The following is a 69,906-nucleotide window of genomic DNA, read 5'->3' on the forward strand; positions in this document are numbered from 1 at the left end:
AGGCAGCTATAAATACCACCTGCTCCCATGCGACCAGGTGCAGAAACAAGGTGAGATAGTTACGAGTATTTTTACCTGTTTCGACATGAATGTATTTGTGTATATGTCGATCAATTTGTCTCCCCTCTCTCATTCTCTTACTATCTAAAAGAAGCAGCATTAATAGTTATTTAATCTTGTATCTCAGTGCTGTCTTTAGGTCACAGAATATGAAAGGGGGAATGTAAATCATGTGAAAAAAAGAAAAAAAAAAAAAAAAGGACAAACATTACCCAAATGCCAAATGTGGAAAAAGGGGCTTGAGGGGAAGGGTTGGTATGCTTTCTGTTGCACAGGGATAATTGTGCTTTGTTAGGGGATGTTGCTTTTGCCTTTGTCTTTGGAAGTTAGATATGGTTAAAGTGGTTTGTATGGACACCAAGTAGAGTGAGGTGACTGTTGAGGGGCTGGAGTTTGGTACAGTGGTTAAGCCACTGCTTGCGATGGTAGCACTCATATCAGAGTATTGGCTCTAGTCCCTGCTACTCTGCTTCCAATCCAGCTCCTTGCTAATGTGCCTGGAAAAGCGATGGATTATGGCCCAAGTACTTGGGTCCCTGCCACCCACGTGGTAATCCCAGATGGACTTCCTGGGTCCTGGCTTCAGACTGGCCCAGCCATGGCTGATGTAGTCATTCAGGGAGTAAATTAGCAGATGGAAGATCTTTTTCTCTCTCTCTGCATTTCAAATACATAATATTATTTTAAAAAAAAAAGAAGTATGTCACAGATGCCACCTGGTCATAGGGCTCTATGTGTATAAATACAAATAATACCTAAATAGCATAATAAAATATATTAACTTATACTCTGTTACGATTAACAGCCAGAGACCAGTGTTATCACAATTACAATCTACTTGGCTATAAACTGAATGGCTCATTCTCTTCTACTCAACAGTATTTGCAGAATACCTACTGAACCCTAGTGCTGCAGAGTAAGAAAGACATAGTCTTCATGCCCAGAAAATCCTTGGTTTGCTGGCTTCTCAGTTGTTGAGGAAACCTAGGAGAGGATGTTTTCAAGAAAACATCTCAGGGGCTGGCATTTACTGCAGCTTTCGATGCCACCTGGGTTACCTGCATCCTTACCTGAGTCTCTAAGTTCCAGTCTTGGCTCTGCTCCTCTGCTTCTCTGCTAATGTGCGCCCTGGGAGACGCAGGTGGTGGCTCAAGTACATGAGTCCCCGGCACTCACGTGGGACAGGCGTTGGCTGTGGTGGGCATCTGGGAAGTGAGCCAGCAGATGGAAGATCTTTCTGTCTGCCTCTCAGTCTGTCTTTCCAGTAAATCTGTTTTAAAAAGGAGTAACGTTTCCATGAAAAAAAAAAAAAAAAAAGGAAATTGAGAGTTGGAGAATTTCAGACTCATAAAAGAGTTTTTCTGCCAAAATTCCAATAAGTGTTATTTTGCTGCCTGTAAACATATGCTATCAGGTCTAAATATCAGAGAACACTCACTGTTTGATTACATCTGTCATTGCCTTTCTTTTCCTTTTATCGCCAGCATGACCATTAGCGAACGTTTCAAATGCACTCTTATCACCTCTCATGCATGAGTATGATTAGTAGAGATCCAAGCTGCCAAGACAAAGCAGGCTTGTGCTGAAAATCAAGCCCTTCCCCCTCTCCAGAGTCAGTTCTCGAAAGACCTCCAGTAACAAAAGTTTTTGTACTTAATTGCTTCTATCGCATGTAATACGTGTTAGATAAATTTGCAGTTTAAGAAAAATGCCTGCAGGTGGGTGGTGAGTGCAGCGGAGAAGCTGCTGCTTGGAATCTGCATTCCACAGAGAGTGCCTGCATCAGCATCCTGGCTCTTCCCCTTCTATACAACTTCCCGCTAACCTGCACCCTGGGAGGCAACAGGAGATGGCTCAAGTACTTGGGTCCCTGTCACCCACATGGGAAACCAGGGTAGAGTTCTAGGCTCCTGGCAGAGGCAACAGGAGATGGCTCAAGTACCTGGGTCCCTGTCACCCACATGGGAAACCAGGATAGAGTTCTAGGCTCCTGGCTTTGGACTAGTCTAGCCTTGACTGTTATGGGCATTTGGGGAGTAAGTCAGCAGATGAAAGATCTCTTTCTCCCTCTCTCTTCCTCTCTCCCTCTCTCCTTCAAATAAAATAAAAATAAGTAAGTAATCAAGAATTGCTGTAAAATCCTACCTAGTTGCAAAAATAAGAATAGTAATAATAGTAATAACAATGACTAGTACACATATAATGCAAAAACAACCCCATTTTTGAAATGATGTGATGCCTTGGGTTTGCTTCACCATCACCCGGTGGTGTAGTGGACGAGGTGACAGAATCAGAATGCTTGGTGGGATGCGCATTTGGCATAGCGAGTTCAGAACGCCCACATCCCACACGAGTGCCAGGGTTTCAGTCCCAGCTTTGGTGCCTGACTCCAGCTTCCTACTAATGCAAACCCCGCGGGGCAGTGGTGATGACCCAAGTAGTTGAGTTCTTGCTGCCTGTGTGAGTTCCTGGGTGCTACTCTGACCCGGCCTACCCTCACCTGTTGCAGACATTTGGGGAGTGAACCAGCCGATGGAACATCTCTGTCTCTCTCTCTGCACTTCAAGTGAATGAACAATTATTGCAAGAATGCTTGGTGGTTGTTGCAGCCAGGTGTTGGTGAGCCAGGGAAGCTCACTTTGTTATCATTCTCTTTACACTCACGTCTATTTGGTTCCATGACATAGAGTTTTAAAAATCACCTCTTCTCACTTAAACTTGTTCTTTTGCTTCAGTTCTTTCGGGTTGTCTCTGCCCATTATTTCAAGTGGCTCCACTCTTTTATTTGGCTCTTTTGTAGCATAAATCTTGCTGCCCAGCGATTAGTGTACAGTTCGGCCTGTGCAACCCCGATGACAAGAGCAGACATGCTTATCTCCTTGCCCAGCGCCACGTCTGGTGCCAGGCTCCCTCATCAGTCTCGTCCAGCTGTCCTCTCCCAGACCCCTGTGGACGGCTGGCTGCTTCCCGCCGGCCACATACCTGCATGCTTCTGCACCATCATGGACGTCCCTCTCTCTCTGTTCGGCAAAATCCTCCTTGTTCCTCTAGGTCCAGCTCAGATGGTCCTTCTCCCTCGTCTGACTGGTGCAGCCCTTTTATTCCACCCCACGTCCCTTCTAGCAACGTCAAATTCTTTTTCTTCTGTGCCAATAGAACCTTACTCATATTTCCATGACACTATTTCTTGCATCATATTGTTGGCTGTTATATAATAAGGACGATTTGCTTGAAAGAAAGAGAAACGAACTTAAACTAGTTGAACAGGAACTCAATTAAAAGAATAACAAGGAAACCCCTAGGACTTATGTGCAAGCAGCCAGCAGCCGACTGAACGAGGCCGACTAATCCAGGAAGTGACCAAACTCTCCGACCGCCTGTCTTCCCAGTCTTCTCGGGGCGACTGCTTCATTCCCCTGCTGAACATCAACTGTTTGTGCTCTCTAGGCCTCATAGTGAGAAAAGCATGCAGGGCTGGCACTGTGGCATGGTAGTCTAAGCCTCTGCCTGCAGGTACCTACATTCCCTCTGCATGTGGGTTCGTGTCCTGGCTGCTCCTCTTCCAATCCAGCTCTCTGCTTATGGTCTGGGAAAGCAACGGGAGATAGCCCAAGTGCTTGGGCCCCTGTACCCATGTGGGAGACCTGGAAGAAGCTCCAGGCTTCAGATCAGCCCACTCCGGCCATTGCAGCCATTTGGAGAGTAAACCAGTGGATAGAAAACTTCTCTCTCTTGCTTGCTCTCTGTCTGTAACTTTACCTCTCAAATAAATAAATAAATCTTTAAGAAAAAAAAAAATGAATGGGCTATTCTCATCACTCTTTATGAGCACAGTGCTCCCAGGCTAGCTGGGGAGCCAGCCATGAAGGTAACAGAAGCTTGTAGACCTTCCACCACGTCGCCAGTTCTTACCCACACAATTGGCAACCATTTTCACCGTGTGAACCTGCGCACTCGGCATCCACTCCACCCCAGGTAATGGGGCGCTGGCACCGCAGGCAGCAGCTTTACCCTCTACGCCACAGCACCGGCCCTGCCCATTCATTTTTGCATGTCTTTACCAAGAAACAAAGAGTCATTGAATGAATTATAACCAATTCTGCACTTTCACTTACCCATTAGGCTCATACAAACATTTGAATTAATACATATAGATTATTCTAATAGACACTCTAACCTACAAAAGGACTTCTTAAAATTTTTTTATTTATTATTTATTTGAAAGGCAGAGTTGCAGAGAGGCAGAGAGAGAGAGAGAGAGGTCTTCTATCCGCTGGTTCACTCCCCAAATGGCTGCAATGGCCGGAGCTGGGCCAATCTGAAGCCAGGAACCCGGAGCTTCTTCTGGGTTTCCCACATGGCCACAGGGGCCTAGGCACTTGGGCCATCCTCTACTGCTTCCTTAGGCCATAGCAGAGAGCTGAATCAGAAGAGGAGCAGCCGGGACTCAAACCGCCACCCATATAAGGATACCTGCGTGGCAGGCGGTGGCTTCACATGCTAAGCCACTGCACCAGCCCCGTGAAAGTACTTTCAAAAAAGGTCACGGAAAATGGAATCAAAAGATAAGTTCATAATGGTGCAAAACATTTTTGGAGTCCACGCATTCAAGGGATGTTCAAAATGTTCATGGGAAATATGTATTATGAAAAAACCCTGCATGGATTTCAAATTATATTTTACACAAAAATAAAAATTATCTTTAACAATGAGTTATTTTTTTTTTATTTGAAAGGAAGAGTAACAGAGAAAGAGAGAGAGAGAGATCTTACATCTGTTGTCAGCAACAGATAGGGGTGGGCCAGGCTGAAGCCAGGAGCCTGGAACTCCACCCAGGTCTCCCACATGAGTGGCAGGGGTCTAGGTACTTGGGCCATCATCTGCTGCCTTCCCAGGTGCACTAGCAGGAAGCTGAATTGGAAAAGCAAGAGCTGGGACTTGAACCAGGCGCTGCTATAGGGATGCAGGTGTCCCAAGTGGCAGCTTACCCTGCTGCACCACAATGCCCGCCCCTGAACTTACTTTTTAATTTCATTTTCCCACAATCTTTTTGAAGTCCCCTCTCACAACCAACACTGTATGCCAGACAGACATTGTTCTGTTTTCCTACCAATGTGCATTCTCCCCTTTTTTCTTAGTAACCCCATTTTTCCCCTAGGGGAATCTTCCTCTGAATGTCATAGTAGTATCACTACTCCCTTCCTTTTTTGAGCACTGTCAATCATAATCCCATTCCATATATGCAATTCTGCTCAGTATCTTATTCCAATTATCTAATAAATTTTAAATGAATACAATCCAATATAATTCTGATTTAATATTCTCTTAGCTTGGGCTTTCTGAAGTTATTAATTCTTTTTGGACTCTGAATAATATTATCTTATTTTTCTTATTGGACTTAAAGTTATTTTTACATGAAAAAAGCATAGGTTGACAACAATTTTAAAAATCCCAAATATTTTTATATACTACCCCCATTATTATTATTATATAGTTTTTAATGTTTATTTTTTACTTTCATCTACTCAAAAGTCAGACTAATAGGGAGACAGAGAGAGGAAGATAGATAGATAGATAGAGAGACAGATAGATCTTCTGTCTACTGGTTCACTCCCTAGTTGCCCATCACAGCCAGCAGTGGAACAAACTGAAGCCAGGAGCCTGGAACTCCATGTGAGTGCCTCCTGTGGGTGGCAGGGGTCCTGGGCACTTGAGTCATCATCTGCTATATTTAAAGATGCATTAGGGCCGGCACTGTGGCACAGTGGGGGAAGCCACCACCTGCAGTGCTGGCATCCCACATGGGCACCAGTTCGAGTCTCGGCTGCTCCACTTCCAATCCAGCTCTCTGCTGTGGCCTGGGAAAGCAGTAGAAGATGGCCCAAGTCCTTGGACCCCTGCACCTACATGGGATCAGCCTAGCTCCAGCCGTTGCAGCCATCTGGGGAGTGAATCAGAGGGTGGAAAACTCTCTCTCTCTCTTTCTCTCTCTCTCTCTCTGCCTCTCTGCCTCTCAGTAACTCTGCCTTTCAAATAAATAAATAACTCAAAAAAAAAAAAAAAAAGAATGTATTAGCAGGAAGCTGGATTGGAAGCGGAGTAGCTGGGACTCAAAATGGCATTCTGATATGGGATGCAGACATCATAATCTACTGCACCACAATACCCACCGATCCCCAGTGTTTTTATTTTTAAATTTATTGTTTATTTAGTTATTTATTTCTTTTTGATGGAGATGGAGACAAAAAGAGAGAGAAGGAGATCTTCCATCCACTGGTCTACCCCCAAAATGCTCGCACTAGCCAAGGCTAGGCAAGGAACTCAGCCTGGAACTCAGTCTGGATCTCCACATGAGAGGCAGAGAGACCTGAGTACGTGGGCCGTCACTACCGCCTCCCAAAGTGTGCATTAGCAGGAAGTTGGAATCAGAAGCAGAGCCAGGACTGAAACATTCTCACCCTGACACAGGACATGGGCAACCCAAGCAGTGTCTTAACTGCTGTACCGGATGCTTCTCCACGGCCCAGCACCTCACGTCTTGAATTTGAGTCTGATCAGAATCGTTTATTAAGCAACATCGGAGCCTGCTGACCAATACTAAATCCTCAAGCCCTCACAGCCCTATGGTTATAGTTCTTCAATGCATATTTGACACATTTGAAATTTCTTACACAAACCACGTGTCTTCTAATGTGTGTCTGCCCTGCACCCCAGTTTAGGTTATAACTTTTTTTCTTTAGCTGACATATGCCATTTGTAAATACTTACGGGGTACAGGATTTTTTTAAGGAAATCACCAGCCTGGCTCTGTGGGGTCACCATAGTCAGCCACCCTAGCTGGGCCATCACTGCTGCTGACTGCTCTTGCTTCTGGGCTCCTGCCCAGCTCAACCTGGAACTTCCTTTTTTTTTTTTTTTTTTTTTTGACAGGCAGAGTGGACAGTGAGAGAGACAGAGAGAAAGGTCTTCCTTTGCCGTTGGTTCACCCCTCCAATGGCCGCCGCGGCCGGCGCACCGCGCTGATCCGATGGCAGGAGCCAGGTGCTTTTCCTGGTCTCCCATGGGGTGCAGGGCCCAAGCACCTGGGCCATCCTCCACTGCACTCCCTGGCCACAGCAGAGAGCTGGCCTGGAAGAGGGGCAACTGGGACAGAATCCGACGCCCCAACCGGGAGTAGAACCCGGTGTGCCGGCGCCGCTAGGCGGAGGATTAGCCTAGTGAGCCGCGGCGCCGGCCTGGAACTTCTTCTTCAAGTCACCAGGCTACCCCCTCATCCCTGGTCTTTGCCTCACACACCTTCTGGCTGATCTGACTTCCAACAACATGACTGGATTATGGGCTTTTGGCTTTTTGTTTCACAGAAAGTGTTCAGACATTTAAATTCTTTTCATAATGTCATCTAATGATATTAAACAGAGTTAGAAATTGCTACATATCCTAGCACATCAATGCACCTGCTTTTACTTTTGCATTTTCTTTACCTCTGTTGAAATTTACACACATTTCTTATCGTGAATATGCTGACATCCTTTAGCCTTCATGTACTATTACATAACAGAATGGAGTTACATTTTAACAGCTATGCCAAACATCTGCCCCTTGAGTTCCTTTTTCAATGGCCATGTCATATATTCCAAAGAATTGAAACACCGTCCAAGGATCTAAAATAAATTGAAGCCATTCTCTGGATACTTTTTTTTTTTTAACCTTAAAAGGTAGAGAGACTGAGAGAGGAAGAGAGAGAGAGAGAGATCTTTTATCCTCTGCTTCACTCATCAAATGCCTGCAACAGTCAGAGCTGGGTCAGGTCAAAGCCAAGAGCCAGGAACCTAGTATGGAACCTGTATGGGTTACAGGGACCCAAGTACTTGAGTTATCACCTGCTGCCTCCCAGGGTGCAGGGAACTGAAATCAGAAGGAAGACTGAGACTCAAACCCTGGCAGTCTGCTGTGGGGCACAGGTAACCCAAGCTTCATCTTAACTGCTGTGCCAAAGGCCTGCCCCTGGATATTTTTATGAACCTTATTCTACAACCTGCTTTTTGCACTTCCTATGTCATGGACCTTGCCCCAAGACAGTCCATATATTTTTCTATGTCATTTTAAATGGCTACATAGCATTCCATAAGGACGTACTTTTTCAATTAAAAATTTTGTGTAACATTTTCATTTTTAATAATTAATGTAATCCTTACTGCAAAAATCAGAATAAAAATAAACTGGCTCATAGTGAAAGTCTCCTTCCTCGTTTGGGTCTCATCCCTATCCCAGTGCATAACCTCCTTTCCTAGTGTCTTACATATCCTTCCAGCTTATTTAGATGCAAGCAAATACAAATATCATATCTTGTGTTTGTCTATCTCTTTCCCTCTCTGTACGTAATTGCAATGGGATGTTTTAATATATTCTCTCAGGAAATGAAGACAGTAATACCTGATAGAGTACAAGTTATGTGCAAACAATTAAACAATTAAAATGTGCATAAAGAGCATCTCCAAGACATTTGGAGCGGTGGTTAAGGTACTGCTTGAGACCCACACGTCCTATATCAGAGCGCCTGGGTTTCAGTCCCAGCTCTTCTGCCGACTCCAACTTCCTGCCTATGTACGCCTTAGGAGGCAGAAGTGTTGCCTCAAGTAATTAGATCCCCGCTACCTATGTGGGAGTCCTGGACTGTGTTCTGGCTCCCGGATTCAACCTGGTGCAGCCCCAACTGTTGGGGGCATTTAGGGAGTGAATCAGCAGATGGAGGAGCTCTGTCTGCCTTTCTCTGTGCTCCTCTACCTTTCCAATAAATAAATTAATAATACAAAGTTTTAAAAGGAAAATCTACATACGAACATCTACATTCTATATCACAAAAGCTGCACGTTGTTTTTTAATCACATGCAATGAAGCATAATTGAAAAGCTACTGAAGGATCGCATTAAGCTGTGAGTAACGGGAAACACCCACAACCTGTCTGATAGGAGCAAAGTGCTTATTTTCACAAGAAGGACTGGGTCGGGGCAGTTAATGCACAAACTCCCGTGTGGTTCTTTTCAACCGCACCCCTGTATCTCTCTTTTTGTACCCAGAATGTCACCTATTGTATGCACCGTTCCCTACTTTGCTTTTTCTACTTTATGACTTCTCTCGGAGTCTTTCCAACTCAGAGTTTCCTCAGTCTCTGTTCTACAGCTCCATGGCTTCCTACTGTCTGGCTACCCTTGACCTCCACATGGTGGACACTGGCATCATCACCTTGACTCCTGATTGGTCCTGCCTCTACTCATGAGCTCCAAACCTTGTCCCACCCTTACCTATCTCAACCCCTTTTTCCTGCTGGCAGCCGTTACTTTAACAGAGATGATTTAATGGAAGCATCCAGCGGTTCGGCCTCTCTCTCATCCTCAACCCTCTAACATCTGGAAATGATCCACTCTTTGCATTCACTCCTTAACCTCTTACAGAATGCCTCCCGCCATTCTACCTCATTCACACTGAAAATGATCTCTAAGCCATCACCCAAGCCATCATGGCCAGTCTTCCAGCAGCCCGGTCCTAACCCACTTCTCCAGTCCCCATCCCTGGTGCTTCGGTCACCCCTACCCCTGCCGTAGCTTGGTCTTTGAAATTCTGCCTTCTCCATGACTTCACTCTTATCCCGTCTTAGCAATCTATTACATGGTTTATTAGCCCTAAAGCAGATCCTAATTTCTGATTATTCAGACTTTTAATAGTGACTTCCTAACAAACATTTCTCTCTGCAGCCTCTTTTCCACTCTAACTGAAAACAGCAGGTCTTACATCATTTCCTTCTTCAAAAGTCTTGTTTCCAAATCAATTAAACACTAACTCTCTGATATTCAAGTCCTTCCACAATTATAACTCAATTCAACATGTACTGGCATCAGTCAGCGTTATCTTCCACTGCTATACTAAGCATACACCAGGCCCCAGCCAACGTCGTCTGCTGACTTAGTGCTAAACACATGGTGTGATTTTGCACCTCCAGGCTTGGGTTCACCCCTTTTTGTCCACCTGGATTCCACTTCTCTTCCATCTCTGTTGTGCTACACCTCATCATTCCCTGCTTTCAATTGCCACAGTATCTTTGCTGACTGTCAACCTAATGTATTATGGTTATTCGTGTAGTTATATTTCCATGCTAGATTCTAAATTCTGTTAAAATGGAATAGTGTAGGGGACTGGTGCTGCGGTTGGCAGGTTAAAGCCCCAGCCTGCAGCACTGGCATCCCACATGGGCGCTGATTTGAGTCCCGACTGCTCCACTTCTGATCCAGCTCCCTGCCAATGAGCCTGGGAAAGCAGTACAAGATGGTCCAAGTCCTTGGGCCCCTGCATCTATGTGGGAGGCCTAGAAGAAGCTCCTGGCTTCTGATCAGCTCAGCTCCAGCCATTGCAACCATCTGAGGAGTGAACCAGCGGATGGAAGACCGCACCTCTCTGTATGTGTATCTACCTCTCTCTGTAACTCCTTCAAATAAATAAAATAAATATTTTTTAAAAACGGAATAGTGCATCAGAGCCCCTTTATATGCCAGCCAGGAGCTGAGTGAGGTACGTACATTATCTCATTTAATCCTTACATGGCCATAGTGAGGCCAAGACCCTTCCCACTTAACATTAAACAAACTGGGGCTAAGCTTGCCCAAGGTCAAGTGGCTACTGATGGTGGAATTAGGTCCCTCCCTGAGGCGCCTGTTTGTACTACCCATTGCAGCCAGCACACTACCCCCACCTCCACTGCACCCAACCTGTGCCTGTCAGATCAGCGTGTTAACAGCGTCTGTGCGAAAGGCCACTCTGAGACCAGGAGGAGGGATTGTGCCGGCAGTGAATGAGGACGGCAGGATTGTCGGTGGTGTTTCCGTGTTTCCACTACTGGGCTACAAAGCTTTTAAAATGGGTAGTTGCTAACCAGGATTGCATGCACTCAGCCTCTAGTTGTTTTTAAACGCCTAGGTTAGTTTCTTCTCCCTGATTTTATTGCCATCGCCCAGGGATTATCTGTATTCCCTTGTGTTCGCACAGCTTTCGGCGCATTGCTCCACACACGGTGTGCGTACTTGTTGATTTTAATGTATGTGTTTGCCTGCGTGCACAGCAACCGGGTGGAGGGCGGGCGCTGTGAGAGGCGGTGTGCATTCCTTTCTCCCCATTCTTTTTCCCTCGAGCAGCTGCAGCCTGGATGCCTTTCTCCTCGCGGGTGGGGAGCACGCAGAACCACTGACCCTTCAGCAAGTTGTCCCTCACCGAACAGGTGTCTCCCCCGCCTCTCGGAGGAGAGGGATGGCTGGATGCTTAGTGACATCAGCCGCCGACCAATGAGAAGTCAGGCTTCGGCAGCCCCGCCAATGGGCGGCCGGGGGCGGGCCCGGTTTCCTGGGAGCCGGGCGGGCCGGGCTGGTCCTGCGCGGCGGTGGAGTCTCGGTCGCGCACGCTGCCCGCTGCGGCTCCGGCGACTCCCGGCGGCTTCCGAGGCGGCCCCGACGCTCGGCTCGTGCGCCTCCCGCCGCCGCGCCACTGCACCGCCGCTCGGGCTCCCGCCGCGGCGCGGCTCATGCCCCCGGGCACGGAGCGCGCAGGTGGGCCGGCGGCCGCTGGGAGATAGGCCCCCCGGGGCGGCGGCGGACCATGGCGCGCAGACCCGCGGCGCCGGCCGCCTACGGGGAGGAGTTCTCCTTCGTCAGCCCGCTGGTGAAATACCTGCTCTTCTTCTTCAACATGCTCTTCTGGGTGAGTCGAGGGTCGTGGGGGCTGTCGGGCTGCAGGGTCCCCCGGAGGGCGGCGGGGGCGGCCCGGGATGCGCGGCGCGCGGCGAGCCAGGTGAGCGGCGCTGCCTAGTTTTCGGGGCTGACGACACTTGGCTGGGGGGGGTTGGGGGGTGTTCGCCCGGGGAGGACACCGTGGTGGCGCCGGGTCTGGAGGGGGCGTCGGAGGAGGGCTGTGCAAGGGCTTCGGTGAAGACTTATGGGTATTCTCGGGTGTCGGGTGAGGGTCCGTGCCAGGCCAAAAAGGAGGGCTTGGGGGAGGAGCAGGTTTTCCGGTCAGCGCCAGGGAGACCCACTGGCACATTCACGACTGGGGGGACTTCCAGGCCTGGGGGCTGAAAGGCCCCACCAGCAGAGAAAGAAGAAGAAGAGAGGAAAAATCCCAAACCTTCCCTCTGGTTTTCCTCCGAAAGCACGGGCTCAGGGCTTCAGCTTTCCCTTTGCAGCCTCTGGGCACCCCCACCTCCGAGGCCAAGGAGACGCAGGAATGGCCCCCAGACCCGGATACCGCCCCCATGCCCGCACTGCTCCAAACTTCGCTCTATCTTTCTTAGGACCACCCTCCACCCTGGAGCCTGGCAGCTTTCGGGCGATGGGCTGGACGGCGGGGGGTCCTGTCAGAATTTTCTGCTTGGTGGTGAAAAAGTGGGAAAAGTACGGGCTTGCAGCCCTGGGCATCTGGCGTCTCATTCGCACTCTGCCATTAACTGTTGAATGACTGATGGAGGAAATAGGTCCCTGACCGTAGGCCTTGGTTACCTCTGCTGTAAAACCATACCTGGTGTGATCCCGGATGCAGAAATATCGTGAAAGGCTAGCTTGATCCTGTTTCATGGCTGCAGAGTCCCCGGGCGCCTGGGGAAAGAGACCGCAGGGAGGTCCCTCCCCCACGCCCCCATGTCTCTGCCTGCGCCCTGCGTGCCAGCGCTGCTGCTGTGGGAGCCGCTGTCCTTGGCGGGCTCAGTCTGAGACCTCTGCTTCAGATTTGCAGGAGGGAGGAATTGTGAGTCTAAAACAGGTTTCCTAGGAGAGGGGGCAGACCAGACATCTAAGGCAGTCGCTGGAAAGGTTTCACAGGGCCCGTGGTGTGAAATGCAGGCACAAAGTACCTAAGTGCCAGCCTGTTGGGACAAATGAGAGGAGCCCCAGAGGATGCTGGTGACAGCTCACTCCCAGCCATGCTGCTCCTGGGAGAGAGGAAGTTTGGGCTCCTGTCAAATTCTCAGTTTTTGAATTGGAAAAAGATTTTCAGCAGGCATCTTGTGCAGCATTCCCAACGTGTGTTCGAGAAGGCTCAAGCAAAAGATGTGAGATGTTTTATCCAAGACCCAACAGCTGGTTAGCAGGCTTGGCCTGCTGACTTTTCTACTGAGGCCCCGTGCCTCCAGGGGAAGTCCTTGACCTTGATGGTTGCCACCGTAGCTGGCGGTATTTGCAGTTAACCAGTCAACCCAAGTTCCTGTGGGCTAGCAGGAGGTTAAGGAAGAACAGAAGAAAATCCCTCACCACCCCTCTGCCGGGCGGGGATGTGCCAAGGGGAACTCCCCATCTCGGGGCAAGTACCAGTGAAGCTGCCCACATGTGCTCACATGTGCCTAGGCCAGTGCACTAGGCTAGTGACGCACAGCCCTCAGAGCCAGCGCTGACATCCTGGGAACCTCACTTGGGTCCCAGGTCTAGTTACCCGTGTCTCCTCGGGAGCCATTAGCCCCTCTCTCTTATCTCTGCTCCCCAGTGGCAGCAGCTGGGTGCATCTATTAGACTTGGATTATGCTCACTTTCTTGGACTTGCCCACCCCACCCTAGCCACTTTAATTAGATAAATAACCTCGGGAGGTCACAGCCAAGAAGAGGGTTGGCTCCCTAGACCCATTTACATTGGCAGCAACGCTTCCTTCAAGGTCAGAGGACCTGGCTAGCCAAGCTGGCACCTCTCCAAATTAGAGTAGCGCCCCTTCTTGGCCCTGCTGCAGACTCGAGTCAGGGTCGGAGGCTCTGGAAACAGCACCGAGAAGGACAGGAGGACTGGGTTCTTTCTGGGTGACTCCCAGCTCATGTCCCTGTCTCTCTGTCCTTAATCTCTGTCCCCTAATGGAGACGTTTTTCTGCCTCTGTGAACTACTTAAAGGTAAATGGATCACTCTGGGGACTTTCTTCCTTCGAGACTTGGGGTTGGATCCAAGGATGAATTTTTCTGTGTTCCGGTCTCTCTGGGACATTGCCGTTCCTAGGGCACTGTACTGGACAGGCATTACTGAGTCACTTCTCCCACGCACTGAGAGCCACGGAGTTACACTCCACACACAGGCAGCTGAAAGTCTAGGGGCCATCTTTCTTCCTGCCCGCCCTTCAGGGACTAAGTACTGTGCACACTTCCGCCATCCTAATCAAATTCCCCTCCTCTGCCCAGAAGCACCCGTGGATGGAGCCGTGGGCCTGCACCTTGGTGGGCAGTGTACATTTCCTGGCCCGCTGCTGCTGCTTCTGCTGGGGTTGCTGCGTGTGTGGGGGTGGGAGGCGGGAAGGGTTGTATCTGCACTGAGAACACGTTGGGAAGGTGGCCAGCGTGCTCTGGGCTCAGGCTCAGCGGTGGAGGTGGAAGTAGGTTGCTCTGGGATTCCCGACTCCAGCTCCTGGGGCGTTTGGGGTCTGACTCAGAATGCGGCTGGCTCCTTTGGGACCAGGACCAACGCCTCCAATGCATGTTTCAAATCTCACTTCCCCTCTGGCCTGGGAGTTCCAGTTTTCTCCCCAGAATTATCTTGCTGGGTTGCTGATCATTGAGATCCCACGACCTGGAGTAGTTGCTCCAGGATTCTGTGAGTTGTATGTAAATCTTTGGATCTTAGGGGATGGCATTGTGGCACCAGCATCTCATATGGGAGTGCCGATTCGAGTCCCAGCTGCTCCACTCCAGATCCAGCTTCCCACTACTGTGCCCAGGGAGACCCGGATGCAGTTCCAGTCTCCCAGCCTCTGGCTTTAGCCTGATGCAGCCCTGGTGGCGGCCATGGCAGGGGAGGGAACCAGTAGATGGAAAAGCCCTCTCTCTGTGTCACTCTGCCTTTCAAATAAATAAATAATAAAAGTTTTAATTAAAAAAATGTTTCGGTTAAGAAGTAGCTGCCTTTCCTCACCTGCTTTATCAGCTGTGGGCACACGTTGTCAGGCATATTATCAGCGCTGCCCACAGCAGCCACCTCCTTCCTGGCTGGTCCTTCTCACGGAGGACAGCAGCCAGCAGCTAAATGGGCAGAACCCAGAAGCTCGGACCTTCAGCTCCTGTGGCTCAGCCCAGGCTTCCTTGGTGGCCGTGGCTCAGGGCTCCCGTGACACCTCATGTGTACTCTGATGGTCCCTTCTCTGTGCTGCAGTTAGTGTTTACTTTTATCTGTCTTCCCTCTGCACTTGAGGCTGCTAAGGCTGGAAGCTGCCTTCTTCACTTCTGGGTTCTCAGGGCTTAGCTATGTGTGGCAGGCCGTGGGCTTGTTGAGTGTTTATTAAATGGCGAGTGAGAGAGCAAACCATACAGGACAGAAGCACGGTACACTTTCTCTGTCCGTGGTGGACAGGCCTTCAAGCATCTTCGGTGGTGAGGGGCCCAGCTGTGTCCTCCTCTGCCGGTCCTCCTGTGGCCTGACGCCCCGCCCTCAGCCAGACCAGGAAAACTGCAGCTGTCCCCTCCAGCCTTGCTTGGGGCCGGCATAATTACTCTTTTAAAATTAATTAATTAATTTGAAATTCAGAGTTACACAAAGAGAAGGAGAGGTGGGGCGGGGTTGGGGGAGAGAAAGAGGTCTTCCATCCACTGATTCACTCCCCAGATGGCCACAATCCGAAGCCAGGAGCTTCCTCTGGGTCTCCCACGTGGGTGCAGGGGCCCGAGGACTTGGGCCATCTTCCACTGCTTTCCCAGGCCACAGCAGGGAGCTGGATGGGAAGTGGAGCAGCTGGGACTTAAACTGGTGCCCATATGGGATAGTGGCACTGTAGGCGGTGACTTTACCCACTATGCCACAGCACCAGCCCTCGTAATTACTCTCAACAGCATCTGGAGGTTTTCACTTCCAGGGCAACATATGTGGACTCCTGTCCAGTTCCTCCTTAGGCCAGTCTGCACCACTGGTGAGGCCTCTTTAAGACATGTAGTGTCTTAGCCAGGACCATTGGGTGGGAATCTCCAGGGTCCTCAGAACCATTCCAGACCAGCTTCAGGTCCCTCTCCAGTAACCTGGCTCCGAAGCCGTGAGGGGGTTACCAGACATCAAGCCTTATGGAAGATCCCCCTGAGTGGCAAAGGCCTTTCTGTCTCCAGCCTTCCACCCTCACCACGCACACACACACACGCGACACACACCCTCACACACGCACACACTTCCAGCGATGCCAGGAAGCCGAGGCCACCTCCTCCATCTTCTCCCCTCCCTTCCTCGTAGGCCAGGCCGGCTTCAGTGGGTGAAGCAGTCGATTACTTTTATAAAAACAACAAAAAAACCCTGAAACACCAAAAACGAAGATGAGAACCTTTGCTATGCAGGTCGCATGCATGCCTTCTGAACTCCCCTGGTCTCTCTGTTTGCCTTGTACCAGGCAGGAAACCGTGGACTTCAAGCAGCCTTTAAAAAGAATAAAGGCAGACACAGAGCTTGCTCGGTCTTGGCGGCAGGCTGTGTCGGGCTGGTCACTCCAGGGCTGTGTGTTTGAATGTTTATCCTACTGGGAGCCCTGGGGACCTCCTTTCCTTGCTCATGACCTTGGAAGACACTCAAGAGTTGGTTCCAGGCCTTGGCAAGGAAAGGGCCCCGTGGACTCCTCCATCCAGTGGGACCATACTATCCAGTCCAGAGGGAGAAGGCGGAGCCCGTGTCATGTAGACAAACCCAGACAGGGCAGTGCCAAGGTGGCCACAGATCTTGGGTGCTGAGAGGGTCCTGTGTTAGGTCCAGCAGGCTGTGCCACCTCTGACTTCATCCAGAAATAAGGATAGAAAGGACTGAGAAATTGGAGGTGCAGCCCCTCCCTCCCCACCTCCCCCTGAGTAGGACTGGGGTTTTGATCCCCACACAGAGAATTGTTCTACCCTCAGTTGCCCCCAACCATCGCCTCTAGGGAAGAGGGAAGGAGACTTAGAGGGTGGGGAGCAGGTGCCGAGACACTAGTTCCACCTGCTCCTTGCACGCTGGACTTGAGAACATGGAGACAGACAAGGTCACGGCTTTCTCAAGAAGGCAGGCCTATGTGGCTGTGCTGGGACTTCCCCATCCCGAGACCACCCCCCACCCCAGATGCGTCCCGGGTTCCGCTGGCACCCAGTCACCTCCCTGTGCCGTCTTCCACCCCCTGCCTGAGCTCCACCTGGTTTGGAGATGGCCGGCTGCTTCCCACCTCACCTGGTGGTCCAGGTGAGCACCCGGGGCCCTGGGCTTGCTGGGACCTGGAGGTCCCGAGGCTTTGAGGACGTTCGGACATCTGGTCCCACTTCAGCCAATCACTAACCAGGTGAGCTGGGGGCAGTCATTGGAAGGGCTGCTCTGAACACAGGTGTTGTACATGGAGGCACTGGTGCCCTCTGGGGGTTGTGGTCGGAATTGAATGAGCTGGCGGGTCTGGCACTCCACACGACTACTGCTGTGGTTGGAGCTGTCTCCTGGAGGCCACCTGCTGTGGGTGGGCTTGGAGTGCTTGGATAAGCACTTCTCCAGGGAGCAGGAAAAGAGGAGCAAAGCGATGGGGCCCGAGCCTAGCAGAGCGTCAGCTTTGAGCCTGAACCACTTTGTTCACATTCCCACTGTTAGCTAGGAGGAGGTCATTGATGATGCCTTTCTAGGCTACAGAGAAGCTTCCTAGATAGCCTCGGATCAGAGCCCAGCGGTTATCCCAAGAGCCTTCCCCAGGTGTACCCCTCAGGGCTTGTCACACCGCCTCGTCCTAAGGTGTGGCCTGGGAGAAGTGGGTTGGACTGCAGCCATCCTGTTGCAGCTCGAGAGCCAGGAGAGCAGCCCCCAGTCAGAGCCTCCACGCAGGGCCCTGTATCCACTCCTCTCTCGGAGCTGATGGCCCCAAAGGGTGTCCTAGGGCTGGAAGGGCCCGTCCTCAGACCATCAATCACCGCTATCTTTTCCAGTTTGTGAGAAAAAGGATGTCAAGGGGCCTGCTCTGTGGCTTAGCAGGGTAAGCATCTGCCTGTGGAGCGGGCATCCCATGTGGCTGCTGGTTCGAGTCTTGGCTGTTCCACTTCTGATCCAGCTCCATGCTAGTGGCCTGAGAAAGCAGCAGAAGAGGGCCCAAGTGCTTGGACTCCTGTACCTACATGGGAGAACTGGAAGAAGCTCCTGGCTCCTGGCTTTGGATCGGCTCAGCTCCAGCCATTGTGGCCATTTGGGGAGTGAACCAGCAGATGGAAGACCTCTCCTTCTGTCTGACTGTAACTATGCCTCTCAAGTAAATAAATCAATTGTTAAGATTTATTTATTTATTTGAAAGTCAGAGTTACACAGAGAGAGGAGAGGCAGAGAGAGAGAGAGAGAGAGAGAGAGAGAGGTCTTCCATCCTCTAGTTTGCTCCCCAATTGACCACAATGGCCAGAGCTGCACCGATCTGAAGCCAGGAGCCAGGAACTTCTTCCGGATCTCCCACATGGGTACAGGGGCCCAAGGGATTGGGCCATCTCCTACTGCTTTCCCAGGCCATAGCAGAGAGCTGGTTTGGAAGTGGAGCAGCCGAGTCTCAAACCAGCGCCTATATGGGATGCTGACGCTTCAGGCCAGGGCATTAACCTGCTGTGCCACAGCGCCAGCCCCAAATAAATAAATCTTTAAAAAGGAGGGAGGGTCACCAGTGTTGTGGCATAGAGGGTAAAGCTGCCACCTAACAGTGCTGGCATCCCATGTGGGTGCTGGTTTGTGTACCAGCTGCTCCTTGGGCCCCTGAACCTATGTGGGAGACCCAGGAAAGTTTCTGGCTTCAGATCAGCCCAGCTCCATTGGCCATTGCAGCCATCTGGGGAGTGAACCAGAGGATAGAAGACTCTCTCTCTCTACCTCTGCCTCTCTGTAACTCTGCCTTTCAAATAAATAAATAAATCTTAAAAAAAAAAAAAAAAAAAAAGGAAGTCCAGATACTGGGGAGAGCTTTCTGCATTTTCCTGTTTTCTCTCAAGAACATTTTAGTGCCTGCAGCTAGTTATTTGCCACTAAGAACGGGCAAAAGGGAGGGCAAGTGGGCAACCAGATGTCATGGGGGACTGGGAAGCAGTTTCTTTAGAATACTGCCCGTATTGTTCTATGAGATGCAGAAGCCGGCGCCGCGGCTCACTAGGCTAATCCTCCGCCTAGCGGCGCCGGCACACCGGGTTCTAGTCCCGGTAGGGGCGCCGGATTCTGTCCCGGTTGCCCCTCTTCCAGGCCAGCCCTCTGCTGTGGCCAGGGAGTGCAGTGGAGGATGGCCCAGGTGCTTGGGCCCTGCACCCCATGGGAGACCAGGAAAAGCACCTGGCTCCTGGCTCCTGACATCGGATCAGCGCGGTGCGCCGGCCTCAGCGCGCCGGCCGCGGTGGCCATTGGAGGGTGAACCAATGGCAAAGGAAGACCTTTCTCTCTGTCTCTCTCTCTCACTGTCCACTCTGCCTATCAAAAAAAAAAAAAAAAAAAAAAAAAAAACCTATGAGATGCAGAGACATGCTCTTAGCAGCCACATCATCTGTTAGCAGAATTGTTTCTTATTTCTTTATTTTTTTGTTGCTTGTTTCTATGATTGAAATTAATATGTTGTGCTTCCTCACCGAATACACAGAACACAACAATGTTTGTGTTACAGATTCCTGTCAAAAATGCGCAAGCAGAATCTCACTGTGAGGAAACAGCCAGATCATAATTGAGGGACATTCTGGGAAATAATTGGCCTGGATTTCTCAAAAACATCAATGTCCAAAAAAATGTCAGATGAGTATGAGCAAGGGCTGGGAGGAATCAGAGCCCTCACGCAGTGCTGGCAGGAAGGTGAAACTGCAGCCCCACAAGAAATGAAGCAAAAGTATGAGAAGTGGGGCTGGGGTTGTCGGCAGCTGGTTAAGCCACCGTCTGCAATGCTAGTAACCCATGTGAGTGCCAGTTTGAGTCACGGCTGCTCTGCTTCCAATCCAGCTCCCTGCTAATAGGCCTCGGGAAGCAACAGAGGATGGCCCAAGTCTTTGATTATCTGCACCCATGTGCAGAGAGAGGTCTGCCTGGAGCTCCAGCCTGGTTTCAGCCTAGCCCAGACCCAGCTATTGTGACTAAATGAACCAACCAACAGGTAGAAGATCTCTCTGTACCCCCCCATGACTTTGCCTTTCAAATAAATAAATAAATCTAAAAAAATTTTTAACTGAAGACAGATATTCAAACAAAAACTTGATATTCACAGCAGCCAAAAGGTGGAGACAGCCCACCTGTCCACCTGTGCATGAAGAGAGAAACACGTTGTCTTACGTCCATACAATGGAATACTATTCAGCCACAGAAAGAAATGAAGTGCTGACACGCTACAGCATGGATGGACCTTGAAAATATGATGCTCAGTAAAGAGCCACATGTGTTTGACTCCATCCTTAGGAGATATCCAGAGTAGGAAAGTCCTTAGAGACAGCTTTGTGGCTGCCAGGGGCCGGGGAGAGTGGAGGGAGTGGGGAGACTGCTTCGGGGGTTCTGGGCTGCTGCGTTCGGTGATGTGAAAACTCCTCGGGTTGATAGAAGTGGTGATGATCACCCAGCATCGTAAAAGTACATTAAAATGGTGAACATCATATCAGATGTACTTTTCTAGAAATGTTAGAAAGTTAGTGTCTTGAAAAACCAAAAAGGAAGAAAATTTGAGAGAAGAACAAAAACTAGGAGACTATTGAGGCTAAAGGACAGAGACCCAATCACTCAGTGCAGTGCATGACCTATGATTGGATCCTAGATCAGAAAAGGGGGAGGGGGACTTTCACTGGACATCATGGGGATATTGAGGTAAGTTAGATATGGGCTGTAAATTAGATTGCAGTAATGGTGCATTAAAGTTAAAAGAAGAATTTAATATATCACAATCTATGGTGTATACCAGCAGTTCTGTCACTTCCCAGCACTCTGCCAACTGAACAGCTTCAAGATCCACTGCCTTGATGCCGGCGCTGTGGCACAGCAGGTAAAGCCACGGCCTACAGAGCCGGCATCCTAATGGGGCACCAGCTCAAGTCCTGGCTGCTCCCTGCTAATGTGGCTGGGGAAGCAGCGAAAGATGGCCTAAGTCCTTGGGCCCCTGTACCCTGACTCCTGACTTCTGCCTGGCCCAGCCCCAGTTGTTGCAGCCATCTGGGAAGTAAACCAGTGGATGGGAGATCTCTCTCTGTCTCTCCTTCTCTGTCTTTCTGTAACTCTGCCTTTCAAATAAATAAATAAATCTTAAAAAAAAAATCCACTGCCTTAAGCTTTGGTATGAGTGGGAGGAAATCACCCTATTTAAAGTTTTTACCAGTATTAGCAAATAAACCCCAGATTAAGAAAACTTGATTTGTTTTTTAAAATTTTTATTTAATGAATGCATTTTTACATAGATACAACTTTAGGAATATAGTGGTTCTCCCCCCGCCCCCCCGCTCCCATTCCACCTCCCACTCCCTCTCCCATCTCCTTCTTCATTATGGTTCATTTTTAGTATGACTTTATATACAGAAGACCAACCCTATGCTAATCATAGACTTCAACAATTTGTACCCATGCCCACACACAACATATAGAGTACAGTTTGGGGAGAGAATTTGCAGTTGATTCTCATATTACAATCCAATAAGGACAGAGGTCCTACATGGGGAGCAGGTGCACAGTGACTACTGTTGTTCCTTTAACAGTTAACACTCTTTTTTTATGACATCGGTGATCATCCGAGACTCTTGCCATGGGCTGCCAAGGCTATGGAAGCCTTTTGTGACCACAGACTCCATCGGTATTTGGACACGGCCATAAGCAAAGTGGATATTCTCTCCTCCCTTCAGAGAAGAGTGTCTCCTTCTTTGATGACCCTTTCTTTCCTCTGAGGTCTCACAGAGATCCTCCGTGTAGGATATTTTTTTTTTTGCACAGAGTCTTGTCTTTCCATACCTGAAATGCTCTGGCAGGCCTTTCAGCCCGACCAGGAAGCCTTAAGGGTTGATTCTGAGGTCAGAGTGTTATTTACTGCGAATGTCATTCTAGGAGTCTGCTGTGTGGACTGCTTCCCATGTTGGTCCTTCCTTCCTTTTTAATTCTATTATTTTTACCGGGTACTTATCATCCCTTTTAAACTTAGACCGATCTATCTGTTGCCTTTAACATTTAATATGATCATTTTAACAGTGAAGATGGTGGAAAACCTTATTTAAACCAGAGGTGGGGTCAAGCTGCCACTTGAGATGCCCACATCCCACATCACAGTGCTGATTTGAGTCCCAGCTGCTCTACTTCTGATCCAGCTCCCTGCTAATGCACCTGGGAAGCAGTGGATAGTGACTTAAATTCTAGAGTTCCTGCCACCCATGTGAGAGACCTGGATGGAGTTCCTGGCTCCTGGCTTCAGCCTGACCCAACCCCTGCTATTGCGGCCATTTGGAAAGTGAGCCAACAAATGGAAGATCCATCTCCCTTTGCCTTTCAAATAAATGACAATCTTTTTTTAAAAAAAGAAAATCTGATATGAAAAATGTAGAGGAAACAAACTAGCAAATTGGGAGTGGCTTTTAAAAAAATAGACTTCTATTTCTTAGGGCAGTTTTAGCGTTATGGAGTTTCCATGTACCCCACGCCTCATTACGCATTATTTTTTTTATTTTTTATTTTTATTTTTTTTAGAGGAGCAATTGAGACAGAATCCAGTGCCCCAACCGGGACTAGAACCTGGGGTGCCAGCGCCGCAGGCAGAGGATTAGCCAAGTGAGCCACGGTGCTGGCCCTAGTTATTAACATCTTGCGTTAGCATGAGACGTTTGTCACAGTGAGCGTTATCTGGCCCGCAGGTTACTCCTTATTTTTATTTAATGTTCCTGTTAGCCCTGACAGTTTCTCAGGCTTTCCTTATTTGTGGTGACCTTCAGAGTTTGAGGAGGGCTGCTCCGGTGTTCTGTGGAACTAACCTGGTGTTTTTCTCATGGTTACCCCGGGTTATGGGGTCCAGGAAGGAAGACCTTGGAGGTACAGTGCCACCTTCATCACACGCTGCCTCTCGCACCAGTGATTTCTCAGTGTTGTGCTTGGCGCTGACCCGGTCGCCCAGCTGAGGCTGTGCGAGTCAGGCGTCTGCACTGGCGGCCTCTCTCCCGCCTTACCCGGACTGTGCCCTTTAGAGGGAAGTCATGGCACAGCACACTCCGAAGCAGCGAGGAGTCGTGTCCATCTCCCCAGGGCGGCATGTCTGCATCAGTTGTGCGGAGCCTTCCGCATGGGAGCTTGGCCTCTTTGCCCTCATTAAGTTATAGCAGCACGCACTCACAGATACGTATTTTATACCTCAGATAATAAGTCCACATTTCCTGCTTTATTGTGATGATCACATTGTTCCAGTTTGGGGATGGGGGTTGTGCCACGAGGGGTTAATGCCCCTTGGGATGCCTCGTCCCACGTGACAGTGCCTGGGCTCCAGTCCCAGCTCTGCTGCGGATCCAGCTTCCTGCTCTTGTGCCTGAGGGAGACCTGGCTGGGGCTCCTGGCTCCTGGCTCCTGGCTTCAGCCCAGCCCAGCTCTGGCTGTTGCAGGCTTTTGGGGAGTGAACCGATAATACTCCTCTCTGTTTTTCTTTCTTTCAGACACTCTGCCCTTCAAATAAATAAATAAAATTTTTTTAAAGAAATTATTCCAGTTTTGGCCATTAGCAGCTCTTTCAGTTGGCTCCTGTGTCCCTTTGGCTCACCCGCGTCGGTGCAGTTTTGTTACTGAGCGCTTCCCTACTGTCTGGCACAACAGAATGCTCCAGGCTCATCTTGTAAATTTCCTGCCCTGGTCCATCTTTCCACAGAGCCCGGGGAACACCTGTTTTCATTACAAGAACATAAAGATAAAGGCACTGGTGCATGCAAATTATTTTATATAACTTTATCAACAACTTTTCAGGAACATTCATTTTGCTAGAAACTAGACTCAGGTATTTTTAAAATTGTAGCTTTTAAAAGTTGGCTGCCAGGCTACGGAAAGCCATCGTCAGAAGGGTCGTGTCTTTACCTCCATCCTCATCCTAAAAGGAGGCCATGGTGCTGCTGTGGGTGCCATAGGATTTTGTAGTAAAGACTGATATAGTGGAAAGAGTCCAGAATGGGGCTGAAAATTTGAGTTTAGTCCAGATTTTGCAGCTGCACCCATATGCACTTGGTCACTTGTCACTTCTGCTCTTCTAGCCTCGACTACACAAAGGAATGAGTGACCGAGCCCATTTCTAAAGTTGTATTCAACTCTACAGTGTGGTGCTATTAACAGCAGCAGTACTAACTTTGGCCGTAGCTTTGAGGAATCCGGGGTGGGAGGCAAGGGCAGGGCTGGAGGTCTGAGAGGTCAAGCTGTGAAATGCAGAATCGGAGAGCTCAGGGGAGAGCACCAGAAATATGAAATATTAAAGTCCTGAGCCTGTTTCAATGTAGCCTGCATCTGCTTCTGCAGATGCCTGGCTGATCATGCTTTAGGCTTGTAGCTTCTCAAACTTGGCTGTACATTGGAATCACCTGGAACACATTCAGAACTCTTGTTTCCTGGGTTTTAACACCAGATTAGGGAGAACACTGGTGTACTCTTTAAACGCCATAGCTGGGAGCTGGAAACTCGAGCCAAGTTTCCCACGTGGGCCCAGGAGCCCAATTCCCTGAGCCATCCTGTTGCCTCCCAGGGTCTGCATTGGCAGGAGACCAGAGTCAGGCGTCCAGAGTTTTCAAAGTGTCTTACCTACCACTGAATCCCCAAGAGATTTTTTTTTTTTAAAGACCAGAGTGACAGAAAGGGAGAGACAGAGAGGTCTTGTGATTATATTCCTTCTGCTGGCTCACTCCCTAAATGCCTGCAACACCTGGGGCTGGTCCAGGCCGAATTCCATCCGGACCCAGAACTCCATCCGGGTCTTTCATGTGGATGGTGGGAACTCAAGTACATGGACCATGATCTGCCTCTCAGGCACATTAGCAGGAAGTTTGATCAGAAGCAGAGTAGCCAGGACTAGAATCAGGCATTCCGGTATGGGATGCGGGCATCCCAAGTAGTGGCTTAACCCACTGCCCCACAGTACCTGCCAGGTGATTGTATTGGCAGCCAAGATTGAGAGCCACTGCTTAGGCTACGAATGCTCTTGTCCCTGCTGCCATATAAGCCATGGATTTTAGGTTCTCTCAGTACCTTAGCACCTGATGAAATGGATTTGGATAGTGCATTGGTTTTCCATTGCTGTTACAACAAATTACCCAGGCCTCATGGCTTAAAACAACACAAATTCATTTTTTTACATTTCTGGACACCAGGAGTCCAAAACAGGTCTCACTGGGCTACAGTTAAGGTGTTGGGTGTGTTGCGTTTCTTCTGGGGTCTCTAAGAGAGGACTGCATCCTCACTTGATCCAGCTTTCAGGGGCTGCCCACGTCCTTTAGTTCATGCCAACCTCTGCTTCCATGGTCATGTCTCCATCTCTGATTTTTATTTATTTATTTATTTTATTTATTAATTAATTTTTTTTTTGAGAGGCAGAGTTACAGAGAGAGAGAGAGAGGTCTTCCATCTGCTGGTTCACTCCCCAGATGACCACAATGGCCGGAGCTGGGCTGATCTGAAGCCAGGAGTCAGGAGCTTCTTCTGGGTCTCCCACATGGGTGCAGGGGTCCAAGAACTTTAGCCATCCTCCACTTCTTTCCCAGGCCGTTAGCAGGGAGCTAGATCAGAAATGGAGCAGCCAAGACTCAAACCACCACCCACGTGGGATACAAGTGCTGCAGGCAGTGGTTTTACCCACTATGCCACAGTGCTGGCCTTTTTTTTTTTTTTTCCTTTCTGGTCAAGATTTATTTATTTGAAAGGGAGAGTTACAGAGATAAATCTTCCATCCGCTGCTTCTCTCCCTAAATGGAGCCTCAGTGGCCAGAGCTGGGACAGACTGAAGCCAGGAGCTTCTTCCAGGTCCTGCACATGGCTACAGGGGCCTAAGCACTTGGGCTATCTTCTGCTGCTTTCCCAGGTGCAGTAGCAGGGAATTGGATTGGAAGTAGAGCAACCGGGACTTGAACCGGCACACCCATGTGATATGCTGGCGTCTTAGGCAGCATACCGACTATGCCACAGTGCCGGCCCTCCTCCTTCTCTGATTGTGACCCTCTTGCCTTTTTCTCACAGTTGTGATTACATTTCACAATCCTTCACTAAAATAAACATACCTTTTAAAATTCCATTTTTCCACTTTTTTTTTTTTTTTTTTTGGAAAGGCAAAGAGAAGGAGAGACAAAGAGAGATCTTCTACCTGCTTGTTCACTCCCCAAATGGCCTCTGTGACCTGGGCGGGGCCAGGTCAAAGCCAGGAGCCAAGAACTCCAAGTCTCCCATGTGAGTGGCAGGGGCCCAAGGACTCAGGCCATCTTCCACTGTTTTCCCAGGTTGCATTCATAGGGAGCTGGAGCAGAGTGGAGCAGCCAAGTCTGAACCTAGTGTTCATGTGGGATGCCAGCCAGCTGGGACTCGAACCAGCGTCCCAACGTGGGATGCTGATATTGCAAGCCTTGGCTTAACCCAGTGCCCCACAACACTGGCCCTTCCACAGACTGTTTAAAGTACTTCATGCATCTTACTAAATTTTTTACATTTGAAAAACAGGAGTCTGGGAACAACAGAAAGCGCAGATACGTATTTTTAAATGAATCAGTAAGATGATATTTAGAATTAGAATTGGATCTGGTGAGTTTCCAAGGGTAGGCAGAGAGGCTCACTCACCTGGCATAGGGCTGGTAGATTAGTCAGCCTTGCATTACTGCTACACAACACCAGGCACAGGCTACTTAGGAAGAAAAGGGAGGCTGGTTTAGTTCACAGTTACAGGTTCAAGGGCACAGTGCCTGCATCAACTGGATTCTGATGAGGGTCCCACGGTGGGTGGTGGGTGGCACTAGCAGCTGTGCGTGTTCAGGCAAGCAGTCACATCTTGAACCAGGAGCAGAGAGGCTGGGTGGGGTCAAACTCAGGCTTTGGTTAACAGTGCTTTCTTGAGAACCACCTTCTGAGGACACACTCCAGTAGCCCTAGGACCTTCCACGGGGCCCCACCTCCCAGAGGCTACACCACCCTCCTGCAGTGTCTCCCTGGGGACCAAGCCAGGGGACAGCTGCATCTCTGTGTGGGGTTTCCCTGCCTCTGCCTGTGCTCCCTGAGCCTGGCTGGCTGTGGGATGAGAAGCCAGCTCGTACCCCCAGCCCCACATGCCACTCAGCAGGCCACTCCCACTCTTCTGGACAGTGTGAAGGCCGGCAGATGGCACTGGCCCCTGAATCAGAGGCAGGGTCAAACGATGGGGGCAGGGAGAGAAGGACGTGCATACAGGCAGAGAAAGGTCATGACATGCATGGTTTTAGATGAGGGTTTGCCATCCACTGTGGCATGCACACTATCGCCTCCCCTAGCAGGTGGCAGAGGCCCTTTATCAAGGGGGCCACAGGTAGAAGGTCTTTACTAAGCGACTGGCCCAACCCTGTTTACCTGTTCTAGGGGCCAGGCTCCCTTCGCCCACCAAAGCTCCCAGCTGCCTCTTTCCCCCTGGTTTCTGTCTCACAGGACAGTGGAATCTGGCCAGCCAGCTCCCTCCCACTGAGTTGGTCAAGTCCCTGCTGCTGAGAACTCTCTCCTGCCAAAGCTTGACCCCATCTATTGCCATGGCGACAGACAGCGGCTGCTTAGCACCGGCCTAGAGACAGCCCAAAGACAGAGTAGCAGAGGCGGTACATACTGGGGCTGCCCTGCATTCCCAGGGGCCGGGAGACTTCTGGTAGCCCCGATGGGTTTGTTCACTCAGGAAGAAACCATGAAAATGTAAAGATTCCAGATTCCTGCATTGCTCCACACGGGGATCAGAGTTATAAAGGTGGCCAGTATTTGTGCACACACATTCATTCATGCACATGCCCTTTGATGTTGGTGCACACCTTTATTTTTGCACTTGAAACCACGTTGACCTCCAAGAAGGTTAGAGAGCTGGCAGTATGCTTTAGCTATAAGACCTTCCCTTTGCAGTAGGTGGATCAGCATTCATAGGGGCAGGTGTTTTAGCACAGCCAGTGAAGCCGCTGGATGAGATGCCCGCATCCCATATCAGAGTGCTGGTTCCAGTCTCAGCTGCTTGGCTTCCATCCAGCTCCCTGCTGATGCACCTGGGCAGGCAGTGAGTGATGACCCAATTCTTGGGTCCCTGTCACCTATGTGGGAGACCTGGTTGGAATTCCAGGCTCAAGGCTTCAGCCTGGCCCAGCTCTAACTGTTGGGGGAATTTGGGGATTGAACCAGCAGATAAAAATATCTTCCCCTTTCTCTTGCTCTCTTTCTCTTTCTCTCTCTGACTCTGCCTTTGAAATAAGTAGATAATTCCAACTTTCACAGTTTCTATGTGACTCTGGACAAGGTAACTATTAGTAATGATTATATTTACCATCAGGTAAATACAAATAAATGCTTTCCATGCATTATTATTTTAAGATTTATTTTATTTACTTAAAAGAGTTACAGAGAGAGGGAGAGACAGAGAGAGAGGTCTTCCATCCACTGGTTCACTCCTCAGATGGACACAACAGCTGGAGCTGTGCCGATCTAGAGCCAGGAGCTTCTTCTGGATCTCCCACATGGGTGCAGGGGTCCACGCCCTTGGGCCATCCTCCACTGCTTTCCCAGGCCATAGCAGAGAGCTGGATCAAAAGAGGAGCAGCCAGGACTAGAACTGGTGCCCATATGGGATGCCAGCGCTTCAGGCCAGGGCTTTAACCTGCTGTGCCACAGCACCGGCCCTGCCATGTATTATTTTAATTCTCACAGCAATCTTATTAGATACAGTTTGTGGATTTTTTTTTATTTGACAGGCAGAGTTAGACAGTGAGAGAGACAGAGAGAAAGGTCTTCTTTCCTTTGGTTCGCTCCCCAAATGGCTATTATGGCTAGCGCCGCGCCAATCCAAAGCCAGGAGTCAGGAGCTTCTTCTTGGTCTCCATGCGGGGCCAGGGGCCCAAGCACTTGGGCCATCCTCCACTGCCCTCCTGGGCCACAGCAGAGAGCTGAACTGGAAGAGGAGCAGCCAGGACTAGAACCCTGCACCCATATGGGATGCCAGTGCCACAGGCAGAGGATTAGCCAAGTGAGCCACAGCACCGGCCCCAGTTTATGGATTTTTTTTAAGATGTATGTATTTATTTGAAAAGCAGAGTAATGGAGACAGAGAGATCTTCTATCTGCTGATTCTTGGGCTGTCTTCCACTGACTTCACAGGCATGGATGGTAGCAGAGAGCTGGATCAGAAGTGGAGCAGTTGGGACTGGAACCAGCGTTCCGATATGGGATGCTGGCTTTGCAAATGGTGACTTAACCTGCTGCACCACAACACCAGCTGCTGGATATGGTTTGTTTTAATTCCCATCTTCAGATACAGAAACTGAGGCTTGGACATTTGTCCCACGTGGGCCCAAGCTTGACTCTGTCTGAAGCCCATGTTCTTAGTCACTATTCTGTATTAACTTTGTATAACCTTAGCTTCCTTATCTGAAAGTGGAGATAATATCTCCCGCACAAGGTAATTGTGTTGTGAGGAGCGAATGAGATAAGGTCTCTGGTGGAAGCAGAGCTCTGGCAGATTCTATCAGCACTCTTCCTGGGCCGGAGAAAGATGTCCACCGCTGGGTCCTGGGAAAGTCACCCCTCTTGCTTTTCTGGAAGGCTGTGCACAGTGTTCAGGACTGTCTCCTCTCCAGGATCTCAGGAGCTCATGCCCTGTCTCCACAGGTGATTTCCATGGTGATGGTGGCTGTGGGCGTCTACGCTCGGCTGATGAAGCACGCAGGTGGGCTACCGCTCTCCCTCCACCACGCCCCTTCCTCCTCTGCCTCCTTCAGCCCCAGCCCCCCTGCATGCACTCCTGTCTGAGTACTGGGGCTAAAGGAGGCGGCGCCCCCACAGCCAGATCCTACTGCTCCCTGCCAAGGCGTCAGATAGCTCTCCCTGAGCCTGCTGGGTGCCGACGCGGTAGGCTTACAAAGTGTCTGGGGAAGAAGGTAGGCTCTGGGCTCTGGGAGAACAGGCCAGGGCTGCAGCCCCTGCCTGGCGCTGTCCTGGAGTCGCGCAGCCTCCTTCCTCTCCCAGTGCACTGAGTCTCCGGGACATGAGTCTGCAGAGCTGGGAGCTGACGCTCTCACTCCCTCCTGGACCCTAAGCGGCGCCTCCTCTCCTAAAGCCCAGGAGTACAAGCTCTCGCTCCGCTAGTTCCTCAGACTCAGCGCCTCGGTGCTTTCTGGAGGGGCAGGCAGAGGTGTGGGGAGGAGTTCTGCTTCCCCTGACCACAGCGGAGATTCCCTCGCCTGGGGAATCCATCCCTGGGTGCAGGCTCAAACTAAGGGTAGGCCCCTCTCCCAGAAGCAGCCCTGGCCTGTCTGGCGGTGGACCCGGCCATCCTGCTGATCGTGGTGGGTGTCCTCATGTTCCTGCTCACCTTCTGTGGCTGCATTGGGTCCCTCCGGGAGAACATCTGCCTCCTGCAGACAGTGAGTGCCCAAGGGCCCACTGGGAAGTCCCCAGGTGCCCGCTGACCTCCGGTTACCGCCCCTCCCTGCCACCTCTACCCTTTCCTCTGGCCCACCCAACCCCAAAGCCCGGACTGTCCACTCGTCACTGGGGGGCCCAGCGCCAGGTGGCCCGGCATGGGCAGAGACAGCTGTCTCCCATGCGTGGGGCATCTGGGAGAAGTGCCCTGTGGCCCCCAGCGCCTCCCACTTCCTGGGGAGGGGCTGCTGCCCAGAGTGCTGAGACTGCCTCCTGGCCCTGCCTGCTCCCCACAGTTCTCCCTCTGCCTCACCGTCGTGTTCCTGCTGCAGCTGGCCGCGGGGATCCTGGGCTTCGTCTTCTCAGACCAGGTAACCCTGGAGCCCCGAGGCCATCTCAGGGCTCCAGCCTGATCCATTAACCACAGCGCCTTCCCCTGAGAAGCACCAGCCTTTGAAAGGGGGGCGGGATGAGTCTATGCCACGTCTAAAGAGAATTTCAAGGTTGTAAGACTGTTCCTCCAGGAGGTCAACAGGAAGGAAGTTCCATGAACACATAGTTCCGATAATCCACAGAGGACTGGGTTACAGACAATGTGGAGAGCCTGTTCCTAAAGTGTGTGTGTGCGCGTGTGTGTGCGAGTGTGTGTGTGTGAGAGCCAAGGGGAGGGGAAGGGAGAACAAGATTTTGAGCAGTGCTTACCGTATCTGGCAACGATCTTCCATTCAATGCCAGTCCTTTGAATCAGGAACCAGAATTAAGAGCCTCTTCATCAACTCAGACTTTTCCAGTCCTTTTGGCTTAGTAAAAACCCTAAAAGATAACTGAGGTCTGTTTTGAGTCTAAAACATGCAGTTCCCTCGTGTCCACTAGAGGTCAGTGCCTCGGCTCAGTAAGCCCTTCTCTGCTAAGATCTGTGCAGCTTCAATGCTTCGCCTCCCTCAGCAAGTGTGGATGCTCTGTGGTCATAGTGTTCAAGCATAAACGCTGGGACCCCGGCAGCATAGCTGAGAAGTGGCCACAGCAGGTCCATCCAGCCTTGCTCTTGCCCTCGGGTGCCCAAGGGCCCAGGGATGGATGGGCTTTGGAAGTGGCAGCCTTCCTTTGTTCAGGGCGCTGGTTTTGCTTTCGAGGGTCTCTGTTATTTCTGTAGGGAGGGCCAGGGTAGAAATTAGCACTGTCTCCGGCAGGCTCGGGGGAAAGTGAGTGAGATCATCAACAACGCCATTGTGCACTACCGTGATGACCTGGATCTGCAGAACCTCATCGACTTCGGCCAGCAGAAGGTACGGGCTGAGCACGGGGGTGTGGGCAAAAGTTTACCTCCTCGCCCTGGAGGCCCGGGTGCCTCCTGGTTACCTGCCAGGTAATGGATTCTGGTAAGGGGGTTGGCAAAAATCTATGCTGAGCGGCAGAGTGATTTCAAAGTACTTTTAAGGACACAGAACGGTATATATAGTAATCTACCATTTGTGTAAAAAAAGAAAGAGGAAAGAATACATATCCGTATTTACAGAAAGAATTTGGAAGGATTTGTAAGGAACCATTATAAGTGGTTACCTGTAGGAGGAGGAACAGGGCAGATTTGTGATTATCTATTTAAGGGTTACATTTTCTAAATTATATGGTAAAATATGTATAACAAAATTTGCCACTTTTAAGTGTACAGATCTGTGGCATTAAGTACATTACTTGGTTTTATTTGTATTTGACTTTTTTATTCATTGAAAGGCAGAGTGACAGAGAAAGAGACAGAGAGAGGTCTTTCATCCCCCTGTTCACTCCTCAGATTCCCACAGCAGCTAGGGTTAGGCCAGGCTGCAGCCAGGGGCCAGGACCCCATCTGGGTCTCCCACACAAGTGATAGGGCTCAAGCACTTAAGCCATCATTGCTGCCTCCTGAATGCATTAGCAGGAAGCTGGGTGGAATGCGGAGCCATCTGGGGAGTGAACCGGCAGATGGAAGATCTCTCTCTCTCTCTGTCACTCTGCCTATCAAATAAATAAAGAAATAAGGGGAGCCTGAGTTCTGGGTTCAAGATCATGTTAAACCCGACCTGAAGCTGCAGGTGGGTGCTCGTCTTGGACTCTGGGTCACTCTGAAAATCCCTTGTTCCGCTCAGGGTGAGGATGGGGAGGTCCTTACGCCCTGTGCTGGGCTCTGTTGCAGTTCAGCTGCTGTGGAGGGATTTCCTACAAGGACTGGTCCCAGAACATGTACTTCAGCTGCTCGGAAGACAACCCCAGCCGTGAGCGATGCTCTGTGCCTTACTCCTGTTGCTTGCCTACCCCCAACCAGGTGAGCACATCTCACCTTCTTCCTCCTGCACAGTGATAGAAGTTACTTTCTGATTAGGGCAGCTGCCTGTGTGAATCCTCCTTCCCTAGCTTAACCAGTCAAAAAAAAAATTTTTTTTTTAAGATTTATTTGTATATTTGAAAGGCAAAGTTACAGAGATGCAGAGGCAGAGACAGAGAGAGAGGTCTTCCACCTGCTGGTTCACTCCCAAAATGGCAACAACGGCCAGATCTGAGCCGATCCAAAGCCAGGAGCCAGGTCTCCCATGTGGGTGCAGGGGCCCAAGGACTTGGGGCCATCTTCTACTGCCTTCCCAGGCCACAGCAGAGAGCTGGATCAGAAGTGAGCATCCGGGACTCAAACGGGCGCCCATATATGGGATGCTGGCACTGCAGGTGGCAGCTTTACCCGCTACACCCAGCACCAGCCCCACCAGTTTTAACGACAGCTGTCGGGTGTTTTTCTTTACCCCACTCTGATAGCTCTGTTAGTCTTTCACTCCTGTAGCCCACTTGGGGGCTTAAAAGGAGCAGCTAACTGGACCCAGACCTCTGAGAGGAAGGGAAGTTTTATCGGTTTCCAACTCGATATCCTCCATATCCATCAGTACTTTAAAAGTTCATGGAGGGGCCGGTGCTGTGGCATAGTGGGTAAGCCACCTCCCGAGATGCCAGCATCCCATATGGGCTCCAGTTCATGTCCTGGCTGCTCCACTTCCAATCCAGCTCCCTGCTAATACGCCTGGGAAAGCCGTGGAGGATGGTCCAAGTATTTAGGTCCTTGCATCATGTGGGAGACTGAACGAAGCTACTGGCTTGTGGATGCTTGGAGAGTGAACAAGCAGATGGAAGGAAGACCTCTCTCTACCTCTGATCCTTCAAATAAATCTTAAAAAAAAACAGTTCATGGAACATGGGATATGAAGATCATCTTGATGTTAAAAAAAAAAATTTGTGAAATCCATGCTTAGAGGGGTCTTCAAAAGGTTCATGGAAAATATGTTTTATGAAAAAAATTGTGCATGGATTTCAAATGTGCTACAATCAAAATCCACTTTGAAAAGTTCTTGGAAAATGGAATTTACAAAGTACCGTCATATATTCCCTAACAGTTTAGGAAGGGTGAGCAGCTCATCAGCTATCAGAAGTCTGAGCATGGGAGTCCCACTCGGCTCTTCCCCTCTCCCCCCAGGCCGTGATCAACACTATGTGTGGCCAAAGTATGCAGGCCCTCAACTACCTGGAAGCTAGCAAAGTCATCTACACCAACGGCTGCATTGACAAGTTGGTCAACTGGATACACAGTAACCTCTTCTTACTTGGCGGGGTGGCGCTGGGCCTGGCGATTCCCCAGGTAACTCATCCTGCAAGCCTCGGGGGCCCAGAGTCTCCACGGGCTCCTTTGTTTGGGTTCGGGCACTTGGGGGTCAGCTGGGGCATTGCTGACGGGCAGGGCACCCCTTGCTGATGAGCGCCCGTTCCTTCTCGCCTCTCCCAGCTGGTGGGAATTTTGCTGTCCCAGATCCTAGTGAGTCAGATCAAAGACCAGATCAAGCTACAGCTCTACAACCAGCAGCACCGGGCAGACCCGTGGTACTGAGAGCCTGCCACGCACTTCCTCACCGGGGCCACGGGCAAGCCTCAGCGACCCTCGGCCGCGGCTGCTGAGAACAGCACCAGGTGGAGATTGGTTTCCGGCACCCCAGCAACCGCAATCCAGTGAGAAGTAAACGGCCAAGGGGCAGGTGCACAGGTGGCCCACGGCTGGGAGCCTGTGCCTCCTCGTCTTCCCTCATCCGAGCCCTCAGCATTGTTATAGATTTATTTTGTATGGTTTCTAACCTTAAGCATTTGGGTTTATAGTTTTTTTTTTTCTTTTTCTAGCTTTGGGCAGAGATGTATGGGAAACAGCAGTTGCACAGAGAGTTGTGGGGGCACTTGCCGCTTGCACCCCAAGGCACTGGGGCTGCCAGCTCTGTTGGGGCTGCCAGCTCTGTTAGGGCTGCCACAGAGGTTGGTGGACCCAGAATCTGACTGTCGCCAGTGAGACCTGGCAGTGCAGAGTGGACACCAGCAGCCCCTGCCTGGACTGGCCTGTTCCCAGCTCCACCACGGAGCAGGCCGTGGAGCTTGGGGGTCGGCTGGGGACAGCGGACCGTGCTGGGGAGGGGTGGAAGGGGATCTGTTTACCAAATGCCTGCCCTGCCACCCTCCCAGGTTCGGAGTGAGCTACATCCTGCCCCTCCCTCGTTTCCATGGAAACGTGGCAGCCAGGGCAAGGGGTACAACAGCAGCCAAATTCATCCCCACCCCACCCCCTCTGAAAAGTCTGGAACCATGGCCTATGCACTTCGCAGGCAGCAGAGTGGGTCCAAGCCCTGCAATCCTGCGAATTCTTGCCTGCCGGTACCCCTGCTCCAGCAAATGGGGTGTTCTTTAACTTGGCAGGGTGAGGAGGAGCGGTGGTGACCCCCCCCCAACCCCACTTACCTGCACCAGTGCTCAGTATTTCTACCGTGTAAGAAGCAGGCATCTTGCTAGAGCCTGGGGGAGCCAGAGTGGCAATAAAAGTTTGTTGACCTGGGCTAAGCTGGACTCCATGGATTTTCCATTCTGGCAACTGGAAGGGGAGACACAGTAACCGGCCCCACCCGGGGACCCCGCGACTCCACAGTACCCGCTGGGGCCCCACACGTACCCCATCTACCTCAGCCTCTTCTCCGGTCTCGATGCCCAGTTCTGATCGGGGAATGGCGTCATTTATCCCATGCTGTTAATGTTTCTTTTCGAATTAAAGTGGATGAAAATCAACGTGCCGCCCAAAACGTAGGACAGGGTGGGGGAGGGAAGGGTCCGAGGGGAATGAGGAGGGAGGGAGCCAGCCTGGGCCCAGCCCCTCCCGCTGGTGCCGGTCTGCCTCCCAAGCTGCACGAGAGCGGCCCAGGGGAAACTTGGAGCGGGCGCCAAGGGGAGCAGGCGGGGCCGGGCGCGCTCCGCGCCGTGGGTGGTCCCCGCCCGGCCTGGTGGGACGCGGGACGTGGGTGCCCGCGCCCGCTCCCCCGCGTGCCCGAAGCCTCCTCGCCGCCCCCACGCTGTCGGGGGCTCCGCGCGGCCCGGGCACAGCCGGGAGAGGGTCCCCGCGCGCGGCGGGGAGACAGAGCCACGCACCCTTTCCAGCAGTGCCGGGGGCCCGCGCCAACGTTTGGTTCCCGGCTAGTAACAGAACGGCAAGAATATAAGATGAAACCTAAGGGCCTTTGATCCCGGGAGAGAAAAGTAAAAGAAAATAAAAATAATCAGCGCGCTTGCTTAGCAACGCGTCTTTCTCTCCGAGCTTAGCGCGGGAGACGTGCGCGGCGGCCGGAAGGCGGGCCTCGGGCTTGGGGCGCTGCAGCTTCCTGCTCCGCCGGCTTGGAGGCGGCCCGGCGTTGGCGGCGGGCTCCGTTCGGGGCCTCCTGGAGGAAGTAGGAGGCCAGGAGCCTCAGAACCAGGATTCCAAGCCGGGTTTCTGGGAGTCCACGGCCATTAGTGACTCCCCAGCCGGTCGGGCCTGGGCTGCGGGGGTGGGGGTTTCCGTGCAAGCCCCAGGCCTGCGGGCGCCTCGGGTTCTCCTCTCTCTCCAGCTTTCTTCCTCTTTGGACTGGTGCAGAGGGGGAGAAAATGAGCCACGTTTTGAAAGGTTTCTCCTGGTTCATTCGTGTTTCCCTTGAATTTGCTTCCTGTGGTTCTACCTGTTTCTAGTACCCCAAGTCCCCAGGTCTGTGGGATGAACCTCAGAACCTTGGAGCAGCTGATGGAATCTAGGTCGGGGGTGGGGGCAGGGAGTAGACTCTTGGAGACAGCAGGACTAGGCTGGGTGGGCGGTGGCAAGGAAGGCGGCAGCCTCACCATCCTCCGTTAAATAAGGACTCCTGCCCAGAGGAGCAGACTTGCTGACTGTTTGATGGGACTCTGGTTCCCTGTGTACTTGTTTTCTATTGCTGCTGCCACAGATTACCACGAATGTAGTGGCGGAAAACGACTCCCATTTGTCGTCTCATCATCCTTGGGAGTCAGGTGTTGAAAATGGGCCTCCCTGAGCTAAGGGGTGCACGAGGCTTTGCTCCTTCCGGGTCACCAGGGGAGGAGCCGCTGGCGTTCCGTGGCATGGCCCCTGCTCAGTCTTCAGGTGACGCCACTCAAAGCACTGTGGTCACCTCTTCTTTCCCGCTAGCTCCGCCCACCCGTGTCGGGACCCGTGATTATGTTGGGCCCGACTGCATTCTCCAGGATGATCTCGCTGTAAGATCCTTCACCGAGCCACATCTACACAGTCTCTCTGCCAGGTCCAGCAAGGAACACACAGGTTCCAGGGACTCGGCTGGTCGTTCTTTAGACCTGTCACCCGGGCAGTGAGCTGATGCTGGAGATGCAAGGTGGAGGTAGGTGCCCTCTGGCCTGCCTTGCGATATTCACCTAAGACTTCTTGAGGGCTCCCTGTGCACCAGGCAAGCGTTCACCAGAAAGTTTACTCCGCAGCCTTAGCTATCTTCTGACTCATCCTCGTCCCAACAGGCAAGGAAGATGATTGGGCCAGGGACCAGTTTCAAAAAGGGGAGCGGCACAGCTGCCTGTACCCCCAGAGTTCTGGCCCATCATCCCTCCACAAACGCCTTCACCCGCACCCCCGAAACAGCCCGCATTGCCGCAGATAAAGCACTTAGGGGAGGGAATGAGGCAAAGGGCAACCAGTGTCTAGGACTCAGGTTGGAGATTATGTCCCCAGAGTCTCTGACAGTCCTGCAAGGACCCTAGTCAGTCCCGTGAGCGGAACAGATGTTTCAAACACCCGTGCTCACCGCGCAACCAGCAAGAAGCAACACCGTGATGACCGGAAGAGGTGATCGCCAGAGAGCACGCAGCTTTTCAGGGGGTCTTCCCAATGTACACTTCTTCCTGGGAAACGCATCCCTCCACCTCAAAGCCGTAAGTGTGAGTCTATGGTGAGGCTGGTTCCGCGAAGTAGCTGATGGCCGTGTCTCCTAAGGCCGTCTAACAAAAATACTACAAGCTAGGGGGCCTAAAGCACCAGGAGTTCGCTGCCTCACAGTTTTGGAGTTGGACGGGGCCCATTTTCCGATGCCTCTGGGGAGAGTCCTGCCTGCCTCTTCCAGCTTCTGGTAGCTCCCTCTTCCCATGGCCGTCTTCCCCATCTCTGCGTGTCCCGGTTTCCTTCTTATAAGGCCATCAGTCACGCTGCATGAAGGGCCCACCCTGTTCCAGTATGACCTCATTGTCACGAATTACATCTGCAGTGACCCTATCTCCAAATAAGGTCACATTCTGGGGGGCGGGTTAGGGCTTCCGTAAATCTTCCTGGGAGGACACAGTTCAGCCCCTAAGAGGTACCTCGCCAAACTGTGCCCTGCAGAGTCCCTTCGCTTGGGACTTTGGGATTGAGAACCAGCTCCTAGTCACGATCTGGGCTGAAGAAGGAAAAGGCAAAAGGAAGCGGAGGCTCAGCCCTCGTACACTTTGTGGACTAGAAGGAGAAGGAGACAGTGGAGGTGGGGCGGGGACGGCTGCTCCTGGAGGCTCCATGCTTGCCGCTGAGGTCCTAGCGCCTCTACTTTCCCGCGGGGTTCTGGAGAGCCCCCGGCACACTCACAGTGAAGCCCTGTTTTGTCTCCTTGAAGGATCTCAACGAGGTTTCGCTCCCTTTCCTGCAAACCTAATAGAAGAACTGGAATCTTAGCCATCAAGGTGTCGGTTGGGACACCTGCGTTGCCATCGGAGGACTTGGATTTGATGCCTGGGTCTAGCTCCTGCTGCCAGCTTCCTGCTGCTGATGCAGACCATGGGAGGCAGCAGTGAGGATGGCGCAAGTCCTTGGGTTCCTGCAGCCCACATGGGAGGCCTGGAATGAGTGCTCAATGCCTGGCTTCACCCCCACTCCCACCCCACTTTCCCTCTCCGAGGCTGTTGCAAGCTTTTGGGGGTTGAGCCAGAAAATGGGAGCTCTATGTCTTTGAAAGAAAGTTTTTAAACCCTTTTTAAGAGCTGCTGGGATCAGAGTAAGGTGCTGTACTGCTCCTGTGACACGTAGCACGGAGGCACGGCTCAACACAGCACAGATGTGTTACTTGCGGTTCTGTTGGGCAGAAACCCGCCACAGCTCTCACTGCGCTGCAGTCCTGGTGTCAGCAGGGAGGCGGTGGCGACGGAGCTTCCTTTCTGCAGGTTCCCAGGGGCAATTTGTGCCATTGCAGTTTCAGCTTGCTCAGGCCGCCTTCATGTCCTGGTAGTGACCCCCTTCCCCGTCTTCAAGTCAGCAGTGGACAGGGAGGTCCTTCCCACCCTGCACCGTCTCTCTGGTTCCAGGCCTTCAAGGACTCGCGTGGTTATGCTGGGCCGAGTGCCTAATCCAGGGTCCTCCCTCCATCTCCAGTTTCCTAACCTTAATCCCATGCATTGGCAAAGTCCCTTTCGCCATGTGAGGTAACATGGTCACGGGCTGTAAGGGTTAGGATTAGCCATCTTTAGAGCCTCTTATGCTGTCATGCACAAATACAGAATAAAATATATCATGGCCATTTTATTTATTTTTAAAGATTTATTTATTTGAAAGGCAGAGTTGCAGAGAGGCAGAGAGAGAGAAAGAGGTCTTCCGTCTGCTGGTTCACTCCCCGAATGGCTGCCATGGCCGAAACTGAGCTGATCCAAAGCCAGGAGCCAGGAGCTGCTTCCTGCTCTCCCACAAGGGTGCAGGGGCCCAAAGACTTAGGCCATCCTCCACTGCTTTCTCAGGCCGTAGCAGAGAGCTGGATCAGATGCGTAGCAGCTGGGAGTTGAACCAGCACCCCTACGGGATGCCTGCCCTGCAGGCGGCGTTTTAAGGGCTAAGCCCCAGCATGACCATTTTATACAGTGTGGGAACAGCTGGCCCCCATCCCCTGTGAGGCCCATACAGCCATTTGGCCTGGTCCTGCCGAGGCAACTGCAGGTGGGACTCCAATACTTCTATAGCAGGCTGATTTTTAAGTTGATCCTTCTGTGTGGCCCTCAAATGTTGTTATACATATGCAAATGACCCTTGGCAGAAAACAGGTTCCCCACCCCCACCCCGGGGATGGCTGGGAGTACTTTAGTTTATTTTTCTTCCACAACTGCTTCATTGCATTGCAGTTCCAAGCCCTGACCTAATGAGGAACATGGGGTCAGCTCTGTCAGATTCAAGGTCCTTTATTCAGCTGCTTTCCTAGCTTGTTTAATTTGAAAAGCAGAGGCAGCCACCGAGAGAGAAAGAGAGAGAGAGAGAGAGAGAGCGAGTGAGCAGAGATGTCCCTTCTGCTGGTTCACTCCCCACCACAGGTGGGGCTGAAGTCAGGAGCTGCAAACTCAGTCCAGGTCTCGCTCGCTCACTGCCACCTTGTGGAGTGTCCATTAGCAGAAAGGCTAGAGTCAGGAGCAGAGCCAGGTCCCTGCTGTGGGATGCTGGTGTCCCGAGTGGCAGCTTAACAGCCAGTCCGTGAAGTTTTTTTTTTTTTCTTTTAAAGATTTATTTTTTTGAAAGGCAGAGTTAGAGAGAGGCAGAGAGAGAGAGAGAGAGAGAGAGAGAGAGAGAGAGAGAGAGAGAGAGGTCTTTATTTAGGTCTTCCACCTGCTGGTTCACTCCGCAAATGACTGCAGCTGCTGGAGCTGGGCCCATCTGAAGGCAAGAGCCAGGAGCTGCTTCCTGGTCTCCCACGCGGGTGCAGGGGCCCAAGAACTGGCACCATCTTCCACTGCTTTCCCAGGCCATAGCAGAGAGCTGGATCAGAAGTGGAGCAGCTGGGACTTGAACCGGTGCCCATATGGGATGCTGGCACTGCAGGCAGCAGCTTTACCCATTATGCCACAGTGCCAGCCCCCTGTCCCTGAAGTTTTATATATTCCAGAAAGGCAGTAAATAAGGACATTTTCCTAAAAGGCCTGATTGGGTTAGGAGGGTTAAGCAGGATGATAAAATATATATTCCCCGCATAAGAATTGCACTTATTAAAATGTAATTACAGGCCGGCGCCGCGGCTCACTAGGCTAATCCTCCGCCTTGCAGCGCCAGCACACCGGGTTCTAGTCCCGGTCGGGGCGCCAGATTCTGTCCCGGTTGCCCCTCTTCCAGGCCAGCTCTCTGCTGTGGCCAGGGAGTGCAGTGGAGGATGGCCCAAGTGCTTGGGCCCTGCACCCCATGGGAGACCAGGAGAAGCACCTGGCTCCTGCCATCGGATCAGCGCGGTACGCCGGCCGCAGTGGGCCGGCTGTGGCGGCCATTAGAGGGTGAACCAACAGCAAAGGAAGATCTTTCTCTCTGTCTCTCTCTCTCTCACTGTCCACTCTGCCTATCAAAAAAAAAAAAAAAAAAAAAAAAGGAAAAAAATGTAATTACAGGAAAAAGGCAACTTGAACGATATTTGAAATCTCTGAACTGAGAGTCTGGTGTGGATAGCTTGATGAAGGCATTCTTTCTGGCAAGGGGCTGTAAGGTGCATTTTATGTACGGACAGGATAAATGAAATGGCCACCCACAGGAAATCAGGTAAACCCATGTGGTCACTCCACAAATATGGCATGCCTGGTGCCTGCACCGGGAGACAGCACAGCAGGTTCCTACCCACGGCCTGTGAGCTCACAGCAGGAGTGAGACCTATGCAAGTCCACATTACATCTTATGCACCACATAAACTAGAAAGCCACGTAGAGGTATAGTCTATGGAGAAAAATAAAAACAGGTTGGAGGGTGGAGTGTGAGGGAGGGAGTGCTGTTTTGGATGAGATATTTGAAAGTGTTGGCCAGCGCCATGGCTCAATAGGCTAATCCTCCACCTGCGGCGCCGGCATACCGGGTTCTAGTCCCAGTCAGGGCACTGGATTCTGTCCCAGTTGCCCCTCTTCCAGTCCAGCTCTCTGCTGTGGCCCGGGAGGGCAGTGGAGGATGGCCCAAGTGCCTGGGCCCTGCACCCGCTTGGGAGACCAGGGGGAAGTACCTGGCTCCTGGCTTCGGATCAGCACGGTGCGCCGGCTGCAGCGGCCATTGAGGGGTGAACCAACAGAAAAGGAAGACCTTTCTCTCTGTCTCTCTCACTGTCCACTCTGCCTGTCAAAAAAATAATAATAACTAAATGAAAGTGCTTTCATTTTTTTTGTTAAAGAAAACAATTTTTTAATTATTTTATTTATTTATTTGAGAGAGAGAGTTACAGACAGTGAGAAGAGATAGATAGGAAGGTCTTCTGTCTGTTGGTTCACTTCCCAAATGGCTGCAATGGCCGGAGATACACCAATCTGAAGCCAGGAGCGAGGAGGGAGAGATCAAGGGAAAGGTCTTCCATCTGCTGGTTCACTCCCCAAATGACTGCAACAGCTGGAGCTGGGACAATCCGAAGCCAGAAGCCAGGAGCTTCTTCCGGGTCTCCCATGTGAGTGCAGGGGCCCAAGGACTTGGGCCATCTTCTGCTGCTGCTTTCCCAGGCCACAGCAGAGAGCTGGCTTGCAAGAGGAGCAGCTGGGACTAGAACTGGCGCCTATATGAGATGCTGGCACCGCAGGCGGAGGATTAACCTACCGTGCCACAGCGCCGGCCCCTCATTTTGATACAATTATAGACTGACAGGAGGCTGCAAAGAAATGCACTGGGAAGTCCCAGGTACCTCCACCAATCTGAACATTTTTTTTATTTTACTTGAAAATCACAGTTAACACAGAGAGAAGGAGAGACAGAGAGAGAGGTCTTCCATCCGCTTATTCACTCCCCAGATGGCCGCAACAGCCAGAGCTGCACCAGTCCAAAGCCAGGAGCCAGGAGCTTCTTCCAGGTCTTCCCACATGAGGGCAGGGTCCAAGGACTTGGGCCATCTTCTACTGCTTTCACAGGCCGTAATAGAGAGCTGGATCAGAAGTGGAGCAGCTGGGACTAGAACCACTGGCCCCTGAACATCTTATACAGTTGTAGCACGATACCAAAATCACCGAATTGACCTAGTTTGTTCCATAGAGTTTACTGAGGTTTCAACAGTTACACATGCACTTATTCGCATATGTGTCCACAGCTCTAGTGGTTTATCACAGGTATTATCTTGTGTTATCATTACTACAATCAAGGTGGTGTGTATGGGAACTCCATCTCCATAAAACTGGTACCCAGAAATACTTGACCATGCCATCAGCACAAGACACGTTGGTGTGTTACCCTTTTGTAGCCACACCCATCCCTCCCCATCATCACCAGCTCCTGGTAACCACTAATCTGGTCTCCGTCTCTGTAATTATATCACAGATGTTACAGAAATGGACTCGTGCAGTAGTTCTCCTTCTGAGACAGGCTCTTTTCTTTTTTAAAAGCATTTATTTATTTGAAGGTCAGAGTTACAGAGAGAGAGAAGGAGAGGCAGAGAGAGGTCTTCCATCTGCTGATTCACTCCTCAGTTGGCCGCAAAGGCTGAAGCTGCACCAATCCGAAGCCAGGAGGCAGGATCCAGGAACTTCTTTAAAAAAATATATATTTATTTTATTTATTCGAAAGACAGAGTTACAGAGAGAGGTAGAGACAAAGACAGAGGTCTTCCATCCGCTGGTTCACTCCCCAGATGACCACAACAGCTGGAGCTGCACCCATCCAAAGCCAGGAGCCAGGAGCTTCTTCCGGTTCTCCCACGTGGGTGCAGGGGCCCAAGGACTTGGGCCATCTTCTACTGCTATCCCAGGCCATAACAGAGAGCTGGATCAGAATAAGAGCAGCCAGGACTCCAACTGGAGCCCATATGGGATGCTTCAGGAGCTTCAGGCCAGGGCATTAACCCGCTGTGCCACAGCGCCAGCCCACAGGAACTTCTTTCAGGTCTCCCAAGCCGGTGCAGAGCCCAAGCACTTGGGCCATCTTCTACTGCCTTCCCAGGCCACAGCAGAGAGCTGTATGGGAAGTGGAGCAGCTGGGACTTGAACCAGTACCCATATGGGATGCCGGCACTGCAGACGGCGGCTTTATCCGCTAAGCCACAGTGCTGGCCCCGACAGGCTCTGCACTCAACATAGCTCCTCTGAGAGCCGTCCACGCTGTTACAAGAACGGCGGGTTCCTGTTCTTTCTGAGTAGTAGCGCAGAGTATGCATCAAGCACAGCGGGCTTAACCACTCACCAGTAAAGGACATTTGCTTGGTTTCGAGTTTGGAGCTGTAACAAATACATCTGCTATGAGCAGTCATGTACAAGTTCCTGCGTGAAAATAAGCCTTCATTTCTCTTGGAGAAATGCCCAGGAGTGTGGTTGCTGGGTCATGTGGTAAATGTATGTATGTGTGTTTTTTTTTTCCCCCCAGAAACTGGCAAACTGCTTTCCAGAGAGGCCTGTCATTGTATGTCCCCATCCATGTAGGAGTGACCCAGTTTCTTTGTTGCCTTGGCTCACATTTGGTGTTAATCACTATTTTAATTTTAGCCATTTGATAAGTGTGTAGTGAGATCTCAGCTGTGGTTTGATTTGCATTTCTGTGTTGACTAATGAGGTTGAATATCTTGTCTGTGTTCGCCCTCTACATATTCTCTTCTGTAAAATGGCTCTGCATGTTTTTTGCCTCTTTTCCCATTAGATTGTTTGCTTTTAAAATGCTGTTTTGTGAGTTCTTTGTATTTCCAGATACAAGGCCTTTGGTACACCTATGATTTGCAAATATCTGCTCCCAGTGTATAATTTGTCTTTTTATTGTGCCTTCACAGAGCAAAAATTTTAAATTCTGATGTGGTCCAGTTTACCACTGTTTCCCCTTCTGGATCAGTTTCAGTGTCAGGTCTAAGAACTCTTTGCCTAACACAGATCCTGAAAATTATCTCCTATGTTCTTTTCTAGGACTTACATGGCTTCACGTTTACATTTAAGTTCATTATTCATTTTGAATGAATTCTTTCTTATAAAGATTTACTTGTTTATTTGAAAAGCAGAGTTACAGAGAGAGCGAGAGATAGAGAACCTTCCATCCACTGGTTCACTCCCCAAGTGGCCGCTATGTCCAGGATGAAACCAGGAACCAGAAGCTTCTTCCATGTCTCCACCTGGATGGCTGGGGCCCAAACACTTGGGCCGTCTTCCCCTGCTTTTCCCAGGCCATTAGCAGGGTGCTGGATCAGAAGCGGAGCAGCTAGAACCTGAACTGGCACCCATATGGGGTGCTGGCTTCGCAGGTTGCAGCTTTACCCACAACACCACAACTCTGAGCCCTGAATTAATTTTTTTTTAAATTATTTTGAGAGAGAAGTGGGGGCAGGCAGTGGTTGGAGAGCTGAAACCAGAGGGAGAACGCAATCCAGGTCTCCCATATGGGTGGCAGGAACCCAAACACTTGGGCCATCATCCCTGCCTCCTGGGTCTTGAATCAGCAGGAAGCCGAAGTCGGTGCTGGAGGTGGGCATCGAATCCAGGCTCTGCAAAATGGAATGCGGACGTCCCAGCCAGCTGCTTAGCCACTAGGCCGCTTGCTTGCCCCGTTTGGCATTACATTTTGTTTAAAGTATGAGATATTTAGATCAAGTTTCTTTCCTCCATTCCTCCCTTCCCCGTCTCCCCCACCCCACCCCACTGTCTCTCTCCTTTGCAACTGGGTATCTCCCTGCTTCAGCGCCATTCATTGAAAAGTTTCTCCCTCCACCCTTGAACCGCTTTCGCTGCTTCATCAGAGACTAATGGGGCACTTCTCTGGGCATATCTCAGGTTCTCTGTTCCGTTCCACTGATGTGTGTCTACACTTCCCCCAGTACCTCACTGTCTCGGTTACTATAACTACATAGTAGGCCTCAGTATTGTGAAGGGATTCCTCCCACTCAATTCTGTTTCAAAAATTGTCTTGGCTGTTCTAGGGCCTTTCGCTTTCCCTGTAAATTTTAGTGGAATCTTGTCCGTGTCTGCAGGAAACCTGCCAAGATTTTGAGAGGACTTGGGTTAAGTCTAGAGGTTCAGGGAGTCCATTTAGGGAAAATTGACGCTTTTGCTCCCTTGAATCTTCCAATCCATGAACACAGTTATGACTGAGGGTTCAGGTTGCCTTTGTCTAGTGTGATCAGTATTTTATTATTTTCATCAGATAGATCCTGTCTGTGTCTTTGATAGATTTAGTTAACGATTTTCTTTTTCTTTTTCTTTTTTTAATTTTTGACAGGCAGAGTGGACAGTGAGAGAGAGAGAGAGACAGAGAGACAGAGAGACAGAGAGAAAGGTCTTCCTTTTCTGTTGGTTCACCCTCCAATGGCCGCGGCGGCTGGCGCACCGCGCTGATCCGATGGCAGGAGCCAGGTGCCTCCCCTGGTCTCCCATGGGGTGCAGGGCCCAAGCACTTGGGCCATCCTCCACTGCACTCCCGGGCCACAGCAGAGAGCTGGCCTGGAAGAGGGGCAACCGGGACAGAATCCGGCGCCCTGACTGGGACTAGAACCCGGTGTGCCGGCGCCGCAAGGTGGAGGATTAGCCTATTGAGCCACAGTGCCGGCCCTAGTTAAGGATTTCATTTGCTTTGGAGCGATTTATAAGGAATGCTTTCTAGGGAAGGCTCTTTGAAAGGAACACAGTAAAATGAGAACAAGGAGCATGAGTGCAAAGGTCCTGGGGAAGGTGTGTGCAGTCAAAAGAATAAAAGCACGTTAGAGGGGGCATGAGCTAGAGAGAGAGAGGCGCAAATGAGACCCAGGTGTAGCCAGGGGCCCGCAGGGCCTTGAAACTGGAATTTTATGCTAAGTGTGAGCAGATGGCATCGGGAGCTCTGAAGACAAGAGTGATGTGATTTCTGTATCTTAGAGCTGGTACCTGGGTGGAGGGGAGATCGGAGGAGCGCTCAGGGGAACCGGAAGTTGTACTAGGAAGCCCTTGAAGTAGCGAGAGGAGCCTGCACAGCTCTGTTCATAGCAGCAGCACCCACAGCAGTGAAAAGGTAGAAATGACTGATATTCATTAATGGAAGAATGGATAAGCAAAGTGTGATAATTAGGCATGACAGGATATGAAGCTATAAGGAGGAATGGAATTTTGATATAAAGTACGCAGTGGATGGACCTTGAAAACACCACTTTTAGTGAAATAAGCCAGACACAAGGGCCAAATATCAAGATTCCACTTCCATGAGGTACCTACAATAGGTAAATTTATAGGGATGAAAAAAATAAAATAGAACTTTCCAGAAACTGTTGGGAGGTGGGAAAGGGGGTTACTGTTTAGGGCACTGAGTTTTTGTCAGGGAGCGTGAAGGAGGGAGGAGAGTGGCGAGGGCGGCACACAGCCCTGCAAAGCAGGTGGCAGGTGATGGCAGCCCACACGAGGGCGGCAGCTGTGAGGGCGTGAGGACTAGCTGGAGTCCTGACATCCTGTGAGGGGTCTGGGGATTTGCTGATGACTGACGGGGGATGTTAGAGAGGGCAAGGAAGACTCCAAGGTGCCTGTGCTGTCGGGTGACTGCTCTGAGTACGCGACCAGAACTGCCGCCATCAGAAAAGCCCTGCAAGCTGATTCCACCATGTGGCACAGGCGAGGCTGCCTCTCTCCAGAGCAGCCGCATTGCGGCAATGCTGGCAATGCTGGACTTGCAGGAACCACCATGAGAGATGGCGCCGTAACAAGGGTGTTGGAGAGAAAGGGAAAAGGAAGGAAACGGACAGTTACTAAGAACTTAGGGACCTTTTCATGTTACTTCCTACTAATCCTCATCACATGGTTTATTGCTAAGTAGCAAAACACTTATTTTTTTGATTGTGATAAAGTATAAATAATTTAATGTTGATCATTTTTTAACTGTGCTGAAGTATATCTAACATCGTATTTTTCATTTATAAATGTACAGCCCAGGGACATTAGTTTTTCAGTGTTGTATACCCTTCACCATTCTCTCCATCCAAAACTAAAACTAAATAGCAACCCTTTTTTCTCACCTCCCCCCAGCCTCTGGAAACTTCTAGTTTACTTTCTGTCTCTAAGAATTTGCCCACTGGAGTTAGCTCATGTAAGTAGGATCAGACAATATTTGTTCCTTTGTGTCTGACTTCTTTCTTTTTTTTTTTATTTATTTTTTATTTTTTGACACGCAGAGTGGACAGTGAGAGAGAGAGACAGAGAGAAAGGTCTTCCTTTGCCGTTGGTTCACCCTCCAATGGCCGCCACGGCCAGCGCACCACACTGATCCGAAGCCAGGAGCCAGGTGCTTCTCCTGGTCTCCCATGGGGTGCAGGACCCAAGCACTTGGGCCATCCTCCACTGCCCTCCCAGGCCACAGCAGAGAGCTGGCCTGGAAGAGGGGCAACCGGGACAGAATCTGGCACCCCGACCGGGACTAGAACACGGTGTGCCGGCGCCGCAAGGCGGAGGATTAGCCTAGTGAGCTGTGGCGCCGGCCCTGACTTATTTCAATAAACAAAATATATTCAAGGTCCATCCATGCTATCCCATATATCAAAATGTTATTCTTATGGCTTAGTTCTCCAGTGTATGTTTATACCACATTTTGTTGATCCGTTCATCTATTAATGGACACTTTAACTGTTTCTACCTTTGGCTGTGTGAACAATGCTGCTATAAACACAGCTGTACAGACATCTGTTTAAGTCCCTCCTCTCCATTCTTTCAGATTGTATGAGGGTCCTTCAAAAAGTTTGTGGAGGGGCCAGTGCTGTGGCATAGTGGGTAAAGCTGCCACCTGCAGTGCCGGCATCCCATGTGGGCGCCAATTTGAGTCCTGGTTGCTCCACTTCTGATCCAGCTCTCTGCTATGGCCTGGGAAAGCAGTGGAAGATGGCCCAAGTCCCTCCTTGGGCCCCTGCACCTGTGTGTGAGACCTGGAAGAAGCTCCTGGCTCCTGACTTCGGATCAGCCCAGCTCAGCTGTTGCAGCCATTTGGGGAGTGAACTGGCAGATGGAAGATTTCTTTATCCACCCACCCCCCCACCTCTGTAACTCTGTAACTCTGCCTTTCAAATAAATAAATAAATCTTTTTTTAAAAAAGTTTGTGGAAAAACAGAATCAAGAAATAAGTTTACTTTGGTGCAAAAAAAACATTGAAATCCACACATAGTTTTTCCATCATTGTTTTGAAGACCCCCTCCTTGGAGCTGCTAGGTCATACATTAGTTCTGTGTTTAGCCTTTAAAACCTTTCCTTAAAGATTTTCATTTCATTTGAAAGGCAGAGAGACAGAGACAGAGTGAGATCTTCCATTGGTTGACTCCCCAAATGCCCACAACAGTCAGAGCTGGGCTAGGCAGAAGCCAGGAGCCAGGAACTCCATCCTGGTCTTCCATGTGGGTGGCAGAGGCCCAGGTACACTAACCATGTTCTGCTTCCTCCCAGGGTGTGCATTTGCAGGAAGCTGGATTGAACGTGGAGCCACGGGGGCCAGCATTGTGGCACAGTGGGTTAGGCTGCCGCCTGCAGTGCTGGCATCCCATATGGGCACCGGTTTGAGACCTGGCGGCTCCACTTCGGATCCAGCTCTCTGCTATGGCCTGGGAAGGCAATGGAAGATGGCCCAAGTCCTTGGACCCCTATATCCACATGGGAGACCTGGAGGAAGCTCCTGGCTCCTGGCTTCAGCTCAGCCCAGCTCTGGCTATTGTGGCCAATTGGGTAGTGAACCAGCGAATGGATGATATTTCTCTGCCTTTGCCTCTCTTTTAAATAAATAAATAAATTTCAAATAAATAAATCTTTTAAAAATGTTCAGAGAAAAATGGAATTTTAAAAAAATTATTAAAAAAAATAGAACGAGGACTTGAAACGACAAGCTCTAATATAGATGCGGGTGTCCCTATAGCAACTTTAACCACTTTGCTGAACATTCACCCCATGTAGTTAGCTAAACTGTTCTGCACAGCAGCGGCACCGTGTTACCTCCCACCAGCAATGCAGGAGGAAGCTGAGTCTCCACATTCTCACCAGTTCTTGTTATTTTCTGTTTGTTTTAATTGTAGCCATCCTAACAGATGTGAAGTAGTATCTCACTGCGGTTCTCATTTGCATTTCCCTGGTGGCTAATACCGTGGAGCATCTTTTCATGTGCTTATAGGCTGTGTGTACATCTTGTTTAGGAAAGCGGCTTCTCAATTTTTCTCCCCTGTCTTAATTGGGTTGTTTTTATGGTTGTTGGGTTTTAGAAGTTCTTATATATCCTGGATATTAGTGCTTTATCAGATATATGTTTGCAAACATTTTCTCTTATCCCATAGGTTGTCTCCTCACTTTATTGACAGAATCTTTTTTTTTTCTAAAGATTTATTTATTTATTTGAAAGTCTAAGGGGCTGGTGCTATGGCATAGCAGGTAAAGCCGCCCCCTGCAGTGTTGCCATCCCATATGGATGCCAGTTCCAGGCCCAGCTGCTCCACTTCTGACCCAGCTCCCGCTAATGTGCCAGGGAAAGCAGCAGAGGATGGCCCAAGTCCTTGGGCCCCTGCACCCATGTGGGAGACCCAGAAGAAGCTCCAGGCTCCTGGCTTCAGGTTGGCCCAGCCCCAACTGTTGCAGCCATTTGAGAGTCAACCAGCAGATGAAAAATTTCTCTCTCTGTAGCTCTACCTTTCAAATAAATAAACAAATCTTTAAAAAAGAAAGGAAAGAGGGAAGGGGAGAGAGAGAGAGAGAGATCTTCCATTCATTGGTTCACTCCCCCAGATGTCTGCAATGGCCTGGGCAAAGCCAGGAGCCAGGAGCTTCTTCTGGGTCTCCCACGTGGGTGCAGGGGTCCAAGCACTTGGGCCATCTTCTACTGCTTTCCCAGGCCATAGCAGCAGGGAGCTGGATCGGAAGTGGAGCAGCCAGAACTCAAGCCAGCACTCATATCAGATGTGAGCATCACAGATGATGGCTTAACCCACTATACCACGTGCCATCCCCAAGACTGTCCTTTCTTTATTGAAGAGTATTAGTACTCTTGTTGAAAACCATGTATTTGAGGGCTTATTTCTAGATTTTCTTTTTATCCTATTGGTATATGTTTGTCATTGTGCCAGGACCATAGTGTTTTTTATTTATTGTAGTTTTGTGGTATATTTTGAAGCTGAGAAGTGTGAATCCTCCAATTCTATTCTTCTTTCTCAAAATTATTTGATTATTCAGGGGCCTTACAATCCCACATGAGCTTGAGTATTGACTTTTCCATTTTGGTGAATTTTTGGATTTTTTTTTTCTGTTGGAATTTTGACAGGGATTGCGTTGAATCTGTAGATTAATTTGTGCGGTATCAACATCTTACCTTGAACACAGGGTGTCTTTTCATTTACTTAGATTTTCTTTTAACACATGTTAAAAGTGTTTAGGGTACAAGTCTTTTGCCTCCTTGGTTCAATTTATCCCCAAGAGTTTAGTTCTTTTAGACATAATTATAAGTGGAACTCCTGTCTTAATTTAGTTTTCAGATTGCTCCTTGCTGCCATATAGAAATAACTCACAATTTCCTCATTTTGGCAAAAAGGAAATAGATTATCAAAACAAGCTGTTCAGGGCAGATGTGGCACAGCTGGTTAAGTTACCACTTAGGGTGCCTACTTCCCATAGCAGAGTGCTTGGTTACTCCAGGCTTTGGATCCAGCTTCCTACTAGTGCGTACCTTGGGAGGCAATAGCTGATGGCCTAAGTACTTAGGTCCCTGCCACCATGTGGGAGACCTGGACGATATTTCTGGGTACTTGCTATGTCCTGGCCTAGTCCTTACTGTTGCAGGCATTTGGGGAGTGAATCAATGGGTGGAGAATCTCTGTCTCTGTTTCTTTCTCTCAGCCAGCATTGTGATGCAGCGGATTAAGCTACCGCTTGCAGTGCTGGCATCCCATTTTCCAGTGCCAGTTTGAATCCTGGCTGTTGCTCTCTTTTTTTTTTTTTTTCTTAAGATTTATTCATTTATTTGAAAGGCAGAGATAGAAGGGGAGAGAGGGAGGGCGAGAGAGAGAAATCTTCCATCTGCTGGTTCACTCCAAATGGCCACAATGGCTGGGGCTGGGCCAGGCTGAAGCCAGAAGCTGGAAGCTTCTTCCAAGTCTCCCATATGGGTACAGGGGCCCCAGGACTTGAGCCATCTTCCACTGCCCTCCCAGGCACATTAGTGGGGAGCTGGAATGGAAATGGAGCAGCTGGAACTCGAACTGGCACCTGTACGGGATGTCGGCACTGCAGGCAGAGGCTTAACCTGCTACTCCTCAGTGCTAGTCCCTATTCCACTTCTGGTCCAGCTCCCTGCTAACAGACCTGGGAAAGCAGTGGAAGATGGCCCAAACACTTGGGCCCCTGCACCCACATGGGAGACCCAGATGGAATTCCTAGCTGCTGGCTTTGGACTGGGCCCTGGTGGCCATACTTGGTGGAGGGGAGCAGAAAATGGAAGATCTCTTTCACTCTGCCTTTCAAATAAGTAAATAAATCTTATAAAAATAAAATAAATCTCTACCACTCTCTTTGTCAGTCTGTCTTTCAAATAAATGAATTTTTTAAACATGGAAGCACAAGTTTGTAGGGCCAGCGCTTTGGCATAGCGGTTAAAGCTGCCGTCTGCAGTTCAAGTCCTGGCTGCTCCACTTCTGATCCAGCTCTCTGCTATGGCCTGGGAAAGCAACAGAAGATGGCCCAAGTCCTTGGGTCCCTGTACCCATGTGGGAGATCTGGAGGAAGCTCCTGGGTCCTGGCTTTGGATTGCTTGCAGCTCCTGCCATTGTGGCCAACAGGGGAGTGAACTAGCGGATAGAAGACTTCTCTCTCTCTCTGCCTCTGCCTCTCTGTACCTCTGCCTTTCAAATAATAAATAAATCTTAAAAAAAATCAAGTTGGTGACAAATGAAAATTAAGTACGTTTTTAAAAAATAAAGTTGTTCAAAGATGCTTTGCTAGAGGCCGGCACTGTGGCGTGGCTGGTAAAGCCACTGTCTTCAGTGCCACCATCCCATATGGTGCCAGTTTGAGCCCCAGCTGCTCCACTTCCAATCCAGCTCTCTGCTGTGGCCTGGGAAATCGGCGGAAGATGGCCCAAGTCCTTGGGTCCCTGCACCCGCATGGGAGACCCAGAAGAAGCTCCTGGTTCCTGGCTTTGGATTGGTGTAGACCCAGCTGTTGTGGTCAATTGGGGAGTGAACCGGTGGATGAAAGACCTCTCTCTCTCTCTCTCTCTCTCTCTCTCTCTCTCTCCTCTCTGTAACTCTTTCTTTCAAAATAAATATTTTTTTTTTCTTTTATAAGGTGCTTTGCTAGTAAAGCTCCACTCAGGCCTTCAGCTCAGAGGCTGTCACGTTGGTTCTCTGAAGAGTTTGCTTGCTAAGCTCCTCTCTCATTTTGCCCTTTCCCTCTGACCCAAAGCTCTTCGTTGCAAAATAAGAAACACTGGAAAACACAAGAAGCAGTGCTCCAAATCCTGGCCGTATCACAGCTGAACCAGCGGGAGGCAGCCACAGTGTCAGGATGCCCGTGCATAGCCCACGGACAGCTTGGTGTCCAGACTCTCTGAGCAGAGGCCCCAACGCGGATAGCAGAGCATCGTCCTTGAACGTGTGTCCTCAGAATGCCGACAGGTTGGGTGAGAATGACTCACAAGTCAAGAAGCTACCTGTAGCAGATCCAGTCCCGTAAAGATCATTGACACAGGGCAGCCTGTCACAGCCCTGACAGAAGCACTGTGTCAGGGCTTGTGGGTGGGATTAGGAACCCAGTGGGAAGCGGCTTGGGCTCAGGGCACTTCTCAGCCTGCCTCCAGGATGGAGACTCTGAGGGGTCTCCAACAGACATAGCAGCCTTGGGACGTGGGCACCTGGCACCTGGGCATGAGTGAGTTTTCTCTTTCTTCTTTTTTAAATATTTATTTATTTGAAAGTCAGAGTTCCACAGAGAAGGAGAGGCAGAGAGACAGAGGTCTCCCATCCACTGGTTCACTCCCCGATTGACCGCAATGGCTGGAGCTGTGCCAATTTGAAGCCAGGAGCTTCTTCTGGGTCTCCCACGTGGGTGCAGGAGCCCAAGGACTTGGGCCATCTTCTACTGCTTTCTCAGGCCATAGCAGAGACTGGATCGGAAGTGGAGCAGCCGGGTCTTGAACCGGTACCCATATGGGAAACTGGCACCGCAGGTGGCAGCTTTATCCACTACGCTACAGCAACAGCTCCGGATGAGTGCACACTTTCTCAGGGCCCTGCATGCCACTCAGGGACCACTAGGAAGTCCTCTTTCTTGGTCTGCACTGTACACCTTCCCCCTTCTCCTAAACCTGCTGTCTGAATCTCTTGCTGGTTCTTTCTGCATCTAAGGAGTAGCACATTAGTACACCTGCCATTGATGGGAACCTGGCCAATAGCTGTGCACGGCACTTATGAGAATGTGCAGTCTACTATCTCTCTGTCTCTTTGCTAGGTTAGGAGGATTCCCAGAAAGAAATGCTGTAGTCAGGTTAGCAGGAGCACAGGTACACACACACGCACACGCACACACACACACACGCACACGCACAGACCCGAGAAAGTCTTCTCCCTCCCTGCTGGAGGACAGGATATTAGGGTCTTCCCGATTCCCCTGTTCTATCTCTGGGTGCTGTATTACAACATGAATCTTCCTCATCCGTGCTAGGAACCCCGATAAGGAGCAGTGGAGCCCGCAAACCTGAGGAATTACCCACTGACGTTTCAGGCCGAGAGGGAAGGAGCTACCTGAGCAGTGTGTGGGTTCCTCCCTAGCATGTGCGACTGAGAAAAATACCCCAGGACTTCAAAGCTGCCCCTGTAATGACCAGGGAGAAGATTCACCGAGAGGCCTCGGAGCAAAGCGTTGGTGTGAGATCAAGATCAGGCTCCCGGGCAAGCTTGTCTACGGCCCAGACTTGGACGTGCTAGAACAGCCATTTCACTTATATCACAGAAAGAAAAATGAATAGAAGGAGGTCATAGTGTTTTAAATTCTTTTTCCAATGGGGATATCGTGTCCTGGTGATGCAGTCCACTTGCACTTCTTCCGTGGGTCACCAGCAACTCCCCTTGCCTCGGCCTCCTGCCCGTCACCCTGTGAATTGTTAGTGACGAATACCACTCCCTGGTCAAGAAGATCGCAGCGTTGCCTTGCTACCGCTAGAATTCGACTTTACTTCTGGACCGTTTGAGGCTTCTTACCAGTCCGCTGCCCTGCGTACGCCCTGCTCTGTCCTGATTGCCAGGCCGGTCTTGCTGTCCCACGTGCGATGCTGGCTGTACTCCCCAGCGACCTTTCTAACGATTTCTGCTCATGATCCGGTCCTGCATTTGGCATCGGATCCTGCCTGCTCCACCACTACCCCCACCCTGACTGTCTGCTGCAGCTTCCTACAGAAACGCACTGCACACGTCCTGTTGGCAGCTCCTCTCTCAGCTGACTCTTGTGCACATCCAGTTGAACCAGATACTTTGTGGATACAAGAATAGCAAGGGAGCATGCTGGTCCTGCCTGGCTCAGTACCTGGGTGCCTGGGTTCAGTACCCTCCTCCAGACCCTGACTCCAGCTTCCTGCTCATACTGACCGTAGCTCAAGAAACTGGTCCCTGCCAATCATGTAGGAGAAATGGATTGAGTTCTCAGCTCCTCACTTGGGCCTGGCCCAGCACCAGCCATTGGAGGAATTTGGGAAGCAAATGGGAGCTGTTTCTCTCTCTCTTTCTCTGACTCATAAATAAATAAAATATTTGAGAGGCAGAGTCAGACACACACACATACACACACAGATCTTCCATCTTCTAGTTCACTCCCCAAATGGCTGCAATGGCCAGGGGCTGGTCCAAGCAGCTGCCAGCTCCATCCAGGTCTCCCACATGGGGGCCCAAGCACTTGGGCCATCTTTGGTTGTTTCCCCAGCAGGCAGCTGGACTGGAAGCAAAGCAGCCAGGACTGAAACCAGGGCTCCAATATGGGATGCTGGAGTTGCAGGCAACAGCTTAGCTCACTGCACCACAACACTGGCCCCCAAGTAAAATATTTTTAAAAGAAGATAAGATAGGGTGAGTGTTGTGGCACAGTGGGTTAGGCCACCTCTTGGGATACCTACATCTCATATCAGAGTTCCACCTTGGTTCGAGTTCTACCCCTGCTTCCAATCCAGCTTCCTGCTATTTCACACCCTGGGAGGCAGCTGATGATGGCTCAGGTACGTGAGTCCCCACCAGTTGGTTCAGAGGCCCAGGTGGAGTTCCTGGCTCCTGGCTTCAGGTCTCGCCTAGTCCCAGTTGTTGCGGACATATGAGTGACCCAGCAGATGGAAGGTTCCCTCTCTCTTACCCTTTCTCCTCTCTCTCTCTCTCTCTCTCTCTGCCTTTCAAATGAAAAAAAAATTTAAAGAGCTACTTTAGGAAGAGAGGGACTGAAGGAGAAACCTCCTTGGTATTACACAAACCAGGACGCAGGCAAGATCATCTCTCCAGTCTGTGCCTTACCAAGTTGTGTTTTTGTTTTCAAGTGTAAATAATGTTGAGTGGAATGTTGTATCTGAAAGTGCATAAATGAGATGATATCAAATTAATTCTTGGGGCCAGCACTGTTAGCGGGTAAAGCCACCCACCGCCTGCAGTGCCAGCATCCCATATGGGCACCGGTTCTAGTCCCGGCTGCTCCTCTTCCAATCCAGCTCTCTACTATGGCCTAGAAAAGCAGCAGAAGATGACCCAAGTCCTTGGGCCCCTGTACCTGCATAGGAGGGCGGGAAGAAGCTCCTGGCTCCTGACTTCGGATTGGCGCAGCTCCAGCTGTTGCAGCCATTTGGGGAGTGAACCAGCAGATGGAAGACCTCTCTCTTTCACCACCTCTCCTCTCTCTCTGTAACACTGACTTTCAAATAAATAAATAAATAAATTTTTTTAATGGATTCTTACCTAGGAGGAGCCAAGGGGAGGTCCACACCCTGGAAGAGGAGGGTTGGTACTTGGTCATTCTGTATGCTCCTGGAGGAGCACCCTTGTCTCCAGGTAACATACAAATTGTTACATTCTTTGAGGGTGTTATTGTGCCATGCACATCCAAAGATTTCAGCAAGACTTGTTGAACTGAATTTTATTCATTCTCTCTCTCTCTCTCTCTCTCTCGGGTTCACAGACCAGTTAAGGACAGTAGCTCAGGTGCCATAGCTAATTCGCTTTTAACAGGTCAGAAGTAACAGGAAGGGAGCACCTGCACTAGCCTATGAGCTCGCCTTCCAGAGTGAGAGGAGAGAGACTCCCCGAATGGACCCACAAGTTGCTAAGTGCAAGTGCCCTCCCTCTCTCCGCTCAAGTTCGGGTGTAAACGCTGCAGGGTGAAATGAAGTTGGGCGACCCAAAGAGCGGATGTGCAAACCAGCAGAGAGGGGGAGGGGGAGCAGCAAGGACGCTCAGGGATGCAAGAGTGTGCCAGGGCCGGTGGCTGGGAACCAGAGTTCAGACACTTCGCACGGTTGTGACCATCAACCTTGATGTTGGCACGTCTGGTTCCAAAGCCCGGCTCCCACGGGTAACAGCCGCCCACCCAGCACCCACCCACCGCGAGTGGCTCTGAGGTCAGCTCCCACACAGGTCCGGAGCTGTTAGGATTTGCAGAGGCGAGAAACCCAAACCTAGGTTCTTCTCGTTAAGGCGCAGAGAGGAGTTGAAAGAGCTGCCCCAAAGCAAGAAAGCCTCGCGGAGCTGGGGAACCGGGCCCGCCACCCGCAGGCATCCCCGGTCTCTCCCAGCCCGAACCAGGAGACAAGTTCGCTCCCCGCAGGCTGCTGGTTCGGACGCACGATCCGCAGCCCCATCATCCAGGCGCCCGCCAAGGCTTTTGTTGCAACTCCGAGCCCCGATTTCCACCCGCGTCTCTCCCCTCGGCGACCCGGGCGGCGGCGAGCGGGGTCCCCGGGTCCCCCCAGCGCGGGCCCCTCGGAGCGCCGGGGAAGCCGACGTTAGCGCTCCTCCTCCCCAGCCGCCCCTCCCGCCCCTCCCGCCCCAGTCCCTCCTCCAGCCCCGGCGGGCGGGCTTGGCTCGGCGCGGCCGGTGCATTCCAGAGAGCGGGGCCAGCCGAAGCAACAAAGGAGCCGGGGAGTCGGCACGGAGAGCTCGGGGGGCTGCGGCGCGCTCGGGCGGAGGCGGTGGCTGGGCCGCTGGCTGGCGCGGGGCGGAGCCGGGGAGCTGGTGCCGTACCCCCGGCTCGCGCCTCGCCTCCCCCGCGGGGCCGGGAGTCGATTTTAGCGGTGGGAGAAGGAATGGTGCTGGGGAAAGGGGGTGCAGGGGGGGCCCGGGGCTGAAGACTTTGTGGATTGCCGGGCGAGGGCGAGCGGAGCTGTGTGTCCCCGCCCGGGCCTCCGCCGCCCAACATGGGCCCCGGGTTCCAAAGTTGGCGAAGTTGGGCGCCGAGGAGCCGGGGCGCGCGGAGCGTCGCTGGGGGCTCGGCCCGGGACTCGCGGGGCGCGCAGGCCGCCTGAGCCGCCTCCACGGCCCCCAGAGTCGTGCGTGTGGCCGAGGGGCGCCGGGGCTTCTGCTGAGTTGGCGGGTTTGGCCATGGCCGCTGGCCGCCCTGCGCGGGGGCCGGAGCTCCTGCTGCTGGGGCTGCTGCTGCTGCTGGGGGCCCCGGGCCGGGGGGCGGCCTGGAGCGGGAACGCGACGGGGCCTGGGCCGCGCGGCGCCGGCGGGAGCGCGAGGAGGAGCGCGGCGGCCACGGGCCCTCCTCCGCTGCTGAGCCGCTGCGGCCGGGCCGCGCACTGCGAGCCGCTGCGCTACAACGTGTGCCTGGGCTCGGCGCTGCCCTACGGCGCCACCTCCACGCTGCTGGCCGGGGATTCCGACTCCCAGGAGGAAGCGCACGGCAAGCTGGTGCTCTGGTCCGGTAAGCTGCAAGCGGGGCGAGGGGGCGTCGCGGGCGAGAGCGCGGGGCAGGAGGGGACCCTCGGCCACGGCTAGGGGAAGGCGAGGAGGTGGAGGAAGCGGGTCACAAAGGGCCCGAGCCGGAGGAGTGAGCCAGAGCCGGGGGAGGGGCTGCAGGGCTGGGGGGGGGGGGGCTCCGGGACGGGGCCGGTTTTAAAAAGGGGCGCTGCCCACCTGCTCGGGAAGCAGCCCCTGGGGGTCTGAGGAGGTGTTTGACCTTGGAGTTGGGGAGGAAGAAGGGCGTGATGGGGGTCGGAAAAGATTGAGGCATTTGGAGGGAGAGAGATGGGGGGAAGAACCGAGAGAGGTTCGTGAAGGAAAAGAACCCCCGTGGTGATGAAGAAGCAAGCAGACCCGGAAGGTTCTGGAACTCTTGCTGTGGGGAACTGTGAGTTTGACCTGCACTCGCGGGAGATTTCAGTTTTCCTCATCCGAGAAATGGGGACTCTGGTCCATGCCAGAGTTAGGAAGGCATATGGCAGTTCTCACAAATGTCGGTGTGCTCTTGGAAATTGGATCCTCAGAAGGAGATTGAGCCTGGGAGATGGGAGCCGCGGCCACCTCTCTGGTGGTTAAGCCTTTCGGAGCCGCCCTTCTGCAAACTGAACCCAGTCCCAATCGTGGGTGCTGCGGGTTAGCTCCCCTCTGGCATGCTGTCCCAGGCAAGGAAAGTGGCAGTAAGGTTCCAAACCCATGTGAGAGAAAGAAAGGCAGGAGTTGGAGCACATCGCCTGTTGACAGGCCTGGGGTGCCAGGTGGCTGGTGAGACGCTCCCTAACGCTTGGCCACTGGAGTGCTCAGCCTCTGCCGGATGTTGGCCAAGGCCATCAGGTTTCTGGCTTGGTGCAGATGCTAGAGGAGGAACTTGGAGGATGGTACCTGTGACGTGGAGCTGCAGGCTCTCTGGGGATCAGGTTTTGTTTTTTTTGTTTTTGACAGATAGAGTTAGACAGTGAGAGAGACAAAGAGAAAGGTCTTCCTTCAGTTGGTTCACCCCCCAAATGGCCGCTACAGCCGGAGCTACGCTGAAGCCAGGAGCCGGATGCTTCTTGCTTCTTACTTCCTTGGGTGCAGGCGCCCAAGCACTTGGGCCATCCTCCACTGCCCTCCCGGGCCACAGCAGAGAGCCGGACTGGAAGAGGAGCGACTGGGACTAGAACCCGGTGCCCGTGTGGGATGCCGGCGCCACAGTCTGGAGGATTAACCTAGTGAGCCACAGGGCTGGCCCAGGGGGATCAGGTTTTAAAATAGGCATAGAAGGCAGAAAACGTGTGTAATCAATAGTAGCTTCGAGAAATCTAACCTACCATAATGTAAGGTCCATGTGATTTTAATAGGTGCCTCCTTTTATGATTATCTGCTTGCACAAATGTAGAACCTATAGCAATGTCCAGGATCTAATTCGTATCTGTAGAGGACTGAAAGAGTAAAAACAGAATGGGAAAGCAAGCTTAAGCAAGGTTTCTCAGCGTACCACCTGAAGCAAGACTTGTGTTTTGGAAAAAGCTGTGTGGGTGGGTGTCTGAGCATCGGAAGCTCACCCAGTGCTGAGTAGCTGACACTAGGAGATGAGACCTACGGTGGAATTCTCCCAGGCTGCGTGCGTGTGTGATGCCGCCTGCCAGCGGTTACCGTCTGCCCAGCCCTTACTCCCGAGGGCAGCTACTGAGCAGGCACAGTAGATGAGTTAGAACCATCTGCTGGTTGCACAGGTTCGAATCTCACTGGCTGTGCCTGCGGGATGCTGCAGAGGAACCAACACCGAGCCCAGGAATAGGAGGTCACTGTTCTCTCTCCTTTTTCTTTTCTTTTGGGACAGGCAGAGTGGACAGTGAGAGAAAGAGACAGAGAGAAAGGTCTTCCTTTGCCGTTGGTTCACCCCCTAATGGTCGCCGCGGCTGGCGTACCACGCTGATCTGAAGCCAGGAGCCAGGTGCTTCTCCTGGTCTCCCATGCGGGTGCAGGGCCCAAGGACTTGGGCCATCCTCCACTGCCCTCCCAGGCCACAGCAGATAACTGGACTGGAAGAGGAGCAACTGGGACTAGAACCCGATGTGCCGGTGTTGCAGGCGGAGGATTAGCCTATTGAGCCACAGCGCCAGCCCTCTCCTTTTTCTTAAAGATTTATTTTATCTATTTGAAGGGCAGAGAGAGAGAGAAAGAGCACATGAGAGTGAGCTTCCATCTGCTGGTTCACTCCCCAAATGGCCAAAATAGCTGGGACTGGGCCAGGCCAAAGTCAGGAACTAGGAACTTCATCAGGTCTCCCACATGGGTGCAGTGGCCCAGGAACTCGGGCCATCTTGCGCTGCTTTCCCAAGTACATTATTAACAGGGAGCTGGAGCTGCCACCATCCGCGGTCCTTCAGCTCAGTCCTGCTGTGCTGTGTGTTCAGTTGCACCCTTTCTGCTTTGGTCTCTCTGCTTGGCATTCTGTGAAGTCCCTCCAGAAGCAGATGGTGGCGTGAGCTGGGTCAGTGGGTGAGGAGAGTGAATTTGAACCACCTGTGAGAATCACGGCGCTGGCTTCATCTGGGAGCCACTGGCTGGCGGTTTGTGCTCCAAGGATTTGGTGTTAGCCATGGTCCGTGTCACCGGCTCTTGGAGGTTTTTGTGAGTGATGTAGGTTACCTTCATCTGTGCAAAATTTTGAGGGTAGCAAGGTGCTTTTCACCCTTGCAAAGCCTCAGCAAACTGAGTTCACGGCCACCCACTCATCCACTCAGTTTTTTTTTTTTTTTTTAAGATTTGTTTATTTATTTATTTATTTATTTGAGAGGCAGAGTTACAGACAGAGAGAGAGGGAGAGACATCCATCCACTCCCCAAATGGCCACAAAGGCTGGAGCTAGGCCTATCTGGAGCCAGGAGCTTCTTCCGGGTCTTCCGTGCAGGTGCAGGGCCCCAAGGATGTGGGCCATCTTCTACTGCTTTCCCAGGCCCTTAACAGGGAGCTGGATTGAAAGTGGAGCAGCCAGGTCTCGAACCAGCATCCATATGGGATGCTGGTGCCGCATGTGGAGGGCTTAACCTACTGTGTCATAGCGCCGGCCCCTCACTTGTGTGTTCAGTGCTTGTTCTAGGTCACATCCTGGATCAGGTTCTGGGCATATAAAGCTGAAGATCAGAAACATGATTCTTGCTGTCACAAGGAAGACAGGTGCTTCACGTTAGTAATACTGTGAAAGACACTGTGACGTTGTGGGGTGCTGCAGGAGCGCCGATGGCTTTCCCGCACCAAGGCAGGTCTCCTGAGGCACTGCTACCCATCCCATGACTTGAGACATAAACAGAAATTACCTGGCCTCCGGAGGCTCAGAGAGGGAAGGGTAAGAAGAGGAGAGTAGTATGTACAGAGGTATGGAGGCAGGAGGGCCAGGTCATTTTAAAGAAGCCTAAGAAGTGGAGAGTAGATCTGGACCATAGCATGTGAGGGGTAGAACTGTCAAAATAAGACCTAAAGAATTAGAAAGAAAAGGGATGAGTTCCCCATGTTAAGGTTAGATGCTATTCAGAGGTTGATAAGGAGCCATCAAAGGCTTATTTATCTATTTGAGTGGCGGGCGTGCACACATGCACACACACAGAGTTCTCATCTGTTGGTTCACTCCCCAAATGTCCACAACTGGAACTGGGCCAGGGCCGGAGGAGGAGCTGGAACTCAATGCAGGTCTCCCACATGATGGCAGGGACCCAGCTACTTGAACCCTCATGTGCTGCCTCCCAGGGCGAGTATTAGAAGGAAGCTGGAGTCAGGAGCCAGAGCTGGCACTGGGAACTGAGCCCAAGCATCTGGATTTGGGGGCATCCTAACGTGTCTTCACCTCCTGCCCCACTGGAGGCTTTAAGCAGGCAGAGACATTTGCCCTCCAGAATGCTCTCTCTGCATGGAGAGACCAGGGGAGCAGGCACGGCCTGCAGCCGGCTGCAGGCCCTGAGTGGCTGGAGCAGTGTAGGTGAGAGCTGCCGTGGTCAGGACTCGGGTGGCAGCAGGGAGGGCGTGGACAGATCCGAGGCAGAGCCAGGAAGACTTGGTGCTGAGTTGGCTGCGGGGTGTGAGTGGGCAGGAGGAGCCGGGCTGGGAGGGGAGGCGGTGTCCATCCCTTTGCCCTGGACAGAAAATGCTCGCGCAGGAGCAGGCTGAGGAGGACGGCATGGCTTCGGCTTGGACTGCGTGAGTTAGGGGTGCTCCTTGGATGTCCAGGAGGAGATTCCCAGCAGGTCTGTGGATAGAAGCTGCTGGAGAAAGGTGGACACTGTGAGCTTCGCGGGCCCAGCTTGGCCTGACTTCCGGGTCTGGGTGGAGCTCTGGTCTCTCCTGTGTCTTTCTTCTCTCTAGACTTGGACATCAGCAGTTCCACATCTCTTCCCGTTTCAGCTGGGTTCCAGGCTCACCAGACAAGCAGACTGTTGTCTGTGGTTCACCTTTGGCCAAATGGGGTTTAGTGAACGGGGCAAGAGGCAGAGAGGCCTGCAGCCGGCAAGGGAGCCAGATCCCTGGGAGCCGGCGCGTGGCTCTGTGCACCGCCACGGTGCTCTGTGTGTGCAGGGGTGTGGCCCTGTCCCCTAGCAGGGGTGCAGACAGCCAGGCAGAAAGGGACAGAGAAGCTGGGGGGGGATGTCATCGGTGATGGGTGACAGTGAGTTATTTGCAGGGAGCAGATTCAGGAAATTTTCTTTAAGGTTATTAAACCTGGCTGATGATCAGCACCAGTTAATATGTATATTTGGGGGACATAGTATAAAATGCAGAAAAGTGCCCACAGGTCCCAGTTGTCATTTTTTGTTGCTGATATTTGACACGTTAATTGTGAAATATAGCATGTACACAGGAAACTGCCCTAAACACAAAGGGACCAAATAATAAAGAACTGTATCTTTTCTTTGTTTATTGAATTTGAAAGGCAGAGACAGAGAGAGAGAGAGATTCTATCTATCTGCTGGTTACTCCCCAAATGGCCACAGCAGCTGAGGCTGGACCAGGCTGGAGCCAGGAACTTCATCTTGGTCTCCCATGTGCGTGCAGGGGACCAAGTACTTGGGCCATTGTCTGCTGCTTTCCCAGGTGCACTAGCAGGGAGTGGGATCAGAAGTGGAGCAGCTGGGATTCGAAATTGCGCCCACATGGGATGCCGGCACTGCAGGCAGTGGCTTAACCCACTGTGCCACAACGCTGGCCCCATCTGTCATTTTTTTTTTCTTTAAAGATTTCATTTATTTGAGAAGTAGAGTTGCAGACACACAGAGTGAGAGAGACAGAGAGAAAGGTCTTCCATCCACTCGTTCACTCCCCAAATGGCTGCAATGGCTGGAACTGAGTTGATCTGAAGCCAAGGAGCCAGCAGCTTCTTCTGGGTCTCCCACATGGGTGCAGGGGCCCAAGCACTTGGGCCATTTTCCACTGCTTTCCCAGGCCATAGCAGAGAGCTGGATCAGAAGAGGAGCAGCTGGAAGTAGAACCAGCATCCATATGGGATACAGGTGGAGGCTTAGCCCACTATGCCACAGCACCGGCCCCTGCCATGTTTTTTGACTCCATGTTATTTTGTAACATTCTTCCATGCATTGCAGTTCATCTCATTGCTGAGTAGTATTCCGTTGAATGAATATCGTACAGTTTATTTATCCATTTTGTACAATATTTAAATTGTCTCTAATTTTTGCTCACTGTGAATGACATTACTGTGAATTTTTTTTTTTTTTGGTATATCTTTGAGTGGCTGGCCTAAGTTTTTTCAGATCCATATTTAAGAAATTGGGTTGCTAGAGAATAGTACCTTCATCTTGCACCAAACTGTTTTCCAAAGTGGTTGCACTGACTTAGGTCCCCAAAAGCTGTGTATAAAGTCATAAGTGGTCCAGCTCATCCCTGATAGTTGCTGTTGTCAACCTTTACATTTCTGCCACTCTGGTGAATATGTTGCGGGGTATATTTGCAGTTTCAATCACACTTCCCTGATTACTAGTGGAAGTAAGCAGTATTTCAGGTGTTTATTAGCCATTTGGATTTTTTTTTCTTTTGGGAAGTATCTATTCAAATCTATGGTCCTTTTTTTTTTTTTAATAGGGTCACCTGTCATTTTTGTAAGCTTTGTAGGAGTTCTTCATATATGCTAGGGAAGTCTTGTATTAATTGTGTACATTGCGCTGTGGCGCAACGGGTTAAATCCCTGGCCTGAAGTGCTGGCATCCCATATGGGCGCCGGTTCTAGTCCCGGCTGCTCCTCTTCTGATCCAACTCTCTGCTATGGCCTGGGAAGGCAGTAGAAGATGGCCTAAGTCTTTGGGCCCCTGCACCCACGTAGGAGACCCAGAAGAAGCTCCTGGCTTCAGATTGGTGCAGCTCCTGCCATTGCAGTCATCTAGGGAGTGAACCAGCAGATGGAAGACCTCTCTCTCTGTCTCTACCTCTCTCTGTAACTCTTTCAAATAAATAAAATAAATCTTTAAAAATAAAAAGGAAGTGTCTTCTCCAGGTCTCCCACAAGGGTGCAGGGGCCCTAGCACTTGGGCCATCTCTCACTGCTTACTCAGGCCATCAGCAGGGAGATGGATAGGAAGTAGAGTAGCTGGAACTCGAACTGCTGCCCATATGGGATGCCAGTGTTGCAGGCAGAAGCTTAACCTCCCTCACCACAGTGCCAATCCCAGTATCTTTTTTTTTAATTACCTTGACTATCAAATTTATTCATTTGCTTCAGAAATATTACTAAAGACCATTCTGTGTTATTTATTTAACCTTTCAGGTAATAGAAAGAAGATAAATATGTCTCTCTCTTTTTTAAAAAATTTATTTATTTATTTGAAAATCAGAGTTACACAGAGAGAGGACAGGGGGAGGGAGGGAGGGAGAGAGAGAGAGAGAGAGGTCCTCCATCCGCTAGTTCACTCCCCAACCGGCTGCAACGGCCGGAGCTGTGCCAATCTGAAGCCAGGAGCCTCTTCTGGGTCTCCCACGCAGGTACAGGGGCCCAAGGACTTGAGCCATCCTCTGCTGCTTTCCCAGGTATATTATCAGGAAGCTGAATTGGAAGTAGAGCAGCCAGGACTGGAACCAGTGCCCATATAGGATGCTGGCACTACAGGCCAGGGCTTCAACCCACTGTGCCACAGCCTCAGCCCCATCGCACTATCTTTTATTTTGTGGATTGCCCTCTCATTCTTTTTGAATCTTTTGTTGAATAGAAGTTCTAAATTTGCTAAAATATCTATATCTATATATTTATTTATTTTATTTATTTATTTTATTGGAGGAAGAATAGGAGAGAGTGAGTGAGAGAGAGCACATTCTCATCCCCCAGTTGTCCACTCCTCCAATGCCCTCAACAGCCAGGTCTGGGCTAGACCAGAGCCAGGGCTGGGAGCTCCGTCCACGTCTCCCACGTGTGTGTCAGGGACACAACTACTTGAACCATCACCTGCTGCCTCCCAGGGGGTATTAGCAGGAAGCTGGAATCCAGAGTGAAGCTGGCACTTGAACGCAGGCACCTTGATACAGGATATATGTCCCAACCTGGATTTTAACTGCTAGGCCAAATACCCACCCTGACGTTCTGAACTTTAATGTAGTCACTTATCAAATTTTTTACAAATGCTTATTGTGTCTTGTTTAAAAAATATTTTCTTACTCTAAAGTGATAAAATGCTCTCGTGTTATCTTTTAAAAGCTTTATAGGTTTGGGCTGGCGCCGCGGCTCACTAGGCTAATCCTCCGCCTTACGGCGCCGGCACACCAGGTTCTAGTCCCGGTCGGGGCGCCGGATTCTGTCCCGGTTGCCCCTCTTCCAGGCCAGCTCTCTGCTGTGGCCAGGGAGTGCAGTGGAGGATGGCCCAGGTGCTTGGGCCCTGCACCCCATGGGAGACCAGGAAAAGCACCTGGCTCCTGGCTTCTGCCATCGGATCAGCGCGGTGCGCCGGCCGCAGCGCGCCGGCCGCGGTGGCCATTGGAGGGTGAACCAACGGCAAAAGGAAGACCTTTCTCTCTATCTCTCTCTCTCTCACTGTCCACTCTGCCTGTCAAAAAAAAAAAAAAAAAAAAAAAAAGCTTTATAGGTTTGGCCAGCGCCGCGGCTCAATAGGCTAATCCTCCGCCTGCGGCGCCAGCACACCAGGTTCTAGTCCTGGTCGGGGCGCTGGATTCTGTCCCAGTTGCCCCTCTTCCAGGCTAGCCCTCTGCTATGGCCCGGGAGTGCAGTGGAGGATGGCCCAAGTGCTTGGGCCCTGCACCCCATGGGAGACCAGGAGAAGCACCTGGCTCCTGCCTTCGGATCAGCGTGAAGCTGATAAAAAAAGCTATAAAAAGCTTTATAGGTTTTCTTATCATTTCAGCCATATAATTCACCTGGAGTTGAGTTTTGTAGATCTCTAGTTTCATATGGATGTTTTCCCACATCATTTGTCTAAAGGAATATATATATATTTTTTTGACAGGCAGAGTGGACAGTGAGAGAGAGAGACAGAGAGAAAGGTCTTCCTTTGCCGTTGGTTCACCCCTCAATGGCTGCTGCAGCTGGCACATTGCACTGATCCGAAGGCAGGAGCCAGGTGCCTCTCTTGGTCTCCCATGCGGGTGCAGGGCCCAAGGACTTGGGCCATCCTCCACTGCACTCCCGGGCCATAGCAGAGAGCTGGCCTGGAAGAGGGGCAACCGGGACAGAATCCGGCGCCCTGACCGGGACTAGAACCTGGGGTGCCGGCGCCGCAGGCAGAGGATTAGCCTATTGAGCCGCGGCGCCAGCCTAAAAGGAATATCTTTTTAGGGCCGAGTGATCCAGTGGGTTAAACCTCCCCTTGCCAAGCTGGCCTCCCATCTAGGAGCACTGGTTTGAGTCTTGGCTGTGCTGCTTCTGATTCAGCTTCCTGCTAATGCATTTGGGAAGGCAGCAGATGGTGGCCCAAGTACTTGGGCCTCTGCCACCCACATGGGAGACCAAGGAGGAGTTCTTGGCCCTGGTTCCTGGCTTCAGCCTGGCCCAGACCCGGCTATTATGGCCATTTGGGGAGTGAACTGGCAGACAGGATCTTCCTCCCTCCCTCCTCCCTCCTTCCCTCTCTCTCTCTGCCTTTCAAATAAATGAATCTCAAAAAATAATGTGTTTTTTTCCACAATTTTTCTAGAAGTCATATACATGTGTCTATTTCTGAGGTCCTTTTCCTGTCCCATGGTCTGTTTGCTGACCCCTCGCCAATTTCACACCGGCTCCGTTACTTTATCTGTGTAGCATGGTTCTAGACTTTCTTTGAGCTTTGGACCTTTTAGTCACTCTGATCAACATAGCGTTTTTTAAATTCATAGAGTAAAGCACATAGGATTTTTTAAAAGTGTGTAGAATTACCAAGGACGTGAATTCTCTTTAAATACAGTTATCCAATATATTAAAAAACAAGTATGATGCCTAATGAAGTATATGTGAGGGTCTTTATTAACACATAAGTAAGATTCAGTGCAGGCTTAATAACCACTATAATGTCGCGGTGGTAATGAGCACCTACAATATTTTGAGATCTCTGCATCAGAAATATCTGATTTTGCTGGCTTGTGGTGGTGCAGTGGAGTGAGCTGTGTCTTGTACTGCCCCCATCTCGTATCAGAGTGCCTGGTTTGATTCCTGGCTATTCAGCTTCCAATCCAGCTTCCTACTAGTGTGCCTGGGAGGCAGTGGAGGATGACCCAAGTCCTTGGGCTCCTGCCACCCAGACGGGAGACCCGGATGGAGCTCCTGGCCCTGGTTCCTGACATCAGCCTGGCCCAGCCCTGACTGTTGCAGGCATTGAGCAGTGAACCAGCAGATGGAAGGTCATTTTCTCTGTCTGCTCGCTCTCTCTCTCTCTCTGTCCCTTGCCTTCCAAGTAGATGAAAATAATAAATAAATAAACATTTTTAAGAGTCTGTGGGGGCAGGGATTTAGCAAGCTGGCTGTTCTGAGGCAGTTTCATTTGGGTTGAGAAGCTGGTTTCCCACATTGGCTTCCCAGCACTGACTTCTGGCTCCAGCTTCCTGCTAGTGCAGACCTTGGGAGGCAGTGGTAATGACTGGGGCAATTAGGTCCCTGAGTTACAGAGACAGAGAGAGAGAGAATCTTCCATCTGCTGGCTCACTCCCCAAATGGCTGCAATGGCTGGGGCTGGGCCAGGCTAAAGCCAGGAGTTTCTTTTGGGTCTCCCACATGGGTGCAGGGGCCCAAGCCCTTGGGCCATCTTCTACTGTTTTTCAGGGTGCATTAGCAGGGAGCTGGATCGGAAATGGAGGAGCTGGGACTTGAACTGGTGTCCATTTGGGATGCCGGTGCTGCAGACAACTTCTTAAACCACTGTACCACAGCATCAGGCCCCATAAAATAAGTTATATCCTATTTCTGCTTCCAGCTACTCATTTTCCCTCCCCAGAGGCAGCGGTTAACATTGTTTTGGGTATCCCCTTTAGCAATGTGGCTGTGAGTCCTGATACAATGTTTCCTTAGTCATTCCTCCCTCTCCCAACCCGCACCACACTCTCAGGACTGATCTCCACGCCACTGAGTTTGTTTAATAACTCATAGTGGACCTCATTCCATTTCAGTGCCCATTTTGTAGCCCTGAATATTGTCCTATTATATTGATGTATGCTATTTTATTTAGCTGGTCTCCTGTTGATGGGTATGGACTCAAGCCGTTTCTACTCGTTTGCTGCTATAGTGTTAAGAGAATAATGTTGTATATTATCTTTAGGAACATATGAAGTGGAATTGCTCATATAAAATCTTGACAGATCATGCCATACGGTCTCCACAAACATTTACTGATTTCTGTTCCTACCACCAACATATAAATGGACCAATTTTCCCTAATACTCTTGACAATACTGTGTTTTCAACTTTATCATTTTAAAAGTTAGAAACTTGCGGTGCAGTGGGTTACGCCACTGCCCGTAACACCAGCATCGCGGCCCGAGTGCCCGGCACGCTGCCTGCAGTTCACCTCCCTGTTGGTGGAGCCTACAGGCAGCAGTGATGGCTCAAGTGCCTGGGTCCCTGCCACCTTTGTGGGAGACCCGGATTGAGTTCTGGGCTCCTCGCTGTGGCCTGGCCTGGCCCTGGCTGTTGCCCGCACTTGGGGAGTGAACCAGCTGCAGAAGATATCGCTCTATCTCTCTTTCTGCCTTTCAAGTAGAAGAGAATGAATCAACATTTTAAAAAATCACATCTCATTGTAGTTTTATGTCCCATTTATTTT

The 69,906-nt window shown here is 51.1% G+C and overlaps 2 protein-coding genes and 1 long non-coding RNA gene across 6 annotated transcripts in view; 2 read left to right on the forward strand and 1 right to left on the reverse strand.

The window, feature by feature from the left end:
• The first annotated feature begins 11,465 nt into the window (after positions 1-11,465).
• TSPAN33 (tetraspanin 33) lies at positions 11,466-35,452 on the forward strand. Of its 3 annotated transcripts, none has more exons than XM_002712036.5 (8): positions 11,468-11,802; positions 29,813-29,870; positions 30,440-30,567; positions 30,862-30,936; positions 31,756-31,851; positions 32,736-32,864; positions 34,056-34,217; positions 34,362-35,452. In XM_002712036.5, exons 1-8 carry the CDS (start codon positions 11,701-11,703, stop codon positions 34,461-34,463), a joined length of 852 nt encoding a protein of 283 aa, XP_002712082.1. In that variant the 5' UTR covers positions 11,468-11,700; the 3' UTR covers positions 34,464-35,452. The 3 variants fall into 3 exon arrangements, with proteins under 3 accessions (XP_008256441.1, XP_002712082.1, XP_008256439.1); XM_008258217.4 differs by having other exon boundaries at positions 30,443-30,567; XM_008258219.4 differs by lacking the exon at positions 32,736-32,864 and having other exon boundaries at positions 11,466-11,802.
• On the reverse strand, positions 34,358-36,935 carry LOC138849065 (uncharacterized). Its single transcript, XR_011387446.1, has 2 exons — positions 35,571-36,935; positions 34,358-35,483 (listed from the first exon to the last, which is right to left on the reverse strand). It is a non-coding gene; the product is annotated as an uncharacterized lncRNA (long non-coding RNA).
• A 20,860-nt stretch (positions 36,936-57,795) lies between these two features.
• The window catches only part of SMO (smoothened, frizzled class receptor), a 25,874-nt gene continuing 13,763 nt past the window's right edge, over positions 57,796-69,906 (forward strand). Inside the window, exon 1 of one of the 2 annotated variants that reach the window (XM_002712059.5) lies at positions 57,796-58,658. In XM_002712059.5, the coding sequence (XP_002712105.2) occupies positions 58,334-58,658 (325 nt within the window). In that variant the 5' untranslated portion in view covers positions 57,796-58,333. The remainder of the gene's footprint in view (positions 58,659-69,906) is intronic. The other variant, XM_051848951.2, reaches the window with a different exon arrangement.

This window comes from Oryctolagus cuniculus, chromosome 3, assembly GCF_964237555.1.
Source record: "Oryctolagus cuniculus chromosome 3, mOryCun1.1, whole genome shotgun sequence".
NCBI classification, from domain to species: domain Eukaryota; kingdom Metazoa; phylum Chordata; class Mammalia; order Lagomorpha; family Leporidae; genus Oryctolagus; species Oryctolagus cuniculus.

Bases quoted from the DNA above. Each gene is read 5' to 3' on its own strand.
- TSPAN33 (XM_002712036.5), top strand. From the start codon at position 11,701: ATGGCGCGCAGACCCGCGGCGCCGGCCGCCTACGGGGAGGAGTTCTCC. The intron at 11,803-29,812 runs GTGAGTCGAGGG...CTGTCTCCACAG, and splicing joins TCTTCAACATGCTCTTCTGG to GTGATTTCCATGGTGATGGT. The intron at 31,852-32,735 runs GTACGGGCTGAG...GCTCTGTTGCAG, and splicing joins TCGACTTCGGCCAGCAGAAG to TTCAGCTGCTGTGGAGGGAT.